We start from the raw sequence: 63,196 nt of genomic DNA, 5'->3' as shown, positions 1-63,196 counted from the left end.
TAATTATTAGAGTTACATGTACCACGTAGCAACATTGGCCCACAATGCCACATGGCACCAAATGCCATGTTATCACCTAAAACAAAAATTAACATTTTTGGGTTATGTGTGACATGTGATGACATAGGCCCGTAAAATTAAAATTTCTTTTTTAATTACTTTATTGGAGAAGAGAGAAAGAGGGGGGACAAGGGGGAGAGAGAGAGAGAGAGAGAGAGAGAGAGAGAGAGAGAGAGAGAGAGAGAGAGAGAGAGAGAGCTTGAAAATCTTCCCCAAGAAGAGAACCTAACCAAGGAGAAGGGTCAGGAATTCAACTGAAGTAGGTAGTAACACAACCGAAGCCAGCTACTAAATCCCAAGAATCAATCGGGCTCTACATCTCCCTCCACCAAGGCGTAAAATATTCCTTCAACCATGGTAAAATCAAGCGAGGTAGAGATGCCCCAGGGGTCACATGCCACAATCCGCATTGTCTAGAAATTTGAAATCTCACCTCAGTCAAAGTCGTGCAAGCTCTATCATGCCTCACTTCTTTCTCTTCGACATCACCATGCTTCAAGCAAACATGCCGAGTAGCCACTAACTTAGCCTCATGCAACGCCCTGATGCATTTGGCCATGTTCGGCAAGGCATTCCCACATCGTTCACAATTTATCAATGTATATGCCATATGGGTGTCCTAAATTCTTCCACACTCATAGATAACCCAATCTCATTCACATCCGCCTTATCGACCAGCCTTGTTACACATCAACACTCAATTCCCTATCTCAAATCATGTGTTAAGAGTTTAAGAAAGCAGACAAGAAAGTGGTGTGTTAGATTTTTCACAAGAAAGAGCTTCTACACAGGCCCACCTTTTCTGGGTTGTCCTAAATTTTTCCATTCTCATGGAAAATTGAATCTTTCACACTACCTTATCAGTCAGCCTCACTATACATCACTCAATTTCCTATCTCAAACCATGTGTAAGAGTTGAAGAAAGCAAACAAATAAGTGTCAAAGAAAGCGGTGTGTTAAGAGTTTTCACAAGGACCTTTTACACGGGCCTACTTTTTGTCTAATGCACATGTAAAATAGCTACAATATACACACAAACCTATGCAAAACAACTACAATATACACACGAGACCAAGCAAAACAGTTACAATATACACATGAGCTCTATATCGACTAAACACTTCAATAGACACTGATATCTCATATTAAGCCTCATCAACAATAACAGCTGGCTATCCGAGAACATTTCTAGATAGAGGAGCCATGGCGGGCACAACCTGGCCCATGGTATGACCCATCGCTTAAACCCTCCTCCAATCAGCCTCAAATCATCCAACAACCACTAAGAACCTTTGGTAGCCTCTTCTTTAACTCCACCACCCATTGATCCACATTGTCTCTATCCCTAGTGCTTGAACACCAAATCTCTTGAGCCACAAAGACTAGCTCCATCACAGCTATGGGCAAAGTCTGCTACCATGCCTCAACAATCTAATAATCTTGACTCCGCAAGAAAAGGGATGTTCAGAAAAAGTTAAAGAAAGTAGAAAAGAGAGTCGAAGAAAGCAGTTGAGTTGGAGAAATATTGAAGTTGGAGGAGTACATACATGAGCATGCACCTCACTTGCATATTTCACTATGAACATCACATTTTTTTCCATATCTCGCATCTCATGGCACACACAAACACATGTACCTACAACTAACCTCGTCAACATCAACCCTTTAGATGCATCTGTGGATGACACGACCATGGCAGCAGCTGCACGACTAGCCCATGATATGACCCATTGCCTAGAGGACCTCAAACCTTGCAGGTACCTCCAAAGAGCTTCATAACATGCAATCTCTGCTTTGAGTCCTATTCAACACCAATAAAACTTCACCTTGCTGATATATTCTCTATGAAGAAGCCCAGTCTATAGGTATCACACTATGAGCCCAGGGTGTAATATCATGTCATGCCACAAAGATCCAGACTGCCATTTGCCTCATGCAAATCATTCCATGGTGGTCCTAGCGCTCATTTTGCCAATCACAGGGTGTGGACTACTTCTACGAACTACCTAATTTTAAAGAATCCTAGCCATTTCCACAACAAAAAAAGGCCTTGCATGAAGAACTTGTACATAACCTATACCTTTCACTCAAAGCTTATCACCAATATACCTTGCTGCATCCAGCTGCGGATCGGTTCCAAACCATACCACTTAATCTTGCACCTTAACTTCATGGCATATCCTACACAATCCACACCTTTCCACCCCAACAACAACTTCACCACTAACTTGGGTAATGCAAGGACGTGATCACAATTAGGAAGGGGCTATGTTAACCATGCCATAGGCTAACATAGTTTCACTTGCCCGACCTATCATAAGGCACCATCTTACCCACTCAAACGGGCACTAGTCTTTTATAAGACAATGTTGAACTATATAAAGCGGCCTTATCTTATGCTTAATCGCAAATAGGTAAAATACAAGGACTTTGTGTACATACTTGCTCAAGACGAGTAATAGAGGATGTTAACCACTCCGTAGGTTAACATGGTTTTGCCCGCCTGACCTACCATAAGGCGCTTTGCCATCTTACCCACTCGAATGGGCACTTATCTTTTGTAAGACAATGCTAGAATATATAAACTAGCCTTACCTTGTACTTAATGTCGAATAGGGAAAGTCTAAGAACTTTGTGTATAGATTTGCTTAAGACTAGTAATAGAGGCCATACATTTTTTAAAGTTTGGCTGGCCTAATGTGAGAGCTAGTCACTTGTATATATGTCATTTTTTATAATAAGCAATACACAATCATTCCTTTGCAATAGAATACTTGTGAGATATTATCTTCTCTATTCTTGCTTTCAATTTAGGCTACTCTATCTTTCTTGCTCGATGGATGCATGCTAGATAGGTAATGCTCGCTTACTTGATAGATGCATGCTAAATAGGTTTGTTTGTAGGTTTCCCTCTTACATTAGCTTCTTCTTTTTTCCTCGCCTTTTGTAAGAGAGAACCATTGCGAGAGCTCTCTCTTTTTAGAGAGCTCTTCCTTCACCTTATTAGCAAAGGAGCATTCCGATGTGACAATCAAGTGATGAGAACGTGATGCAGATGAGCTAGCACACCCACATCGGGAAGTTACATTTGCAGCTCGAAGACAAGGACCAACACATGGTTCGGCAAGGCTAACATAAGCTCTTAACTTGACAACATTCTTGAATGGATATCTCAAGGAGGTATGTGTGGAGCAGCCTCTAGGGTTCTAGGTGCGAGGAAAAAAAGGATACGGTCTTCAAATTGCATAAAGCTTTGTACGGGTTGAAAAGCAGGTCTCAAGGCTCTAGTATCAAGGCATTCATACTAGGGCCTCAAGAAGCAATGATGATGCTCACTTTTATGTATATTCAAAGCATGTGCATTATGTAGATGACTTGATCATCATAGGGAACCATGAGAAGATGTTGACTACAAATGCAAGCTTACAATATGACTTTGAGAAGTCAAAACTCGATCTTCTGCATTTCTTCCTCAGCATGAGGTTTTCGCGCGACAAGACAAAGATTATCTTTTCTTCACAGCAAAACCTCTTTCTTCAAGCTAATGACAATGAGGTACTTCAAGCTTCCAAGATGGTTGAATGCACACCTCTTTCTTCTTGTAGGATCTAGGAAAAAGATGTTCGATGATTCCCCTTTGGCTGCTAATGCTACTTTGTAGCGAATACTAGTTGGATCTTTGATCTACCTAGCTAACTCTCAATTATTGGATGGGGGTTTTGACCTAGTTTTCCTCTTAACCCAAGAAAAAACATTGGAGAGCTTGTCTGCGTGTTCTCATGTGTTTTTATGGTACACAAACTTATGTCATCTTGTACAAGAGAGGATCCCTTCTATCAAAGTATACACGCTCGGATTGGGTTGGTGATGTTGACATTAGAAGGTCAACTATTGGATACTTCTTCTCACTTGGTTGTAGTCTCATCTCATGGAGCAATAAGAAGCAAGCGCGACAATTGCTCTTTCATTCATTGAAATGGAACAAAGGGAAACATGTGCTGCTACTTAGAGTGCATAAGAACAAGCTCTATAGAGGATTCAATTGATGTATATATGTAGCTTGACTTAGGTGTGAAAAGGACTTCAAAATTGGGGCAATTACTTGGGAAATAGAAACACCCCTTACATGTGGCATGTATAACCTTAGCATTAAGATTATCAAACATCAAATATTAATGTTATTTGTAGTCCAACTATGAAAAACAATGGCATGCCACCTTCGAAGGCATGGGCCATCTGTCTACAATAATGCTTTCGAAGGCACTATGGGTGATGATAGATAGCTCACGACTATCTTAGATGGCTCGATAAGGGTGTGCAAAGCTATGCTAGCAACCCCACGACCCCTTCTGAGGTGGTTGACTTGCTTTTTTGAAGATCATCCTGGCCTCCTATAAAAAGTTGACCTCTTCAACGTTTCATCACCACCTCTTCTCTTTGGTGAAAGAGTAATATTCAACACCTTGCATATCTTGAAAGTTGTTCCCTTTGCATTGATGATGTTGCCTTTGCTACGAGCAATTTGGGAGCTGCAAAAGCACACACAAGGAGTAATCCAACCCCACGCATGCTTTGGTGAAGAGAATCCAAAGACCATCCATTTTTGAAGCTATTGTATAGCATTTGTCAAAGTAAGGTGTATTTGCTAAGGTGCTACCTAATACGCTTGTAATTGGGCATGTGTTTAGCACTTCTTGTTCTTTAATTACAACCATGTTTCTCATTATTAGAGAGCTCATTTTTCTCCATAATGTTCCACTTTTTGGGCACTTGTATTTGCAAATATTGTTGAGTGCAATCTTATGTCCATTTTCTAATAGTTAATACCTTCAAGTCAACCACGTTTCCACACTTGTGATTAGTCGACAAGAGAGTTACTAGACATAAGCACTCTTCCCCTTTGTTTCTCTAACATTTACTAGACTCAATCCATAGACAGTGTAATGACACTCTCAATTGGCCAATGGGCAATACACCTCGCATGTGACATGTGACCATGAAGTTAACTAGGGCTCATGATGAATCCATTGTCAGAAGCACACGAAGTGCTCTATGTAAAACTCAATTTTGTGGAAGGTTGGGGCCATCCATGTGCAGCTCATGAAGAGTCCTATCAAGTAAAGGCTAATAAGGCGAGAGAGAGAGAGAGAGAGAGAGAGAGAGAGAGAGAGAGATTTCAATAATCATCTGTGGACGACCAAAATGGCCTATTGGACCATGCACATTGTGCGTGTGTGTGTGTGTAATGCAAGAGAGAGAGATTTCAATTTTCATGTGGAAGACCAAAATGGCCTATGAGAGACCGTGCACATTCCGCATTTGTGTGTGTGTGTGTGTGTGTGTGTGTGAGAGAGAGAGAGAGAGAGAGAGAGAGAGAGTTATATTCAACGTCTTCAAAAGACCCAATGGGTCTATGAGACCAAAAGTGATACAATAGTATCCATGTAATCTCGTCATGGTACAAAAGAAAACAAAAAACTAGAGCTAGGAGTTGGGAATGTCAAATCCGAGCCATATGATACAAAGTGGGACCATCATCATCATACAACCTATGGAGCTAACCCCCCGGTAGGGGAGAGAGAGAGAGAGAGAGAGAGAGAGAGAGTTTTATTAAAGTACTGCTACCACACACATACATACCGTATTCCTTTCCATAGGCTTGATAGAAATGGATCCATAAAGAGTATCTATAAGCTATTTTCACGATATTTTGTCAACTCACATTCTGGCACCCCCACAAACAAAACTTTCTTGTGCTACAGCATATGGTTCAGAACTGAATTTAGACTGCTGACAGAGATGAGTAAGTTGAAGCTGGTTGGCTTTGGAAGACACTCAAAATTAGCAAAAATCCTTGCAATGTTCTCCACAGAGGTATACTGTATCAAGTTCACTTGAATCACAAAGGCTATCACGAGGGCATGGCAAATGGCCGAGAAAAATGAGTTAAGTAAATTTAGTATGAAAAAATGGCAAGAATGGATAATCATCTACAAAAAAGTTTACATAATTTATAGCATGCTGTCGTGGTCCATGTGATAAAAACACCTTTTAAGGCAAAGCTTCGATTAGCCGATAAGGTTGAGGCCGCGAAACCAATCCATCGGATGTCACCCAGCCAGCAGAGGCCAGCTCTTGTTGTAAAGGGCCAAATTTATCTAACATAAGTTTGTAAGAGGTTTCAACCGGACTGCAGGCACCAGAATCCATATCCCCCTTAACTAAGGATCTCCAAGGTCCATTCTGCAGCTGATAAAGGTAGCAAACTTGCAGCATCATTTTGAGAAGATCATGAGATGAAGCTCCCGCTTTCAGTAGTACCTAAACAAGCATTAAAGCACGACAGTTGGCATATACACATCAAAACACCTTGACTCAAACCAGAGATTACCATCAGTTGAAGATTTTGATTCAAAACTCATGACGTGTGAGGTAAGGGTGCAATTATGATAACCTAACCCCCCTCCCCCCACCCCCCCCCCCCCCCCCCTCTCCTCCTCTAAAACACACCAAAAAAAGACCCCTCCCTGTAGGATCTTTTGTTTACGATCTTAGTGCTCTTGGTAAAAATATGAGGATGGCCCAAACCAGAGATTACCATCAGTTGAAGGTTTTGATTCAAAACTCATGACGTGTGAGGTAAGGGTGCAATTATAGCCCCCCCCCCCCCCCCCCCCCCCCCCCCCCCCCCCCCCCTCTAAAACACACCAAAAAAAGACCCCTCCCTGTAGGATCTTTTGTTTACGACCTTAGTGCTCTTGGCAAAAATCTGAGGATGAAGTCATAGGAAAATCAATACAATCAAGGACAAGCTATCCAATGGAGAGCTAGCCAAGCGGTATAGTTTGTGCATTGGCATTGGCAAGCCGTCGGCGTGTCCAAGGCAAAAGGCCAAAGGAAGACACAATCCTTGAGTTACAGCCGTAGGGCCTCACCATGCTGCACACCACCAGCAATGGGGCCTCACTGCCCTCACCAAACTTTAAAGTTTTATATATGTACCCTGATGAGAGCTTTGCTCAATCCTCAGAGGTGAAGCATCAGCACGTGTTGACAAATACCAGCAAAGCAAAACTTGGCTCAAAACATGACCGGCCAAGTTGTTGCATGTGCGGAAGCCTTGCTGTACTGATCCACAGCCCTAAGCCTGATTAAGAACAAGATGCTGATTTAAACATGATTAAGATAGAGGAGAGAGAAGAAGAGAGAGAGAGTTGGCGTCGGGTTTTCTCGTATTTCATATGGTACAAAAAGGTGACTTTATGTCTGTACATGGTTGAGCCCTGGTCAGCCCTATAGGGATGACCTCTAGCCCCTACATATGCTTCTATTGATGACTTCAATGATGAATGACTGAATGACTGCTGAATGACTGAATAAATTATGACTTGATGCTTATGTATGTGTTGGAGATGCTGGTCGGCCAGCATATGCTACTGTCGGCCAGGTCTTGGACATGCAACTGCTGGATTTTCTGTAATAAATGCTGCACTTACATAACTGCTCGCCCACACTGACTTGCCTTCAACCTGGTGCTGCCCCACCTGCTACCTAGATGGACTAATGGCTGCCGACTGGACATCAATGCCCTCCACGTTGCTTGGTGATGATGATGATGGTGCTTATGCTGATGCCAATGAGATGATACTGATGATGATGATTCTGATGATGTCCTACATGTCTTAATTGCTATATTAATCAAGGATTAATGTTGTTCATGCTGGAGATTAGCCATGGCACGGGCGTGCACATGACATCCCTCCTGCTAAACTTGATGACGGGGTGGACACTCTATCATCCTTCCTCCCTAGACTACTGACTCTGACTTGACTTCGACCTGCTACTTTGGCTTTGACTTTGATATTTTTTGTCTGAACACCTTCCAATTCCAAGTCTTGCTGAAGAACTCAGCATCCGTTCCACTACTGTCCCCATGCCTATTATCCCTTACCCTTAACATAGCGGTGGGTCACCTGCAAAAACTGATCATGCCTATTGTTAGGCCTTTGAAACTGTTAATGATGTACTGGTTTTGCGTACATACCCTAAGGGAATGCTTCCTCTAGCTTCGCTTGTTGCAGACCACTCCATCTGCTACCCTACTGCATTCTTCTGTTGGGTCTGTGCACCTTCCTTGGGACTATGCTTAGTGGCTAAGCCTGAATGCTATGATACCAATGTTGCATGCACGGACGCCTTTGCTATACTGATCCACAACCCTAAGCCTAATTAAGAACAAGATATTGATTTAAACATGATTAAGACAGAGGAGAGAGAAGAAGAGAGAGATAGTTGGCGTCAGATTTTCTTGTATTTCATATGGTACAAAAAGGTGACTATGTTTGTACATGGTTGAGCCCTTGGTCAGCCCCATGGGGGTGACCTCTGGCCCCTACATATGCTTCTACTAATGACTTCAATGATGAATGATTGAATGACTGAATGAATTATGATTTGATGTTTATATGTGTGTTGGAGATGCTGGTCGGCCAGCATATGCTGCTATCATCCAGTCTTGGAGTGGACATTCAACTGCTGGATTTGCTGTTATAAATGCTGCGCTTACATAACTGCTTGCCCACACTGACTGGCCCTCAACCTGATGCTGCCCCGCCTGCTGCCTAGATGTCCTGCTGGCTGCCGACGGGACATCAGTGCCCTCCATGTTGCTTGGTGATGATGATGATGGTGCTTATGCTGATGCTGATGAGATGTTACTGATGATGATGATTCTGATGATGTCCTACATGAAGGCAATGAAGTGTTAGGGTTAGGGTTTACAGAAGCTTCAAGCAGGCGTGGAAACCAACAGAGAGAGAGAACACGACTTTAGTATTATGCTTGATGAAAAAGTGAAGTACAATAGCCACATAATAGTGACCCTAAAGATATGTGTTCACATGTCCGGCCATAAAATGTGCCGGGTGGACCAAAACACCTATAAACTGCATATAAGTGAAACTGAGCTAAACTGGGGGAAAAAACCTCCACTAACTGAAGTAAAAAGTGCCCCAGTAATCTACTGATGATCACTAGCACTCCTCTGGGTGCATACACAGCATAAAACCCAACAAATCCCCCTGGAGTGGTATGTGATCACTGTACATCATCCACCAAAAGGAAACAAATTCAAAGCACTGCGGAATGCTTCAAATTTCGGACGTGGTAATGCCTTGGTGAAGATGTCTGCCACATTCTGATCTGTAGGACAGTAGATCAGACTGATATCTCCTGCCTGGAGTCTCTCCCGAACAAAATGATAGTGAATCTCAATGTGTTTCGTGCGAGCATGAAACACAGGATTCCTGGCCACAGCAATGGCACTCTGACTATCAGTATAGATAGGTGTAGGCTCCTCCATTGAAATATCCATATCAGTCATGAGACGACGCAGCCAAACACACTCAACAGTAGTAGTGTAGGCTGCTCTGTACTCTGCCTCACAAGACGACGTGGCCACTGTGGTCTGTTTCTTGCTTAGCCAAGAAATGCATGAAGAGCCAAGAAAGAAACAATTTCCACTAGTGGAATGTCTGGTATCAAAATCACCAGCCCAATCTGAATCACTGTAAGCGTATAACTGCATGTCACCCCCCTCAGGATAAAGCAATCCAAGAGACAAGGTACCCTGCAAATAACGGAATACACGCTTCACAGCTTGCCAATGTGACAACCGCGGGCTGTGCATGAATCTGCTCAACTGAGAGACTGCATACTGAATATCTGGCCTTGTATTACACAAGTAAATGAGGCACCCAACAGCCTGAGTATATGTAGTGGCATCAAAGGAAACACTGTCATCTTGTAGTGACAGTTTCATCCCAGGCTCCATAGGAGTACTAATAGGCTTGCAATCCTGAAATTTAAACTTCTCCAGAAGTTTAGCAACATAACGTGATTGCAACAACCCAATGCCTCTGTTATCCTGCACAAACTGTATGCCCAAATAGTAATGTACAAGCCCCAAGTCAGACATGTCAAATGTCTGTTGCAGTATCTTTTTAAAAGCTGCAATTTTGTCATCATTTGATCCCATGAGCAAGAGATCATCCACATAAAGACTGATGACCAGCAGATCTGTCTCTTCTTTCTTTACATACAGAGTGGCTTCTGATGGACTGTTCACAAATCCCTGAGTGAGTAGAAAAGCATCTATTTTTGCATACCAAGCTCGTGGAGCTTGTTTCAAACCATACAAGGCCTTTTTCAGCCTGCAAACTTTCCCCTCATGACCATGTTCTGCAAAACCCATGGGCTGAAATACATAAACTTCCTCCTCGAGGTCCCCATGTAGAAATGCAGTCTTTATGTCCAACTGGTGAACAACCCAACCACGATGTGCAGCCAATGCAATGACACACCTAAGTGTCGACATACGGGATGTAGGAGCAAATGTCTCCTCATAATCAATGCCCTTCTTCTGTGCATAGCCCTTTGCAACTAGACGGGCTTTGTACCTGTCAATGGATCCATCTGAATATACTGAAGTGATACAGTCGCAAGCAAGAGACATGAACAGTCTCATAAGTGAGGGAAGCAAAAGGAAGACTAGACTATGGGAAAAGAGGGAGGCAAGCCCACCTATTTATAGGTAAGAAGGGCTGGCCGACTGGACACCTGAAACAGGCCGACTGGACATGGGGCACCTCGGCATGAGGCACCCGACCTGGGAAAAATGCCAGAAAAATATACAAAAATAGGGTGGCCAGCCCACAACCAAGGGCCATGAAAAGAGAGCAAAAAGGGGACTCTAATGATGAGCAGAATCTGGGGATGAATGTGCACAAGCGGAAGCAAATAAACATGAGAGAGAGAAAGTCTGCAAGCAAGAACTAGAGCTTTATTAGCTTGAGGTTACAAAGTACAAGAGCCAGCAAATAGGGCAGTGAATGATGATTGAATAAAGTGAGCAACTCTTATATACTTGTGCATGAAGCAGTCGGCTGTAGGAAACAGTTTGACAGCTCCACGACAGCATAAAGAGAAGATGCAATATTTTAACACCCCCTCTGCATCTTGAAGTGTGCAAAAAAGTCGGAAGAAAACTGATGACAAAGATGCGACCATGGACACCTCAGCATGGCCAGTACTGAGTACACCTCGGAAAATGCACATGTCAGCTTGTTGTCTTCAAAAAACATAATGCCACTATAAAGAGCAAAAGAAAATCTCCTTGGCTCGAAACACAAAGTAGAACTGTGAACACATCACATCCAATAACCTCGAACAAATGAACATGGAACACATCCTATCCATAGTCTCTGCTAACCAATAGTTTTGGAACTCATCCAAACCATGAAGGAAACTTGGTTGATCCTGGAACTCATCCGGACCATCACGTGAACTTGCCTGTCTTTATACTTGGAACTTCTGACACACGGATCCCATGCTCCAGATTTAATATAAGAGAGCTTTTGAAAGCTCCCTCACCCGCCCACAAGCCGTTTCTGGAAGACAGCACGCGGGGGATGCCCTTAGGATCAGAGCAGGACACCAGTCAGGTTCTCTCCAGACTGTAATTGGGAGAGCTGGGGTAATCACTAGACGAGTCTGTGTCAGTGTCATGTGACTTGTCTTTGCCCTTCTTTGAAGACTTGCCCTTGTCCCTGGCTTTGCCTTTGTCCTTGGACTAACAATCCTTTGACAGGTGGCCTTTCTTCCCACACTTGTAACACCGACTCCGAACTTTCTTCTCCACCGTCAAGAGTGCTTGATCAAGTCCAATAGACGATGAAACTTTCAATTTCCCTTGTGAAACTAGGATGGATTCCTCTTCCAAGAGGAGAGTACACAGATCATCAAACTTGAGGGAACGTGTTGTGATCTGAACCTGCAAAGCTCAGGACACCATGTCATAATCTGCAGGAAGCCTGTGTTAGAAGTCATCTCCTGTCTATTTGTATACACCAGGGCCTCTGTTGTGGGTGTGCCCGCCCGTATATCATTTTTCCACACTCCCCGTATTTTTTCCCTATTTTTCCCATTTTTTTCTAGTGGCTGGAGGGCTGCCAGTTGATGCCAGGAGCACTCTGAAGCTGGCCGACTGCATCTGTATCAGTCGTGGGCTGTCTGAGTGCTGGCCGACTTGTTCTGCACAGGCGTGGGGCATCAGATGCTGGCCGACTGCTATTTTCAGCAGTCGTGGACATTTACCTAGTCGTGGGCACTTTTTAGTGCTGGCCGACTGCCCTCATGGGCTTGTATATATTGCCCCCCATCCTCCTCCACTTTCTCATTCAGTATCTTCGGGATCTTGTGTATAGAGAAGAGTTTACACACATCTCTCTGTGTTTCTTGTGCTGATTATTTTCTGCAGTCTACTTGCTCTTGTCTACCCAAGTTTGGATATCATTTCCGCTGCATATTCTGACAGCCTGATGAGGAGGAGAGCAAGCTCACTGAGAAATTAGGAAGCCTGATGAGGAGGAAGAGGTCAGGGCAGTACCCATTGCCACTAATTGGTCATGATTTGCCTTAACCTTCGTCACAAATGACTGCATGGAAGTCCCTGCTGTAAACTCCAAGAAAAAGAGCTGACCCAATAGGTTGACAGACCGCATTGTAGAGTCCCGGGCATATAGATCTGTCAGCTTTCTCCAAACAGAGGCAGCACAATCCAATGTTTGCACGGCAAGGGAGACCTCTGGTGAGATGGCTCGTACAAGTGTAGAGTGATCTTTTGAGTCTTGATTCTCCCCAGCTGAAAGTTCTGCGAGAAAGGCATCCTCCTGGTCCTGAGTCCACTTCCTAGAGTTGGTAGGGCGCTCGCGCTTTCGTTCGTGGCCCTGAACAATCTCCCAGAGTCCCTTGTGTGTGAGCCAGACCTTAGTTTGAACCACTGAGCTTGTCCTCCTTGTTCGTGCAAGGGGAATCCATGTCTGCCTCAAAGAAGCTATGTCTCAAACAACCTCTGTAGCTAAGCAATCCACCCGCTCTCTCAAGCACCTTTCCACAGGATCCAACTAGGGACTAATAGCCCCCTCTGAAGATGCAGGCTGGACACAGCAGCAAAAGAAACCCAAAAAACACACCACCGGGAACCTCCTACCGGAAGAGGGAGGGAATCTTGGAGGGCGAAGAGCTGATGTGCCACTTGTCTGATGCACTTACTGAATCTGCAGCTAGACCTCCTCCACTTGCCTCTGTAGAAGAAAACGCAGCCTGGGGACTGGCCGACAGCAGTTGGAGGGTTGTAGAGCAAAAAACGCAGCTAAGAAAGGAGAAACGCAGCCACTGTTTGAAGGATCTACAACCTGGAGAATCTAGGGAAGCAGAAAACGTAGACAAACAGATTGTGCAGTAGCCAGAGCCTAGGCGAATGATACCATGAAAGAATGTGCACAAGCGGAAGCAAATAAACATGAGAGAGAGAAAGATTGCAAGCAAGAACTAGAGCTTTATTAGCTTGAGGTTACAGAGTACAAGAGCCAGCAAATAGGGCAGTGAATGATGATTGAATAAAGGGAGCAACTCTTATATACTTGTGCATGAAGCAGTCGGCTGTAGGAAACAGGCCGACAACTCCACGACAGCATAAAGAGAAGATGCAATATTTTAACAACAATCTTGTCTACATCATATCATTTTGTATTATTATCTGTGATTTGATGATGAGTGCGAGGGTCACCGATTTAGGTGCCGCACGAGTTTTATTGATGCAATCCATGTTCACTCGAGCCTCTAAACCATGCCTTTGTGCCTCTGAGCCATGCTCAGTCAGTCAACCTCTGAGTCTGTTTGTGGTATTCCATGTCCATAAGAATCTCTGAGCCATGCCTGATCAATCTTTGAGCCATGTTTGGACCTCTGAGTTTACCTTGCAGATTATGTCGACACTAGCGACGAACACAATGTTGTTGTCGCAGCATTTTGTGTTAATTGATTTCTTCTACACAACTAAGAACAGTTGTTTCTTCAAACGAAAGGACTGTTATAGGTATATATTTTATTATATTTTGATGCACAACAATCGTAGAAAAATATGCTTGATTAACTGTGTGCAAAAACCAGCTTAATAAATGGAATGTGCGAATGTACACAAGGTTATTATATGTGCGAATGTGCACAAGGTTATTATATGTGCGAGTGTACACAAGGTTATTTTATGAGTTATTTTTGTTGGCCACGTACCAAAAAATTATACAAATTATTTAAGCACACTTATGCATGGCGTTGCTATATTATTAGCATATATATTAGAAGAGCTTTAGTTATTTACACTTAGTGTGTAAACAAGCTCTAGTGCTTGATATTGTAAAAGTTGAAAAGCAAGCCCAATTTTGGACGCACAACTCTGAATAGCTCCTTGGGGTATTTATTGAATACACTTCTCAAAATACTCATGTCGTGGGAGTGGAGCTACACGCATGAGGGGACATTGCACTCAATAGTGTGTTGATGGTGATATATATACCTAGATGAATCCATGAACATGCCCAAATTCACCTTTTAGGAACGTGCATGTTATATACTCATGGTAGTAAACCCACAAGACTATATAACTATCAACTCCATTATGCATAGTATGGACTAGATACTACGACATCCCCACTAACGACATCAGTGCCCAATAGTGGGTGTAGAACTCTGTATCAAGATATGCTCTCTCTCTCTCTCTCTCTCTCTCTCTCTCTCTCTCTCTCTCTCTCTCTCTCTCTCACACACACACACACACACACGAGCATATATTCACACAAAGCCCTTCGTACTGAGTTTCTGTCAAACCTTTGAAGATGCAGGGTAGACTCAGCCATAATGAAGCCTAGCACTAAGGGAAGTAGCAAATAGAAAGAATTAGTGCAGTAAATAAGTAGTTGATAGGGCAAATGCACCGCTAAAGATAGAAAGAATTAGCACAATATCAACTGGCCGCAACTCGGACGAAAACTTCCCAATGTGAAATCTGCATGTCCGCTAATACGGCTGAATTATATACCTAGATGAATCCAAGAACATGCCCAAGTTCACCTTTTAGGAACATGCATGTTATATACTCATGGTAGTCAACCCACAAGACTATATAACTATCAACTCCATTATGCATAGTATGGACTAGATACTACAACATCCCCACTAACGTCATCAGTGCCCAATAGTGGGTGTAGAACATTGTATCAAGATATGCTCACACACACACACACACACACATAACAGCATATATTCACACAAAGCCCTTTGTACTGAGTTTCTGTCAAACCTCCGGAGATGCAGGGTAGACTCAGCCATAATGAAGCCTAGCACTAACGAAAGTAGCAAATAGAAAGAATCAGTACAGCAAATAAGTCGTTTGATAGGGCAAATGCACCGCTAAAGATAGAAAGAATTAGCACAATATCAATTGGCCGCAACTCGGACGAAAACTTCACAATGTGAAATCTGCATGTCCACTACTACGGCTGAATTAAATACCTAGCTGAATCCAGGAACATGCCCAAATTCACCTTCTAGGAACGTGCATGTTATATACTCATGGTAGTCAATCCACAAGACTATATAACTATCAACTCCATTATGCATTTTATGGACTAGATACTACGACATCCCCACTAATCATGAGTGCCCAATAGTGGGGGTAGAACTCTGTATCAAGATATGCTCACACACGCACTCCACACACACACACACACACACATAAGAGCATATATTCACACGAAGCCCTTCGTCTGAGTTTCTATCAAACCTCTGGAGATGCAGGGCAGACTCAACCATAATGAAGCCTAGCACTAAGGGAAGTAGCAGATAGAAAGAATTAGTACAGCAAATCAGTAGTTGACAGGGCAAATGCATCGCTAAAGATAGAAAGAATTAGCACAATATCAACTGGCTGCAACTCGGACGAAAACTTCACAATGTGAAATCTGCATGTCTGTTAATACAGCTGAATTATATACCTAGATGAATCCAGGAACATTAGCAAATTCACCTTTTAGGAACGTGCATGTTATATACTCATGGTAATCAACCCACAAGGCTATATAACTGTCAACTTCACTATGCATAGTATGGACTAGATACTATGACATCCCCACTAACGTCATCAATGCCCAATAGTGGGTGTAGAACTTTGTATCAAGATATGCTCTCACACACGCACTCCACACACACTTTTTTTTTTTTGTAAATCCTTGATTTATTTACAAGTGGGAAACCTCTAAGCGAGGAAAACCCAGAAAAAGAAGAGTAACTATAGGCTTCACTACCTAGAAGCAATCAAAGTAAATCCTATAAGCATCAAGAGTGATGTCCCCAGCATCATAAGCAAAATGAAGTGCGTGACCAAGCGAGAACTTGAAGTAATGGAAGGGATCAATGTCATTGGCTTGGAACATGAGGTTGTTCCGAACATGCCATATGGTCCAAAAGGCCCAGAATCGGACCCAGCTGAAAAATACAGCAAACTGAGACTGTGATGCTTGTAACACCCCAAAAAGCCAAAACCGTCTGTGAAAAATGTCCGAAGGGAAACGAAGGCGAAGAGCAGTCGAGACCCGGCGAATGAACGATCTGGAGCATACGCAACCCCATAGTAAATGTGGGACAGTCTCCTCAGTAGCTTTACATCGGACACAACGTGAAGGCGCAATATGACGTGCATGTAACAAGCTACCAACAGGAAGAGCACCAACCAAACAGCGCCACAAGAACATGCGTTCTTTGAGAGGCAGATGACTTTTCCAAATGCGAAACAATGTACGTTTCCACCACATTGAAGATTTGGAGAGAGACCATAGCTGATTACCATGTCTGACTATCCATGCATCCGATTGCAAGAGGGCATAAACTGTCCCAGCTGAAATACATTTCATAGCAGTGGTTCCAAGATTCCAATCAGATAGACGGGAATCCACATTCAAGCGAGGTAAAGGAGAAATATCAGCAATCATCTGCTGAATTTCTGTCCAAAGATGAGAATAATGGGATCCCAATTGAAAACGATCCGCCGCAACAGAGAAGGAAAGAACCTGACCAGTGTCATCCACCACCTGATGTATCTGACATATTCCTTTTTGAGATAGAAAATATGCCTAACGAGGTGAACGGTCAACCAAAGTGGAAGAAAATACACGACTCCAATGCAAACTCTCTAGCCGCAGGGAATTGCCCATCAAAGATCGGGAACCATGCCATATCATATGTGAAGTAACTTCCTTCCAATCAATAATGAGAGAAGAAGTGAAAGGACATCCCGGAATGTGTCCTTCAAGTTTTCCACATATAAGATCCCAGTATGTGGGTTGCCAATGACCATAGAATGGCGTGACAATATGCCGACACAAATGGGACACCATGAGAGTCCAGGGTTGCTGCTGGTCCAACAAAACCGGCAAAAGCATAGCTTTCCTAGCCAAAACATGACGTCTCAAATCCAAAATATTCAGCCCTCCAAGGCGCTTAGGAGAGCATAACTTGTCCATGGATAACAATCTGAGGCCCTTTCCACGAGATGAAGTGCGCCAGAAATGCGCCAATATACTTGACATAAGGGACTTCAAGCGGGATTGAGACCAATATAGCAAAGGTAGATAAAACTGCACATAAGCTACAAGAATGCATTGCACAATTCTAAGACGCACATGAAGCGGCCAAGTGGACAACTTCCAATAATGTAACTTGGAGTGCAAGCGCTCGGCTACCCAATCCAATTTCCGTGTAGCCGATACAGTCCAACCCATCGGATAACCCAAATGACGAACTATAATGTTCGGAGGAACAAGTTCGCCTGGCCAAAGCAGCTTATGCCAATCATACTCAGTCAGAGCCAATAGTTTGGATTTACGAAAATTCACTTTGAGGCCTGCTGCCAATCCAAACAAATGAAGAGTGTGCATAATTTTTTCCACATCATCTTGGTGATTGCGAGGCATAAAGAGAGAATCATCTGCATAAGCTTGCCCAATAAAATGTTTCCCAGAGGGTAATTTCAGGCCCTGCAATCTTCCAGACGAAGTCAAAGACTCCAAATACATAAGCAGGGGATGAGTAGCAATCGCATAAAGCAAAGCACTGAGAGGACAACCTTGCCTTACTGAACGTCCCAAATGCCAAGGATCTGTGAGAAAACCATCCAACAAACCGGCAGAGGTACTGTCAGCATACAAGAAATAAACCACAGAGTATAGCTTAGGCCCAAATCCCAGCCGAAGCATGGTATCTGCAATGTAATCCCAAAGAACAGTGTCAAATGCCTTTTCAATGTCAACCTGCATGACCAATACATCTTGTCGAGTGTATTTCGCATACTCCATGCCAATGATGACATTTGCTAGATTATCAGTAATTTGCCTTCGTGGAATGAAGCCATACTGAGATGGATGCAAACCATCATGCAAAAACCCTTTAAGTCTATAGACAAGCATTTTAGCCAGCAATTTATAAACCACAGGCATGAGCGTAATCGGCCTCCATTGCGAGAACTCTTCACAAAGTGCTTGCTTTGGAATCAACTTGAGCAAGCCTTCTTTCCAAGATGAAGGCAAAACCTGTTGCTCCCATGCCCTGTTTATCATTAACAATAGTGGCTGGTCCAGGTAGTGCCAAAACGACAAAAAAATTTCTACAGTAAGGCCATCCCAACCGGGAGATTTCCAACGGCCCAAATCACACAAACTGGCATACAATTCTGTCTCCGTGAAGGCGGCTTCCAAAAGCTGAGCCTGGTGGGCCGATAAAATCGGAGCAACTTGAGATAAAAACAAGCGACGAGCCTCTCGACCTTGCTGCGTGAGAGAAGAGGCCTCAAAAATCTTGCCATAATGAGATTCCATGGCCCGTGCAAGCCCCACACGAGAGGTAGTCCAATCACCAGTCGGGAGTTTAATCCTCTTAATAGTTTGAGACTGCCTAGAAAGATGTAGATGACGAAAGAATTGTTTAGAAGTGCATCCTTTATCCGCTATAGCCTTTTGGCGAGCTCTAGTCTGCCACTTTGCCAATTTTCTCTCATCATTACGATGCAACAAAGCACGAGCAGAAAGCAACTCTGTCATCTGGATTTCAGTAAGAGATGAAGTGTTAGCCAGATGCATCAAACTTTGACAAGTGCCTTTGGCCTGTTGAACTTGCTCTCTGAAATGCGATAAATAGTGTCTGCCATAATCCTGGATCACACATTGAACCCGCATAACAAAACGAAACCATGCTGTGTCCATATCAACATGCATTTGAGAGATCAATGGCGAAATAATATCCACAATCAGATTGCGAAAAACCTCATGCTTAAGATAAGCATTATTGACATGCAGAAGTCTCTTTCTAGTTAATGAATCATTGGCAGAACATGAACCGAATTGTATTTTCAAGCATATCGGAGCATGATCCGAGAGACACAAGGAGTAATCAATCCACATATCACATACAAAATCATCATACTGCTGCATCTGAAAGAGATACCATCGGTCCAGACGAGCACGATACATTGATCGAGCGTTATGCTGAAATGTGAATCCTGGATCATTGGCTTGTAACAGAGGCCACAAATCCAAGGCATTACATGTGTGCTAAAAGAGATCCCAAGCTTGTCGTTCCACATGAAGCATGTGAGAATGTCCAGTAGTATTATCCACATGATTTGGAGCATTATTAAAATCGCCACAAAGAAATGCATTAGAACGCCAACAATAAGAGGAGATGGCATGCCACAAACGAGCCCTGTCAGTAGAGGCTGTGTATGCATACACACCACCAAACTCAAAAACTTCCCCATTGATAATACATTGAATGACCATCCATCTGCCAGCTAGATCATTGAATACCAACATGGGAAATAATTCATGGCGAACAAGCATCAGCACTCCAGAGTATCCAGCGGATCCTGCATAAGCTATCCAATATCCCGCAAAATAGAAAGTTTGTCCGGCAAAATTATGCTGATTATGCTCTTGAAGAACAACAATATCTGCTTTGCAAGTATGTACATAGTGCCAGGTTAGCCTCCATTTATCCTGATTGCATAATCCGCGCACATTATATGAAATGCAATGTATAGAACTATGCATCTTAAATGGTATATACAGTGGGCGAGAAAACCAACAGAAAGCTTAAGAACTCGTGCCCATGGGCACATCCGCATCTGTCGCGGAAACATCAGCTGCCAAATCAAAACTCGAATGTGGAGGAAACAAGTGATGGCCATCCGACGTTGAAGCGGTGCCCCCTGTAACTACTTCCTTATAAGATCGAACAACTTTATCCCAGGCCTGAGCCAAGGAAGAGTTATCATTACAAGGTAGTTTTTGCTGAGCAACATTCTTCAAGGGGGGCACATAATTGCGAGAAGATGGTAGAGTACGTGCTTTGACAGTTTTCTTGGGTACTATCCACGCCTGAGTAGCAGGAAGCTTCTCTTTGCCCTTGTCTTTGATGTTCAGGGAAGCAGGAACACTTGGCATTTGAGACTGCTTCCCTTTACCTTTATTTAGTCCAGTTGTTGATGTGGATGCGGAAGCACCTTTAGATTGTGCCTCAGGGGAAGATTTCGCTGGAGGAGGAGTCTGAGGGGTAGGGACAGCCGAAGGAGGGGGTTGTAGATTTGGTTCAGAACATTCAGATTGCATATGACCAAATTTGCCACAGCGAAAACAGGAATTGGCAAATTTCCCCCATTTAAGCTTGAATGGTCGCTTTCCGACCACTGCGTCCCCAGAATCAACGGTAATGCCCGTAGGAGCAGGAAGATCAGTGTCCCATAGAATACAAAAACGATTTGTATTGGCATCCAACTTCGGGGGGCAAATCACTTTGCCCAATTGAGCAGCCAACAAAGGAAGAAAATGACGCCAAGTACGAGGAAAATCCACCACCTCAACCCAAACCGGGCACTTATGTCGAATAAGGCTCTGATAATCTTTAGTAAGAGCCCAGGGAAGAACATGAGTCATTTGCGTATTGAAGAAGAGGGGAGACATTTCCAACAAAGCATCTCTAGCTTCCATGTCTGCTAACAAGACCTCATAGAATCCTCTTGCTCCAAAATAAACACCCCGGACTGCTTGACGCTTAAGCAAGAAATCAACCCATTGTCCCACATCCTGTGCACTAGGCATCTTGCCCGGGAAAAAGAGAATCACTGCATTCAATGCATACTGCGCAACCGGATCCATGAGCTCCTGCACCGGAATACGCACTTCTGTGACTGGAGCAGGTCCTTCCCAAGCACATCTTGCTTCTTCGAAATCCTCATGCAGGCATTCCTTAATCAAAGACATGGCATCCAAATTCGAGGTGTTCATTGCTTTCCGACGCCTATAAATGGCCAGCTCAGGTGATTCCATCATGCACACCTTAAATTTTCTATAATCCCCAGAACTGCTCTAAGCCCTACTGCTGCTGCAGACAAGAATTTGTTGCGGTACCACTGGCCGAATCTGCTGCAAGCCCCAAATGAAGTAGAAACCCTAATGCTGCTGCAGACGAGGAAGTACTGCTGCTGTAGAACGCTGCTGTAGAACAGGAGTCGGGCTGGCTGACACACACACACACACACACAAAAACACGCGCACACACACAGTACGCACGCACGCGCGCGCAGACACACACAGAGATGTACAACGCAGCACACACAGGGGCGAGTGAACACACTCAGCGGCACAGAGAAGACTCACGCTGTCGCTGGACAGATTCTTTCATGTGGTCGCCGGCTTTATCAGACAGGTAAGTGGCGAGCAGAGTCGAGCAGAGACGCAGGCGAGGACAGTCGCAGGTTCGCAGGCGAACAGAGTCGCAGGCTCACAAGCGAGTAGAGTCGCAGGCGAACAGGGTCGCAGGCGAGCAGGCGAGCAGGGTCGCAGGCGAGCGCACCACACACACAAGCTTCTACACACACCACTCCACACACACACACACACACACATAAGAGCATATATTCACACAAAGCCCTTCATACTGAGTTTGTGTCAAACCTCCGGAGATGCAGGGCAGACTCAGCCATAATGAAGCCTAGCACTAAGGGAAGTAGCAAATAGAAAGAATTAGTACAGCAAATAAGTCGTTGATAGGACAAATGCACCGCTAAAGATAGAAAGAATTAGCACAATATCAACTGGCCACAACTCGGACGAAAACTTCACAATGTGAAATCTGCATGTCCGCTAATTTAGCTGAATTATATGTCTAGATGAATCCAAGAACATGCCCAAATTCACCTTTTATAGGAACGTGCATGTTATATACTCATGGTAGTCAACCCACAAGACTATAGAACTATCAACTCCATTATGCATAGTATGGACTAGATACTATGACATCCCCACTAACGTCATCAGTGCCCAATAGTGGGTGTAGAACTCTGTATCAAGATATGCTCTCACACATGCACTCCACACACACACACACACATGAGAGCATAGATTCACACAAAGCCCTTCGTACTGAGTTTCTGTCAAACCTCCGAAGATGCAGGGCAGACTCAGCCATAATGAAGCCTAGCACTAAGGGAAGTAGCAAATAGAAAGAATTAGTGCAGCAAATAAGTAGTTGATAGGGCAAATGCACCGCTAAAGATAGAAAGAATTAGCACAATATCAATTGGCCGCAACTCAGACGAAAACTTCACAACAAGGACAGACTCACCTTCGTTCCTAAAAGGTGAATTTGGGCATGTTCCTGGATTCATCTAGGTATATAATTCAGCCGTATTAGCGGTGCATTTGCCCTATCAACTACTTGTTTGCTGTACTAATTCTTTCTGCCTTTTTGGCCACTTTATAATACAAGATGGTTGGCTTTTCTATAAAGACCACCTTAGTGTCATGAAGTCATTCACGGCAGCTCTTCTCCATGATGCCCATGACGCCATTACTAATTGTCACAAGGGCATGAACTCGACGTTGTGGAAAAGTTAGGGCAGCAGTTTTATTGGTCAGGAATGAGACAAGATGTGTTCACTCATATGCAACATGAGATTTATCAGAAAGTGAAGGAGTCTCATGGGAAAAAAGCAAGGTTGCTTCAACCATTGCCATTTCTTGAGAGACCTTTCCAAGATATATCTATGGATTTTGTGACAAATTTGCCTCCCAATCCGGGTAAGCGTAACACGCAATGTTTAACTATTGTTGATAGATTTAGCAAATTTGTTATGCTTATTCCATGCAGGGCCAATGTGACCACTGAGGACATTGCCCATTTGTTCATTTGGCATTGGTACCCGATTGGTGGGATTCCTAGGACCATAGTGTCAGACCGTGATGCCAAGTTTACCAGTCATTTCTAGAGGGCGTTGTTTAATAATTTTGATACTAAACTGAACTTTTCCAGTGCACATCACCCTCAAACAGATGGCCAGACAGGAATTTACAACCGGTTAGCCTTTGACGTGCTGAAGTGTTATGTCCACAACCAGTAAGGTAAGTGGGAATCTTGTTTGCCTTAAGTTCAAACGGTTTTGAATGATTCATTTTCTTCAGCTATTGGCACGACTCCTTATGAAGCCACGTTTGGAAGACCATTCCAGTCGCTATTGACCAAACCTCGTCTTTAGTCCCGGCTGAAACAAGTGGACAAGCAATGCCCAAAGTTACCTTTCAAAGCTTCAGACCCTTTCCTATCTAGAGAAAGATCAACAAGGTGTCGACGAAGTTGAAGTTACCTCCGAGTTGGACTACGCACGATGTGTTCCATGTCACTTGGCTCAAACCATATGCAGGTACAATCCCTTCAGAGATTAAAGATGCATGTAGGAGAAGGAGGCAGCCCTTTGGGCTACCCCAAGAAGGGTTTGTATCCCTTGAGTGGGCAAAAGTTGGGCCATATTGAAGACAAGTGCTTCAAGAAGGAACAAGAAAAGAGCCATGCAAACTTGGTGGCAGAAGCTACAGACTAAGAGGAGGAAGAACCATAGCAGCCGGACACTTCTACAACAACACTTGATAAAACCTTTTTTGCTGAACTCTCCAATCTCTCTCTTGCAAGTAATATATCGAGAAGACATCAGAATATATTTTTGACTCAAGGTTACCATACCTTCCTTATGTATACATGACTTGCTCTAGTGCAAAGAGTTCCTTCGGCTATAGGCAGCTCATGTACTTTGAGAAATTGCTTTTATTCATATGGAATAGCTCATAAGAGGAAGCACGGTAATTCCTCTAGTCCTATTGTCGTGTGCACTCTGTTTGCATTGATAGAATGTGCAGCGGAAGAAGGGAAAGTGGAAACACAGGAGGGAGAGAGAGAGAGAGAGAGAAAGATGGAGAGGAAACACACGTGAGAACCTGCTCTCAATATCATCATCAAAAGGAATACATGTCCCGAGCAAGAGGGGAGAACCTCGTAAGTGAGGGACTGCAGCTAGACAAGCTAGGCAAGCAATGCAAGCAGTAAAAATATGAGGGAGGCATGCCGGCTATATATACCTCTACATGAAGGCAGCCGACTAGGGATAAATACCTCCACGACTGGGGAAAATCCCAAGACCATAAAATGGGGAATAAATATGGGTAAAATATGAGTGAGGGGTGACCAGCCCCTCTGACTAACATGGTCAGCCCTAGAGGCTAAAATAGGACACCAAATAGGAAGCCAGCAAGTAGGGGATGATGTCTAACACCCCCTCTCAGCACCGGATGCTGAGCAAACTCCAAGAAGCCAGAGACGCCGTCCTCGATCAAAGATGAAAGACTGTAGAAACAGGTACCAAGAAAGCTCCACAAGCAATCTCCTCAGCAACAGCTACAAAAGCAACAGAACAAGCTGCCAGGTACACCGTTCCTCTGGAAGAAGACAACCATATAGGCTGCGACGTGCTGCTCCAAATAATGGTTCCAAACCCAAGTGTAAGAACACTCCCTGAATGTCGTGTATCTAGCCTGGAGAAGGTATGAAAAACCTCATAACCAACCAAGATCAGATCCTGTATATAACCAATCCTGGGAGAAGCAAACTGCTCTTCACTGGAACCCTCAAAAGAAATAGAGTCAATCTGCTCCAACTCTGGACCAAGAGTAGCCAAATGCTGTATAAAAGCATCCTCTGAAAAGGTCGGCATTGCAAGATGTAAAGACTCTATAGAAAATATGGGGTCCATATGCTCAAACTCCATAACATGAGTTGCACAATGCTGTACATATGTACACGCCATTGAGGTGGGCATCGCAAGATGAAAGGACTCCACATCCCCCTCTGAAAAATGATATCGTCGGACTGGTACAAGCCCAACCTGATTCTGATCCAAATCCAAAAAACTCTGGAAGTACCACTGTGCCCCAGGCACGGTTAGCAACCACAGATCCAAAGTATCCCACTAGGTCCAAAAAGCCATCAATGAGGAAGGAAAGCAGGAATATAAAAGCATCACGGATAGCAGAAGACTGTTCCAGAAGTAGAACCAGATCCCAAGAATCAGCAACAGATAAAAGATCCATGTGAAAGGATCACACCGCAAAAGGGCAAAACACCCTCCTTGTTCTGCAAATACTGCAAAGAACACAAGCTTAGACAAAATAAACTCTGCTCAGGATCTCTGAAAAGATCACTGCTCTCCTCCAAATAACTGTAAACTCCTGTCAAAGAAGAATGTCTCCACGATACAACACAGCTCCCGAAACTGTTCTCAAGTGAAGTAGCTGGAGAAAGGCCCCCTCTGAGTGTAGAAAACTCCTATGGGAAGCAAAACGCAGCCAAAACACGGCTATCCAGCAAAAATAGCACTCCACCGCCAACCGAAGGCAAGGAACATGTAGAAACCGGGAAACCGTGTAGGCCAGGAACAAAACACAGGTATAGATGCTTCAAAATCAGCAAAACGCTCACTGAAATCAGAAATTCAGAATCCTCCTCAGGTACCAAACTGCCTCCAAAGCCACAATCCAATCAAGAAACCCCCTCTGCAAGTGATCTGTGTCCACTGGAGAAGAAAACGCAGCCAAACAAGGGCTGCAAACCTGAAAATTCAGGCCAACCAGTGTCCACACCTCCTATGAGGAAAAACGCTGAAGAGAAGGTACCTTCGGGTCCAACAGATGAAGCCCAGTTGAAGGTAGAGCTACCAGCAAGATCGGTTCAGAAAAAACGCAGCAATCATGGCTGCAAATCTGAAAAACGCAGGGGTATAAGGGGCTGAATATGGAAACGCTCTGGAGAAATAGGTACACCCAAGCCTCAGATCAGCAAATCAGCATCAGAAACCTGTAGAAGAAAAAAACGCAGCAAATATGCTGCTGTTGGCGTGTACAAAACAGGCGACCAGCACTATAGGGGGGGGTATGAATGCCGAGAACTGCTGAAAACTGCTGTAGACAGCCACCTGAAGAAAAACGCAGCAACCTATGTGCTGCTGCCCTTGCTGAAAACGCAAAAACGCAGGTCTGTCCAGGGGCAAAAAAAAACGCAGATGTGAAGAGGTATAGGAGGGAGCATCCAACGCTGAAAATCACCGACGCTCTGATACCATGATAGAATGTGCAGCGGAAGAAGGGAAAGTGGAAACACAGGAGGGAGAGAGAGAGAGAGAAAGATGGAGAGGAAACACAGGTGAGAACCTGCTCTCAATATCATCATCAAAAGGAATACATGTCCCGAGCAAGAGGGGAGAACCTCGTGAGGGAGGGACTGCAGCTAGACAAGCTAGGCAAGCAATGCAAGCAGTAAAAATATGAGGGAGGCATGCCGGCTATATATACCTCTACATGAAGGCAGCCAACTAGGGATAAATACCTCCACGACTGGGGAAAATCCCAAGACCATAAAATGGGGAATAAATATGGGTAAAATATGAGTGAGGGGTGACCAGCCCCTCTGACTAACATGGTCAGCCCTAGAGGCTAAAATAGGACACCAAATAGGAAGCCAGCAAGTAGGGGATGATGTCTAACATGCTTTCTTGATTTTATTTTATTACTTTTTAGTGTGTAAATTGTTAAGTGATGAAATTGATCTCTAGCAGGGCACCGTTGCAAAAGAGGAAAACACTCCCTCCATTTAGGTTCAAACAACAAAGGACAATTTAGGAAAGTCTGCATGTTTGTGGAATTCAGCAACGTGTACCTGAGCAGGAGTTAGGGAAGTAGTCATATAACAAGGGCAAAGAAGCCCACTCCCAATGTAAGAAGAAGAGATAAAAGTCAAGTGTGTTTCTTGCATCCAAGTAGGCCAGTAAGGACTGCAAGAAGCAGTATGCAGAAGCCAAGATCGTTACTAAGAACAAGGCAGAATCTTGCTGGTGTCACACACATCAACCCTTAAGATTGTCCAGGTACTATAAAGCCACTGTTACACGTCCAGACCCTCAATCCCACTACAGTAGAGCACGATAATCATGCATAGCCTCCCCCAAAATTAAAGCTGCCAAGCTTAGGGCAGCGCAATGGGAGGGCGGGAAGAGTATAGCGGTGTGATCGAGCCAAGGAACGTTAGAAAATGATGCTAAAAACTGAACGCCTAAACCCTTCAGAGGTTGTGTGAAGAACAACCTTGTAAAAGACTGATTTGTATACAATAATCTTGGAACCCCATGGGCCAGGCAAGAATAGAACACAATCTCTAGAGTTTTTTTTTTTTTCCAACTGGCCTTAGGCCCAAGATCCTCCTGTAGTTACTGATTTTTCACCGACCATAGGCACCCGCCTGTAGGCGATGCTGCCGAGGAAGCACCAAGGGGGTTTTGAACCCAGGACCTCTTGGTCCTAGGCAAACACCTTCACCACTTGAGCTATCACCTGATTGGCCAATCTCTAGAGTTCCCTTTTCATGATTACAATAAAAGTAGGTCTAATTCCCTCCTGAAATCAGGACTATGGGATGTCATGCATGCAAGACATTGCCTCATTTGATGGGGCAGCAAGAGTAGCACAGTCTCTCAAGTGAAGCGTGTTCTCTGTCACTAGTCCCAATTTAGGCATATTTCCACCTGAGCTGAAGCCCAGGCATGAGATGTCCACAGATGTCCACTTTCTAAGAAGATAAGAGTTTTAACTCCATTTATCCATGGTAACACAAACATCTTCAAGGAAAATCACTCACGCACCAACAGGCACATAGCCTAGCAATGATGGCTTGTGACTCGGGGAGGGGAGATCCCAAGTTCAAGTCCCCGCAGGCCCCTCTTGGTATTGTGGCCGCTTGCAAATGCCTTCAAGCCAAAAGACCAAGCTGCCTCCAGACCTGTACGAAAAATTGTGACTATGGAAGAATTTACTCGTATGAAAAAAAAAGTCACTCATGCACCCGAGTACGAAAATGGGGTACCACCCTTCCCAATATCTGCCAGACAAGGCAGCCAACAAGTCAAAAGATGAGCCCCACAAATGATCCACTCAACCGGTTGGTGAAGTGAACGCCTTCTACCATTGTTATGAAAACTATGCATCCACGATCTTGTAAGTCCAAGGCAACCAATGCCCCTGTGCCAGTCTCAGGAGCTGGATTGCATGATGTTGCCTTCACATGAACGCTTTCTCACGCTGTAATCTTCATTCGTTTTGTGCTCCATGAAAAGAAATTTGAGCTATTCAGGGTAAACATGTTTCCTGTATATAACTACTGAAAAAGGAAGAAACAGATGATAAATGATACCAACCTGATATGTATTTTGCCTTTCGGCCAAGCTGTATTGTTCCTTTTGGTAGATTTTAAAGATGACACATGATACCAACCTGATACGTGTTTTCCCTTTCGGCCAAAATATACTGTTCGTTTTGGTAGATGGTAAAGAGTTCATTGGCTTCATTTTGCGATCTAATCACATTGGCAAATGTAACGCCTAGGTTCAGCTTGTTTGCTATGACTGCTGCATCCTCTTTAGTTTGCAAAGAGAGTAGACTGTTGCGGCTATCCTGCACCGTTAAGCAGTCATTAGAACATCTAGATAATTTCCCTCAATACGAAAACAAAAAAAGCCCAAAGCATGTCAGCAGGGCTCTTTTCCGAGGGTTTAACTCATGTCCCACCAAATCCAAGAGGTCCCAAGTTCCAACTCAAAGACACCTCCTTGTGTGCGTGGTAATTCATCTTCAATCACATTGTAGTGCTTGCTAATTACCTTATGCCCTCTAAGCTTGAACAGTAGAAAAGGAACTTCAGTAAAGATGGGTTCTTCTGCATTCACTTCTTCCACAGAGGCAACCACGCCCCTCCTAACATACTCACCAAACACCAGACCTGTCATATACACAGCAACTTTAGGATCCTTAGTGCCTAACTTCTCTTTGATACAGAAAATTTGTTAAAAAAGGTGCAGAGTTAGACACAAAGATGGAGCAAACAAGGTTCACAAAACCAAGATGGAGCTTGTGTGCAGTCATACTTGCTCGGTATGGGTTCAACGTGCGAAGCTGCACTGCTTGATATGACCTTAGATTGCAAAGCATGTGGGCACCACTGACTGCAATGAAAGTGGTAACTAGCATTGGTCCAGAAGCACCAGCATAGCCCGATATAGCAATGCCAAGCATAATACCAAGTGACTTGCTGACCATGCCTTGCGCCTCCCCCTTGGCAATCACCTACGATAAGAGGTAAGAGGCCTTTATAAAGTTTCTAGAGCACCGCAGGATTTGGAATACTTTACTGCAGTCAAATAGCCTGCAGGCATGCAACAATAGTACTATCATGGTAATTCTAACATCAATCGCTTCAAATGTCTTTAAATTAACAGCATCTGGTCATATTAATAAAGAAATGACCTTGGCACACACTGCAGAAAGAAGGAACACAGATGGAAAAAGGCACATCTTCGCAGCAAACATAATCTAAGCTTTCATGCAGAGAGTCACAGACCCAAATAAAAAAAGATTAAGGGTTCTTACTTCTGCAAAATTACGCTGAGCAGCAAACCCTGCATAAAAACAACTTCTTGTGGCAGCCTGCAAAGCAATTCGCCAAAAAACATAAGTAGAGTTGGCATCAGAAAATGGCATCATTGAAAAACAAACAACCGCCAAATGTTCTTGGTTGAGACAAGCATGTCTATTATGAATTTGTGAATTCCAAAACATAAGTGTGTGTATGCAATGTGTATGAATGATGAAAATAATGCAGGTGCCAGGTCCCCTCCCAAAAAGCTTAACCCCTACATAAAAGCAGCTTCTTTGTGGCAGCTTGCAAAGCAATCCACCACAAACTTAACAACAGTTGGTAGCAGAAAATGGTTTGGCCACACTGACGGCGCTATAGCCTAGTGGTTGATGGTCTCACCTTGGGGGCGGGCGGGCGGGGGGGGGGACGGGGGGGCGCACTATGGACGGAAAAAACTTCACTGTTGTAGGATCTCAACCGGGAAAAAAAACCAATATACTTAACAAATTCATTAGTTAATTGATTGATTTAAATTAATTTTATGTATGTATGTATGCACACATAGAAATACACAGTTTTTTTTTTTGTGAAAACCATGCTTCTAATGACTTATGTACAATACAGGAGATGGACTCAAGGCAAGTTCATCTTCAGAGAACTTCAGAAGCAATGGAAAAACACCTCAAACTGACTAAAAACCATGTCCTCCAGCTGTAAGCAGTCATGGGGGGATTGTCGCAAATTCATCTTAAAGTAAGCATATGCCTGTAGAGGCGTGTGCCCAAACCTAGCATTGTTTATCATCTTTCATATTGTCCATAAACCCAATATCTAGTCCATAGGAAGAAGAAATCAAAATCAAGAGAGTTGGGCACACCAGTCCCAAATATCCAGAAATGCTTGCCATATCGCTTGCCAAGGAAGCTGTCACCATTTGGCCACCCAATTGGTCAATGTATGTACATTGGACTGGTGTCCATGCCACATGGCAGTTGTTTATGCCGGGGATTGATGCCACTCATGTGATACTGTGGACTTGGCTTTCCGTTGGGACTTGTGCCTCCGTGTACATGTCTGAACATGTTTGGTGGATTGGTGTTCCATTGGGTCTGGTACCTCGTGTACTTGCCTGGAGCACGTCTATTTTGGTATAGTCTCATGAATGGAGATTGTCCATACCAATGCTGCATTGCATAGCATCTTTATGTGCTTGCTTGCAATTGAAATTGCATGCTGTTTTCATGCACTCATTTGCATTATCACGCTTCTTCTTGTTTGGGCATGCCTTTGCAATATGCTCGGTGCTACCACAAGTAAAGCATTTCCCCTCACTCATATATTGCTTTTTCTGCTCCGGAGTGAGACCATAGTCTCTCAGTTTGAAGGGACGCTTCTTGGTAGTGTTATTTTCAGCCTTTCAACCATTTTTATCTTGGTTTTGGTCCTTTTTAGGTGGCTGTTCATTATTTTGCAAGTTTTGGACAGCCCTCTCTTTGCCTTGAAATGAGGGTTTAGCCTTATTGGATCGACTCAATTTGAGTTCCAATTGCTCCGTGGCAGTAGCGGTGGCGGCAACGGTTAGGTGGTGTAAGGTATGACCAGGATACATTTGTAGTCCCGCTTTGTACACGGGTTGCAATCCCGATTGAAACCTTCTCTTCCTTTCTACCACGGTGACATGCATAAATGGAGACACCTCCAAAAGCACTTTCCAAAACTTTTGTACATATGCATTTATCGATTCCCCCTCATTTTGCTTCACCCAATCCCACTTCATTGTACATCCCTCGGTTGCATGTGCAACTCTTGAGCAATCATTGCCATTGCATGATCCATATAAGATTCAGCTTTCTTGGCCTTCAAACGGTCATGTACCAATGGATCCTCACGGCGGTAGAGATTCAATTCTTCTTGTTGTGCATGGAGAAGAGCCTGCATACGAGTAAGTTCAGCCCTCAAGACTATGGACTCTTCTTCCTGCATCTTCTCTTTGCCACGGAACGGCTGTCCCACATGTTCATGTTCCCTATTGTGCACCACATGAGTTTGCTCATCCTGTAAAGCATTGGAAGCATGCATTTCATTGTCCCTACCTCTTGTGTTAGCATCTCCAACATTCATTGTATGGCTGTCCATAATGTTCTAAGTGTAGAGATAGCTAGTGTTCACGGTGATCGTCTCTCACGATAGAAGTAAAAGAGAACCTTATGCTCTAATACCAATGTAACTTGGTTGAACAAAATGCTAATCAATGCACTTCAATACACTAAGATTTGATGGACACTTGCTCAAATACAAGAAGTAAATTGCTAAATTGACAAGAGACACACAATGAGCCGGAACAGCCGACCCCTCCCTCAAATAAAGTATATTGATCTTGGGAGAATCAAGTACATAGTGTCATGGGTATTTCTGACCAGATTTCCATACCAATGCATATGAATACAGTATTGCAAACAAGTGGTTGTCGATGTAGACTTGCAATCCACACTACCCTCTCAAGTGCCCATGTTCCCTACCATCTGCTTTCTATTGTTCCACCAACACATAGTAGCAACAATCTGCAAGAGAGCACGTAGGACAAGAGAACACTACACAGGGTATGTGATCTTGTAATCCGGTTCCTCCCTCCTGCTACTTGCTTCCATATTTAAGCATTAAAGCTTACCGATTGCAAGTAGAGTCGATGACAGCGAAAGTCTTCGCGATGGAAGTCCTTGGAGTGAAGAGATCTTCGATTTGTCGCATTTCTTCGCGACAAAAGTCTTCAAGAGGATGAAGGGAATCTTGGGAAAGCTTCCCCTATGGTTCAACTTAAGAAAGGAGGGCTGAAAATAGGGTTTTCAGCAAAAAGACCAGAAATTACAGCAATAAAGAGAGCTGTTTTGCTGAATTTCAGTCATTGGGAGTGTGTAGGAGAGTGATTATTATCCAGAAACACTCTTGGAAGCTTTGCAAGAGTAAAGACACCAACTCATCAAATGAGAATGAGTTGGGATTTCCCTTCATCAATAACTTAAGTGTGGTGGCAAAACCCTGATATGAGTCAGGTAATGCATTGAGAATAGTAGTGACTAGAGAGCTGTCTAGAATGATCCATCAATGTTGGCAAGTTGCTCTCAAAGGTCTTTCATCTTGTCAAATACTCATCCATTGAGTCACCCTCATCCATACTCAACAAGTCAAGCTGCTTCTTCAAATAGGCCACACGAGCCTCATTGCGCACTTGGTAAAGTGCTGCAAGTGCATCCCAAGACAACTTAGTAGTTACACATGAGCGTATGTGAGGTATAACGCTCTTCACTGATAGAGCAATGAAAGCATGTGCATGTGCATCTCAAGCATCCCATCTTGCTTGCTCTAGAGTAGGAGCATGACCAACATCAGCACCACTAATACGTGTTATACTCCTTAAACGGCCTATAAATGAAAGCCACGTGTACGGGTAGAACCACTTGGACCGGATTTTCACTACCTCTAGACTCCTCTATGTCAGCTCCTTGTTCACCACTAGGAGCTGGCTGCTCCTCTGGTGTAATAGGAAGTGTTTCACAACCACCGACTACATCCCATAAGCTTTTGGCAACCAACACATGATGCATCATGTAAGACCAAAGAGGGTAGTTGGAGCCATGCAACCAACAAACTAAATACATCACTGCCAGCAATAGCTCAATGCAAATACACTATCTGACCCATGCAAATGTCATTGCACAATGCCCTGTAGAAACCTAATGTCCACTAAATGCCAAGTGACCTATGCAACACGCAGAGCAACAAGCGTAGAACAACAAGCGGCTAACAGCAGCTAATGGTCCAAGCGGCATAGAGATGTGCGAGGACAAAAGCTAGACAAAAACAACAGCTGCGGCCTCAAAGCCAGGCCAAGACGGAGGACAGATTCCCTTGAGAACTACACAACTCAACCCCATAGGGCAAGAGATCTCGTACCCCCTGGTGAACACTCGAAACTTGGAGTCCTGTTAGCTCACCTCTTATCTCTACGTCCACTATATGCCCAGTACATGCTCTCATGGTAGTTCGGTCAACCCAGCCACCAAGAGTCCGCTGCTATAGTCGGAAGAGGTTCAATTGCGTACCACCGTGGGACGTCCTTCCACCCTTCCCTATGGTAGCCAATCTTGGTAATCCTACCTTCGGCAACAATGCTGAAGGCCCAGCCAACCATCCTGGCACGCGGAACCCCTTTCCACAGTGTTGGGCCAGGAAAATGTCGAGCCTCCCACCTTCAGAGGATCCACAGTTGAAGATGTAGATGACCACATCAGGCGGTTCATCTGTATGTGCAAGAACCGAGGTCTTGAGCGGGAGGATGCCTTCTTGGTACTCTTTCCGTTCACTCTGGAAGGCTCTACAAACAAATGATTCAGTCAGTTCCCAACTGACCACTTCACGACCTAGGCCACCCTGAAGAACACCTTCCTCCGCACCTTCCATCTTGGTAACTATGAGAACTGCCTTCTCCAAGAGCTAGGGAAGCTGCAGCTACTACCAAGGGAGAGTGTGTCAGAACTCATGACATGGACCACAATGCTAGTTGTAACACGCGGAAGCTCTGGGGGTCTTCTTTCAGCCCTAAACACCACTTAGAACATGCTGATGCAAAAAACGCAGACAGAAGGGAGAGTAGAAAGAGAGAGAGAGCTAGAAATTCAATATATTCATATGGTACAAAAAGGTACCCTACATCTACAGCCATAGGCTACCTTTCATAAAAGGTGGACTACACCAAAACAGACCTACTACTAGGACCCAACTCAAAAGGAGTTGAATGACTCAAACAATGAGCACCTACGCCTATTTATAGGTCCTTTGAACCATTGGAGTGCTGGCCGACTACTGGTCGACCAGCCGACTGGCATGCATTCCTTATAAATGCTGAGGTGCATGAATTTGGTACAGCCGACTCCACAATGTGCAGCCGACAGCCTCTTCCAAGTCTTTCATGCCTTGCTCCAAGTCCAACACTGCCACTTCTGCACTTTGTGCTCAAAATCCTAGCTCTAACCTGTTTTTCTGGTTGCCCCCTTCAGGATTAGTTCCAGTGAGAACCATGTACATGTGTGTGCACATGACATCCCCCTCTGCTAAACTTGATGACGGGATTCCAATCTAATTCTTGGATGACTATCATCATCCCATACTATTCCCGGAGTCCCTCTGTCATCCTTCCTACTCTGGCAACCTTTTCACTGAAAACCCAGCCCGGTCTCCAAAACCACTCTAACTCTGAATAAAATCTATGCATCTGTTCCATCCAGTCCCCAATCCATTCCTGCCCTGACTCTGAACACTGTCTTGGTCTTCATTCCTTAGAAATGAGTCTAGCACTCTCACATCACCCCTTGGAGGATAATCCTCCCTTGGGACCATTGCCCGAAAACCTATCTAGCTCACAAGACTGCCATCCCCTCTAGCTTTGTGGAACACCATCAACAAACCTCCCAGGAGCTCTTCCCGATCTTGTGTTCCTTGCCTTGGGCTTCGTACCTGTTCACTTTCGTGTACCTTGGACCTGTACACCATCATACGGGACTGAAACAACATTTAGCCTTGCTGAGCCTGATGCTCTGATATCAATGTAACACGCAGAAGCTCTGGGGGTCTTCTTTCAGCCCTAAACACCATTTGGAACATGCTGATCCAAAAAACGCGGACAGAAGGGAGAGTAGAAAGAGAGAGATAGCTGGAAATTCAGTATATTCATATGGTACAAAAAGGTACCCTACATCTAAAGCCATAGGTTGCCTTTCATAAAAGGTGGAATACACCAAAACAGACCTACTACTGGAACCCAACTCAAAAGGAGTTGAATGACTCAAACAATGAGCACCTACGCCTATTTATAGGTCCTTTGAACCATTGGAGCGCTGTGGCTGGCCGACTGCTGGTCGGCCAGCTGACTGGCATACATTCTTTATAAATACTGAGGCGCCTGAATCTAGTACAGCCGACTCCACTGTGTGCAGCCAACAGCCCCAGCAGTTGGCCAGCCGACTGGCATACATTCTTTATAAATGCTGAGGCGCCTGAATCTCGTACAGCTGACTCCACTGTGTGCAGCCAACAGCCCCCTGTCTTGCAGCCGATAGCCTCTTCCAAGTCTTCCATGCCTTGCTCCAAGTCCAACATTGCCACTTCTGCACTTTGTGCTCAAAATCCTAGCTCTAATCTGTTTTTATGGTTGCCCCCTTCAGGATTAGTTCCAGTGAGAAGCATGTACATGTGTGTGCACATGACATCTAGTGGCCTACCTACCGACTTACCGCAGCCGCCACCAACCCTTGTTGGAATTCCAGGAGCTAGCCTCCCAACTAGAAAATGCATGTCTCATGTTTGCACATGATGTGGGCTTTATGCATCCAATGGCAACACCACTGGATGACTCGGTGGCTCAGCTGAAGCGGGAGCTGGAGACATTCAAAGTGAGCCAAAAAACTCAAAAGTGAGGAAAGCACTCTGCCCCAACTTAGGAAGGAGATTGAGGAACTGAAGATGCAACAAGGTTGTGGTGTTGTCACGTGCACACCCTTCGGGTGTACAATGACATGGCATCATTTTAGCATCATAAACATCATCAAGATTTATCAAGCATTTTATGGGCATTTTAAATGAATGTTTTCAGCATGTACCACATGGTATGGGTTGGATTCAGCATTGTAGCATCACATTAGCCATCTAGACCAGCATTTGGGGCTTGTGGAGGCAGCCGACAGCATGTTTACATCAGCCGACCAGCATTTTATACCATTTTATGGCATTTATGGTGTTTTATGGCAGTCGTGGGCTTTTTACATCTGGCCGACTACAGCCAAGCTGGCCGACCAGCACCAGTCCCCCATATAAATAGAGACACATCAGCGTTTTAGTCCATCAAGGGGCATCTGACATCTGCGTTTCAGCCCTTCATCGCATTCAGTCCAGCATCACATTCAGTTCAGCATCTACATCAGTAATCAGCATATTCAGCCATCTTCCCAACTCCTACATAGAGGGATACCAGCATACAAGTGGTGGAACTCAGCATTGGAGTCAGGACAGCCATCCTTCATCATCCTTCAGCATGTTTCCCTCTCTTCCAGGGGTAGACATCATCTAGGACAGCATAGATCCATTTGGATCTCATTGTAACCGCATTCATCATCTAATATAGCTGCATTGCATTGCATTGACACTATCTGTCTTTCTTAAACATCATTAAGTGCAGTTTAGTTAGACTAAGGTTGTGTTTACTACGATCAAAGACCTCACATGTCACATTGGTATCAGAGCGTTACAGGGTAACCAGCCTTAGATCATGTTCATTCCATCAGTCATTCAGTCAGACATCATGTTAATCGCTTCCGCACAGTTAAACCCAGTTCTCAAAATCTTGCAAGCCACCCTTAGGGATTTTCCCTTAGGTATGCATTAGTAACCCATCCATCTGCATTCTTGCAAAGCATATAGGGTTGCACATGGCTTGCATAGTAGTCATCTTAGCAGTCCGTCTTGCATCTGCAAGGCATACATGTTTGCCCATGAACTCTCTGGAGAAGAATGACATCCATCATCAAAGGAGGACATAAGTTTTGGGCTTCAACTGGCAGCAGCAGGGGGTTTCTCTTCCACAGAAGACGGAAGTTTGCTCCAACATCGCCTCAGGAGGTTCAGAGCTTCAGGAACGACAGAGATGGTAGGTGAAAGGATTCCACAGACATGCCAGGAGTGACTCAAGTATTTCCAAGCATTTTAGCAGCATTTGCCATTCAGTTCCCGCAGTACATAGAGTCTTGGCTCAAAGGATTTCAATCCTGCAGACGACCTCAGTCCCGGCAGCAGAAGACAAAAGGGGGCAGTGGTTCGGAGGAGAAGGATCCCCAGAGGAGTCGAAGGTTGCCAAGTATACCACCCAGCAACAGTTTAGCGGCGGGGAATGTCACGTGCACACCCTTCGGGTGTACAATGACATGGCATCATTTTAGCATCATAAACATCATCAAGATTTATCAGGCATTTTATGGGCATTTTAAATGAATGTTTTCAGCATGTACCACATGGTATGGGTTGGATTCAGCATTGTAACATCACATTAGCCATCTAGACCAGCATTTGGGGCTTGTGGAGGCAGCCGACAGCATGTTTACATCAGCCGACCAGCATTTTATACCATTTTATGGCATTTATGGTGTTCTATGGCAGTCGTGGGCTTTTTACATCTGGCCTACTGCAGCCAAGCTGGCCGACCAGCACCAGTCCCCCATATAAATAGAGACACATCAGCGTTTTAGTCCATCAAGGGGCATCTGACATCAGCGTTTCAGCCCTTCATCGCATTCAGTCCAGCATCGCATTCAGTTCAGCATCTACATCAGTAATCAGCATATTCAGCCATCTTCCCAACTCCTACATAGAGGGATACCAGCATACAAGTGGTGGAACTCAGCATTGGAGTCAGGACAGCCATCCTTCATCATCCTTCAGCATGTTTCCCTCTCTTCAAGGGGTAGACATCATCTAGGACAGCATAGATCCATTTGGATCTCATTGTAACCGCATTCATCAATTTTCACAAGACAAGCTTGTGATTATGGGCCTTAGGCACTATAATCAGGCTGCTTTGTGGGTCCCCTAACTCACAAATTAGCCAATCTATCCCTCAAGTTAGCCTTACATGCATAACAGGAATATTCTAGGGAGATAACACTGCAACAATAACTCGACAGACATTGCTGCGGTAGTGACTTCGCAGGCTTGCCACTCAATAGCGAAGCAAAAGTCACTATGCTAACACCAAACAATGAGAACCACACAAAGAACTATGGCAAGGGAAAAATGATGCCAGCCTTTAACATCTTCTGTGGACACAATGTGATGGCGTTTCAGACCACAACAGCTAGTCACAGAGTGATGGGCGAATGGGCAGTCTGGGTGCCACTGTTGTTTTGGTTGAGGCAAATCACAGCAACTCGGCTGCAGTTAGGCAGAAACAAACATCCTAGCAGCCGATAATGACAAAAGTCAATTCAAGCAAAGGAGGCTTTCATCTTGTCAAAATCCTCGATCAATAGTCAATCAAACCATAGTCATCACCATAGATGAAAAGCAGCCCTAAATTCTTTAGCATATGGACCATTTGAAGGTTATACTGGAAACTAGTGATTGGACCTGATACCCAATTGCATGAAAATAATCTAGAGAAGTAATGGCTTTTAGAAAAAACTATTGCATATCTTTCTCATTCAGGATGATACCACTCACAAGTGGCTGCTCCTGGCCTTACAAGGACTAAACCCCACTCATAAATAACTTCACTCATGAAATAAAGCCTCCATTCTTGTGACCTATTGGCATCATTAGTCTCTCCTGTTCGTCACTCGCTATCCTTGTCTTTTACATGGCTAAGCTGGGAGATTAATCCCATGCAGCATGAAGGGGTTACATCGACACTTAAATAATAGCGCTTTTTTTATTACACATGCAAAAAGGTAGATTCTTGTGACCTATCGGCATCCATTGATCTCTCTTATTCATCACGCTCTATTCTTGTCTTTTACATAGCCAAGCTGGGAGATTATGTCTTATGCATAGTGGGGTTGCATTGACGCTTACACACTATTGCATTTTTTTAGTACAAAGGTAGACACCACTCTAAACTAAAAGGCTCACTCCGAAGAAACCACAGTTTCTAAAGAAGAGAGTTATGAGCGTCCCTTACAAAGGTGTATGCCTTTGCAGACCACTTAACTCTACATTTGAAGATGTAGCTTGGGCTAGTTGATTTCTTCCCGTGTGCTATGGCTTAACGGCCACAATCACTCTATAAATTCATAGCCTCGTGTGTACCACCTCAAATACTAAGTAAAGAAGGATGGTCAAACCTTCATCAACAATGGTCGAAGATGGTCATTAACTCTTCATGACACCAGAAAATGTATCATTTCTGCTCAAACCATGGTCAACCCTGGTCAGGGCTGACCAGACTGGTCAATTGTGTCAACTCTAGTCAAAACTGCTCAGGGCCAATCAAAACTGGTGGGGCTACACTCATGGACTTTAAACAATCCTCTCTTAAAGCTCTCCTATTTGGCTATGATTCCCACATAACTGCCCATATTAGTGCACACTCTTTCTTATAAGTTACCTAAGTCATGTTTGGTGCCACCTGCTACACAAGCCATCCTGTGGTGAGATTGAGACTTCGGTATAGGTAACTCTCTCCCCTTATTCAGCAATTGACTTAACCTCCAAGCTTATGGCTAGTACACAACACCAACGGTTGTTTCCAATCCCCATGGTTAAAACCAACCTGTCATAGTAACTATCCAAAGCACACGGAACAAATACCTGTATCAAACCTGCGGCAGATCTGCCCGCCCCTGCTGCTGCTCCTAAGTATACAAAAAGATGTGGATAGATTGGAGTCAGCAGTTCCAATCCATAGGAGGCATTCTCCATGAGATCTGCCAGCAATCGCCAACCTTTCGGATGTACATCAAAGTGGCGACCATACTTTGCGAGCAAGATCTTGCTCAAGTAACCTATACCATCCTTAAGTACCCAGTTTACTGCTGCTGCAATCGGGATCGCGCCTTTTCCCAAACCCACAGCGTAAAGTAGAGCCTGAAATGTTTGATCAAATGTTACTGCAGCATGTATGATGCCATTGGCACTTCATGTTAATGGCAAGAAGCTACCATATGCAGGTTTAGTTTGTCAGAAAATTAACCTGGGTGGTAAGAACACCATTGATTTGGCTTGCAATGCCTTGTCCCATTCTCCACAATGTGTAGTCTAAGTAATCTCCAGTAACACTATCTGGATAGCCTTCTGGGAGCATCAAGTGTCTGACAAGATGCCAGCACCATTTAATCGACCGCTCTAATCCCCGACCTTGAGCAGATTTTGCCATGTTCTTCCCGCCATGATCAACGGAAGCAAATGTTTCCTTATCACTTTCTTTTACAGGATCAACTACAAACTCATCCTTCTCTGTATCAATCAGAAGCCTTCTCCACTTACCGCCTTGCACTTCAAAGACAGCATCAGTCAGTCCCTCTTGTGAATCGCTTGCTTTTGCTTCCTGTCCATTTACTTGGCTGTCAGTGGCAGCAATGTTGGGAGACGGCTTGAGAGGTGACGTGATACCATCAGCATAGGCGTTCTCATTTCTGTACAAGAAGAGCTGCATCAAAAGAGCAGGTATCAAGGCTTTGGTCCCTGCAGATTTTGCATGCTTGTTGACAGCTACTAGCAGGAACAGAAAGTAAGCTCTTTCTTCTCCTTCTGGCTGGAAAAACAAGTCATCGCCATCATCGCCGCTGCCACGTCCACTTCCATCCCAGTGCCCACCCACGCCCCCGCCTCCGCCTTCGCCTTCTCCTTCAGAGCTTCCTCCTATTGGACATTTTGGCCCAGATTCACCAAAACCCTCACCATCTCCTCGACAATAGCCTCCATAGCCAAGACAACCTCCTCCTGTTAACTTCTTCAGCCCTACCTCATCCAAACCCTTATTTTGCCACACTGAGCAATGATCGTGGATGTTTGAAACCCTGAATATCTTTCCCTTTCCACGTTTAGGGTTTCTGGTCCTGGCTTTCTTAGCTTTGCCAACTTTAGAATTTCCATAGAAATCATGTGAGAAGAACTCACCATTTCTCGAGTGATTCTGAGGGAAGCCCTTGGCGAGTTGCATGTGCATGCAGAGCGGGGTCGTTCTCTCTCTCTTAGTCTTCTTCCCTAAGAATGAAGGGTTTCCTTGCTTCGGAAGAGATGCAGGCTTCGTTCTGCACGTGGCATTGCTATGGCAAAAGGATGGCCAGGTAAAGTCAGCGATGGACTCCATGCTGACTGTTGCAATTTGCAAGCTTTTAGTGTTTTGCGTGTACTACCCACCTCAAAGGGAATTTTTGGCCCTTTGAGGCTCCACGCTGACTCTTGATTAAAAGTAGCCCAGACTTTTAATGGAGATTCAGACTTTTAATTGAATCTCCATTAAAAGTACTAGTATGGGTGCCTTGCTCTGGTATGTAAAAGACATTGAGAAGCAAAACGCAGGCATGGAAGCCGGAATACAAAGGGTCAAATCGAAGGGATTTTTTTCTTTTTATTTTTTAGAAATCCAAGATTTCTTTTTTCTCTCCTCTCCTTGTGCCTTGGTTGTCCATGGTTAATATGTAATAGATGGAGGGGTAGCTTGATGACCTTCTGGTGTTGTATGTCCTCCGCGTAAATAATTCAAGCTTTCGATTGATTTAGGTAGCACTCATTCATTTATTTTCCCAAGATGCTTAGATTATTGAAGATTAGTCACCAATCATAAGATTAGCACACTAATCCTTTGCTATTTGCTCAATTTGTGGCCAAGAAACCATAAGGAGTTCTTCTAATTAATACAAATCTCTTCCTCCTTTTAATAAAAAAGTACAAAAGTATAGAGGGGTGAGGGTTAGCCGAGCACCACTCAAGAAGCTGCCATATGGGTTCAATAATCAGCCCTCCCCCCACACCATAAGATGTGGGGTAAAAGAAATGAACCTCCTTGCAATACCCAAAAAAACCAAAGTAATTTTAATTATGCTTTATAAATAGACGAGAATTTAAAGAAAAGTAGTTTCAATTATGCTTTATAAATAGACAAGAACGACATGGATCATTATAGTGGAGCTTTTCTCAAAAACGCCTCTATGTTGCCTTATGTTATCTAATTGTCTCTAATAGTCTAGTATGCTTGGAAGTTCTAGAAACTTTTTTAGCCCTTTTTACATATTTTTGTCTAAGACTTCTGAGGTCTAAGAGATGGAGGACCTTCTACAGAATAAACATATTCACCCACATAGTCATGCCAAATCCCTCGATATTCATCATGTTCACCTTAATCGCTTCTAGTTATACATATTCATATTACTTTACATAATCACCCAACCTTGTGACCTCTCTATTCACACATGTGCAACGCATGCACACACACACAAACTATTGATTGTTCATAATCACGACTTTGACTAATTAATGATGTAAGGATCGTGAAATTACTCAATTCAAGGGTGACTAATTAATGATGTAAGGATCGTGGAATTACACAATTCAAGGGTGACTAAGTCATTGAAATGTGTGCCCCTCACACAAGCATGTGCCTCTATTCAAATTGATTAATGCAATGGTGGTTTTGATAAGCTTGACAAAGGACATTGGCTAGCTTTACTTTTCTTGGAGTAGTGAGCTAACACATGAAAGAGTACCCTATTTCCCAACCCTCCCTAGCCACAATAGGCTAGCTTTACTTGTCAGGGAGTAGTGAGCTAAAACGTAAAAGAGCACCCTGGCCACAATAGGCATGTTGTAGTCAAAATGTTAGCACTCTCTGTATGTCATGTAGAGAGATCTCATGATTTAGTAGCATTTCAAGATGGGAATCTATTTTGTAAGGGTACTTTAATTAGTGGCTCGTCATAATAGGTCCTAATTAAATTATTCATTTAGGGAAAGGATTTATGATAAAATAACAGATTTTAGAAGGTTACCATTGAGACAAAGGATAAAAGGAATTGGTAGTGCCTCATTATAAAGGCTCCTATTTAAATTATTCATTTAGGGGAACAATTTATGATAAAATAAGAGATCTTAGAAAGTTACCATTGAGACAAAGGATAAAAGGCATTATTAGGCCCATTTTGGGAATATTAGATTTGATTTCTTGGTCTTTTCTTTTTAGGAATGCTCTGTAAGAAATGCAGTTCTAAATGTGTTACATGTTATTTAAAGATTTCTTCATGCCTTCTTGTGTAATTGTAATAGCCAATGCCATTTGATTTAGTTGTTTTATTAAACCATACTTAGGATAATCTTTTAGAATCTATCATGCTTCTTCGCAAGTGATATCAAAGCTATGTCTTCAATATATGACTTCGATCCATGGTTAAAGATTCTTTGCAAATGGTATCAAGGCTTCTTTGATCCATGGTTAGAGCTTTGTTTTTATTTGTGTCAAGAAAAATTCATGATGGAGAATTCAAAGGGTTCGTGTTAAAGCTTCCCACATTCAAATGGTTCCTTCTAGAGATTTCAAAATTCTAGGGTTCACAATAGAAACATGAATTTCAAGTAGTAGCTATGGTAATGGCAATGGGTTCCTACTAGAGCTTTTAGAATTCTAGGTTTCACAATGAAAACAAGAATTTCAAGCAATAGCTATGGCAATGGGTTGTCTCATTACAAAGCGATAATATCTAAAGCCCTTATCTTTTAAAGAGGTTTAAAGAGGTGGTGCATGACACTCTGTCCAACAAGAACTCACCTTCCTTCCAAGAAAAAGATCATTGACAGCATTCACTTTGAACAGAAGAAGGGAACCATATGAATCCATGCAATCACAAGCATCAAAACTACACTTACTAAGGGAAACTAGGATATTTCAAAGAGCTGGTTTAGTTGTGCCTTCAAATTCAAACCTACAATGGGAAAAGCAATCTTCTAAATTGACTATTAATTCTATTCTTGCTTTGAATTGTGTTGGTGTTGTGAAAGCAAGAATCACAACTACCATCACCAAGGTGTGCTCAAGCTTTCAAGCAAATCTACAATTAAGCATTGGGGAAAGCATACCTAAAATTAATTAAGCAAGAGTCCATCCGATGCTTGTGAAATAATGTAGGTCATATACACATCTGAATTAAGCTACACCTATACAAATCATAGAGGGTATGATGTTTCTTCATAATGTCAAGATAAAGGTTTATAGATAAGGGGAAAAAAGTTTGAAGCTAAGAGTCAAGTTGAGGTACAAGCCATGTATGATGTAATCAGACAGAAAAGAATTGATGATAGAGGCTTCAAGATGAGACTAAAGCAATAGATCAAACAAGGTAAGAGGGAGTTATAGAGAAAAATGATGTGAATGATGGTGGTTCTATCAGAACTTGTCATGAGGAACGATTTGTTGGGTAGAACCTCTTCACTTGAAAAATCATTAAAGGATGTAGGTGAAGCTTTGTATATCTAAATGATGATGGTCCTACGAGAATTTGGCAAGAGGAAGTACCAGTTGGTATAATTTGTTCACTATGAAGCATCATTGAAGGATGTAGTTGAAGCTTTGCATGATTTGTAATGAAGCAACAACTTTAGATTAGGTCTAGGACCATGGTCATGGGCTCAAGTATAAAAGGGGGCTCACGGACCACTATTGTATCTTTTGGACATATTATGATATTGGTTAATCTTGAGTCTTGGAGCCTCATGGCTTTCATACCTTGACTTGTCGAAGGCTATTACCATTCTTTGGTGAAAGGCTAAATCACTTAGGCATCATGGTCATTTGTATGAGAGTATCTCCTTAATCTTGTATTAATCATGGTCATTTGTATGAAAGGCTAAATCACTTAGGCATCATGGTCATTTGTATGAGAGTATCTCCTTAATCTTGTATTAATCCATGGTGATTGTCCCAAATCTCAGCTTTATCATAACTCCATGCCGGTTAATCTCAATTGAATGGGAAATCACAAGTATCATTCAAGCCTATGGATACATCTTATGAGGACGCCAAGAGGGTGTTTACCTAACAAAAGGGAAATCAATCTATGATGATGGAAGAGAAGATGTATTGGGATGAAGAAGAGATCATGCATGACACACAAGATTGGGATCATATGTCCTTCATAGAGAGGCAACGGGATGCACGTGATACATGGATGGAACTACCTAATTTCATCAAGCGGGAGTACAATGATTTCTCTCAATTCTTGCAATATTACTGCAAAATGCAGAAATTCAAACCTTCACCATATCAAGCAATACCCCAACCAGAGACTTTTCATCTTCAAGGGCAATGGGTGGAAATGGCTATCAAAGGCCTTTATTAATTGAGAGTCAAGACAAAGGACAATATTATTTTGAAGACATAAGGAGTATAGAACATTATGGTGGCAATGTTCAAAGTCAAAAGATTGTGGATGCAAAAGAAAGATTTATGTTTGCCATAATATATGGACTTATGCATACAAGGGTGTTTAAACCAATGAAAGTGCAAGCTTTTCTTGAGTATATGGTTTAAAAGAGGAGATCCATCTGCACAACATTGTTTGCATTTGAGGGTGTAGGAGTCACTTGCATGAGACTCAAGGATTGGATTCGTAATTGGGATACCTATTTTCATGCCTTTCCTTGTAGCGTAAGCTTTGACAAAGTAAAGAAAGCGACTTCTCATTTCAAGGGAAGAGCTAGATCTTGGTGAATGAAGGAAATCCACAAATATGATTGGGATTGGTCAAATTCGTCATATGATGTTGTATAACACTTTGTGACCACCCAAGAGCAAAAGTGCTTTAGAGATCAATGCATGGTATTCTCACACTAGGACTCTCTATCTAGCTTTATGGAGGCCAAGAAGACAACTTTTAGCAGCTCACCAGTTTCCAGAGTTACAAGATCAACCACCATCAAGCAGAATGGTTTTAGCTACTCATGGACTTCCTCCATCATCTCAAGGAAGCACACCTTTAACTCAACATCAGCAGAAAAAGTCTTCAAGCATGGAAGCTACAACTCTTTGGAGCAGTGCAAGAGGTAAAGCACGAGAAGGATTTGCTTGGACAATTCAATTTGGCATGGTAGGTAAGCACAAGACAATTGTTGAGCCAAACACACCTTTCCTTTCTATTGCGGAAGAAAAAGGAGACTCTGAAAATACAAAGTATTTAACTTATGGTTGCATTGTTGAAGTCAAAGAAAGTATATCTCGTGGGATCATTCATCATCTGGTAGACAACAACAAAGGGAAGTTTCTTGCAGTTAGAGTTTTCTCTGTAGATTTTCGGCTTGAAGAGATGAATCCTGTTTCTACCCAGCAAGAGTTTAAAGATGCAATGATTACTCGCAAACAGGTATGGATGTCTTTCTCTTGACCTTTTTTTCATTAGTGTTAAAAAAATTTCTTATCTTTGTGTATTTTGGAATATGTAAGGAACTGTTATTCTTTTTCAAGTTTGTTTGAGTCATGTCTTTCCAGCTCATATATTGGAATACGTAGAGGTCTAGTCAACTCTAGTTTGCATGTATTCTAATATACATGAAGTTTGTCTAGTCTAGTTTGTATGTATTCTAGTGTACGCGTAGTTCATAAAACTTCTTATCTTTGTGTATTCTAGAATACATTGAGAACTATTCTTTGTTTTTTAGTCTATTTAATTCTAGCTCATATCTTGAAACACTTAGAGGTCTAGTCAAGTCCAGTTTGCATGTATTCTAGTATACAAGAAGTTTGTATGCTCTAGCATATGCTAGAATGCATTCTAGTATACAAGAAGTTTGTTTTGTTTAGTTTGAATGAATTTTAGCAAGAAGAAAGTTTGGCTTACTTTTTATGTCTGGTTTAATGAGTTTACCATGTATTCTAGTATACAAAGAGATGGTTATAGTGTTCTTACTTTTGCATAAGTTACTCTTTGATTCTTACTTTTAAGTTCACTCTATCAAGTCTTCAAATCCTCTTCTACTTAGAATGATTTTTTCTTTTTTTTATGTAGTCTTTTTCTGAATTTGTACAATTCCAACCACTCCACTGATGATTCTGATTATGAAGAGAATGAAGGTACAGACATAGATGACTCAGAAGAAGATGTTGAAGTTCTTGAAGAGACTTATGGATCAAAGTCTCAAGATGTGAGTGATACTTTGCTTTCTGGACTTGGAGCTCCAAAGTCTGATCCTTCAGAATCTTTTGGTCTTAATACCATAAGAAATAAAGCCAAAAAGTTTCATATGGTTGATGAGAGACCCTTAATTTTACTAGTGTCTAACATAGAACGTCCTCCATTGGATCCTGTTTCAAGTAAGAGACCACTAGAAGTTCGAACCATTGTCCCTGGACATGTGAGTAATCTTAAAGTAATGATGAAGGAGAAATCAATAACAAATGTTTCACCCCTTCTTGTTCTTGTGGATAAGTCTTCTTGTGTTAACAAAGAGAGTTTTGAGAGATCAAAAATCAATCAATACAAATACTTTGTCTTGGGGGGAACTCACTCTCTCATTGCTAAAAGAGTTACGTGTTGAGTATCCTCATGTAGAGAGCTATAAGACAGTCCTAGCATGGGTCTATGCTGGGTTAAGTGATGATGATGCAAAGTTACTTGCTCTTGATCACAACATTGATTCCGAGATGAGACTATCCATGTCTTTCTTACAAAAGATAAGATTTTTTCACAACGAGTGGATCAATCATATTCAGCAAGGTCATAAAGTTGATGAAGCTTTCAAAATCAAGCTTTGTGAGCAAGTTGGCCTTATCACAAAGAAGTCAAGCAAAGTTGGACGCTCTGGAAAAACAAATGTTCAAGGTCATGACAATTTCTTTCAATTGGCCTTTCGTGATGGAGAGATATGGGATCTACAAGAAGACATTTTCAAGCTTTGGGAGGAAGGTAAAATCAAAGGGCAAAAAATAAAGCTCCAACCTGGAAGTCAAAAGGGCAAAGGAACATGGAATGAGGACACTTTGAAGCCAATTCCTGAAGAAATGCATATCACAAATTGGCGAGCAATGCAAGGAATACGCGAGAAAAATATTATCATACCCATCTTGGCACGAGTGAAAGGAGGTTCTTTGACACTCGATGAAATGGCAAAGGAATTAGAACAGTACGTTGCTAATTCTTCTTTTTAAATCTACTTATTTTATTTCATGTAAAGTTGTTTTTTTATTTTGTGTTTTTTTGAAACAGGCATAAGACTTTCTTGTACATGCAAAGAATCATGATTGGAAAACTTAATTGCAAGGATTGGAACGAGGTTCAAATGTTTCATCCCATCACTAGTCAGCCAAGCTCCTTAGAGCATTTCATTTATCTTTCAAAAATGCAGTAAAAAAACTACATATTTGAATAGATTTTTTTTTTAATTTGAGTGTTTTTGAAGGTTCTGTAAAAATTTAGATCAAATATTTTAAAAAATTGATTTTGATTTTTGTAATCCAGTCAATGTGTATTCTAGAATACATTTAATGTTTACTTATTTTCATTTTAACAAGTCTCGAGCACCTCGTGCTCCCATAAAGAGCATTCCTCAAGAGTTTGAGCAACATTTGAGTTACGCAAGGGCAGAGCGGAAGAGATTAGAAGAGGCACAAACTTTGGAGACCATTCAAGAGGCAAATATTTTCATTTCTGATGATGTGTCTGCAGAACCAGTTCAATATTTTATTCATGAAGGCAAAGTAGAGAACATGGAATCGTTTGTGACTGCACAACATTTTACTTTAGCTTGCTGATGCTCCGTATGGATTTAAGGCACCACACTCAATACACGATGAAGTAAAGTATGGTGTAAGTGCATATAAAAGAGTCATCGACACTTTCAAAAAGGTCACAATGGCTGAATCATGGGCACTGGTAATTTTTCATGCTCATGATCAAATCTCTGCTCTACAGAGAAAGCATTCGTTGACAATCAAATGGTCCATCAGCTATGCATATGGTATGTTAAATTTCAAGGATTCTTTTGCAAGTTATAAAAGCTTAAGTTAAAGCCTAAACTTTTTCTTTTGTAGGACAAAGCCTAACATCAAAGGCTAACTTTTTCTTTTGTAGGACAAAGCCTAACATCAAAGGCTATAAGCTTGACAGACTTTCTTTTGCTGCCGAGTTTGCTACCATTGGTTTCTGGTCTCCTGCGGGTCTGAACAGTAAAGGAAATTTTAATTTTGCTTCGAAACCTAACCGAACAAATATTTTTGATAGACCAGGCGTGTGTCAAAAGCTTAGGGATCTTTCTGGTGATTCAAATGAGATCATGAATCCTTATCAAAAACCACAACTTTTGATGATGGATTTAATTGAGCTTCTATCTTTAAAAGGAGAGTGGATCATGGATCTTTTTGCGGGGATAGGTAATCATGCAACCTTAACTTATCACATATTTTATATTGCTCATTTAAGTGAGCTTTACCATGTTGATTCTTTTTTTCTTAGGAACAACCACTATTAGTGCTCTTAAAAAAGGAAGGAATGTTGTTGCTGTTGAGCTGGATCCAGTTCAAGTTCGTTTTATTCAACAACGAGTCACTGCAATGAAAGAATTACCGGACGAGTTTCAAGAGGTTGGAATGAAAAACATGGCAGCAAACCCAAGAGTGGTGGATGCGTCTGGAGAACCTCAGTCTCCCTTTGGACCTGATGAGATGAAATGCAGTTTGTAGATCTTGAGCCTTATGAAGATCCACATACTGTGGATATTGATATTCCTCTTACGGAGTCAACACCACTCATTGTAGGACGCGAGCAAACTGATGAAGAAGTTAGTCATGAAGAGGAGGAATTTCCTGTGCTAGAATAGATTTAGACACTTGTAGTTTCAAACAATTTTTGGTATTTAAATCCTCATTGGGGGTGTTCAAGGATTTCTAGGTTTTGAGAGTGTTTTGAACAACGTTTGTATTCAAATCTAGCATCACAAATCTTTTTGAGGAGCTTGCGTTTTGAGATTGGTTCAAAAAATTGGTCAAATGTTGTCACTATTGAAGAATTTATAGGAATTGTCTCATAAATTAGACTTGTTTTTTTGATCGATGAAGATTAATTTGATCATGACATTGAAGTTGTGCGGTAAAAGTAGTTATATTTTGCTTTCTAGTAATGATAGCAATAATTTTGTATTCAAAGTGAAGCTCTTTGTTGTGAGTCTCTAATGCGACTTTTGTGTCATGTTTTTTGTTTGAAATATTCTAAGATTTTGTAGTTGATAGGCTTGTACTTAGACATCAAATAGTGGAAAATTTGGTAAATTTTTAATTTAGCGAATGAATCACTTGCAAGTATGTTTTAAGTTAAGCAAAAAAGTCTCCTTTGAAAGTTCTACTTTATTGGGCACGTCAAAGATTCTTTTGGTGCTAGATTTGGATTGTTTTTAAAGGATTTTTTTGGTCTCTCAAAACTACAACTCACGATCGGTTGTATTTTCAAATGGCTGGGTGTTAAAAAACAATTGGGGTTTTTAGGGCCCAATTATCTTGAGCGAGAAACGGCAACCAAAAACATTTTCTTTTTTTTAGTATCTTGCCCGAGATAATTTTAGAATATATATATCTTGCTCAAGATATTTTTCTATTTAATTATTTACTTTTGGGTTTTTTTGTTTTTGTGAGATCTTTTTAATAAAATGTCATCTCTTGCCTGAGATAGATTATATTCATTTTTCATATCTTGCCCAAGATAAATTAATATCATTTTTTATATCTCCCCTCCCCCCAAGAATTATAATCATTTTTTGTATCTCGCTTAAGATAATTTATTTCATTTAATTATCTCGCCCGAGATAGAATTTTATTATTGCGTTGGCATGGCACCATGACCGGGTAATCTAGTCATCTCCTTGTATCTTGCTTGAGATACATTGAGATCTCGATGACTAGATTACCCAATCATGTTTCCATGTATCTCACATGAGATATGTCATGACAATTCTTGCTCGACGTACATGGCTGCCACCTATCTCAGGCAAGATATATAAGTAAGGAAATGTAGTAATGTGTGATTAGCTTTGTAGCTTGATCAAGATATGCCGGACATGGGTTTTGGAAGTTAATGTCCCACTTTTGTCCAAACTGCCCCGAATTAGCTAGCTTATCATGCTATCACCCATGTTCAAGTCAAGAGCTTACCTTATCCTATGCTAAAACATGTGTCATTTGGCACTTTGATGTAGAGTTATAAAGGCAACTTCCCTTTTGGGTGCACAAGAGGAAAATTCAACTTCCCTTATGGATACACACTAGCTTGTTGCATTCTCACTCAGTTGTCACATTAGAATGCTTCCATGGCAAAGGGAAATGCAACTTCCCTTTTGGGTGTACACTAGATCATCGTGCATCCTCGCTTAGTTGTCACACCAAAATCTTCCATGGCTATGGAGTGTGGAGGTAGAGCTTTAATCACCTTGATGGAGGTGAGAAGAAGGTTGCCTACATCATGGATCAATCACATAAGAGATGGATAGAGAGGAGAAGCTCATGCAAGGGAGATCCTATAATCAAACCTTTCTAAAAGCATCCACCATTAAGCAAGAAAGATTTAATAGAATGAAAGAAAGAGGATAGGGAGACCTTACAAGTATTCTATTACAAGAGAGTAACCATGTTTTGCTTTATTTCAGTATTGACTTATATAGGAAAATGAATCGTGAAAATTTAATATCTCTTGTAACTTATTCAAAAAACCATTACACAAGTTCAATAACACTAAGGGAGTAACTTACTTGAATAAAATCCAAATCAAGAAGTTCATTGATTTGCATTGACACTTCTTCTTCTCCACTTTTGGCAATCTGTATGGAGGTTTATTCGTTGATTTAGTATTTACCTCTAGAACAATAGCATGGTCTACATAGGGGCACATCTTGATGGGAAATTTTGAGATATATCAAATACATCTTAGAAATGTTTGTAACAACCCTTTCATACCTCCTCATCTTAAACACCGAGACCCTTCTCATCATTGCCCTTAGATAAAGTGCAACATATATGGGGCAACAACTTCGTCTCTTTCTTGGAGCATTCAAGCTGAAATGATAAGTTGAACTGAAAGGACATCATACATAATTTTTTCCTCCATGAGAAGCTAAAATGAGAGGACATCATACCTAAATTTTTCCTTCATGTAGGGTGACATCTTGACCATTTCTCTTAAATCTCATAGACATTTCATTGAGGCCTATATAAAATTCCACAATATATTTTTACTTCAAGATGATGTGCATGGGTCCCATGTCTAGCATAATAAATTTTCCTACATTAGATCTTACTAAATGGACATATATGTTATTGATGTTGGTGTGTTCACCATTTTGAACTTCAACCTTGAGGTTTATGAACTTCAAAGATTAGCTAGATTTAGCATTTTCAAAGCTGGTGTACACTTTACCGTCCATAAGAATGAAGGTTATGTACATTTTTAGCTTCAAAGCTGTGTACACTTTATGATACCCATAAGAATGAAGGCTGTCCTATTATTAACCGTTGTCTTGAACCATAAAGTGTGGGATCTACTAGAGAAAAAAAATAGAGATAAAATATTATATGGATCTCAGCCAAATCTCAACTAATTTATCCCAAAATGGTTCTTGATCATTAGCAAGTGAGTCATTTTTTTGGACCTCTTCCACTACAATATTTCAAGCTCTACTAATTTGGCGTTAAAAAAAAAATCATTTCCTTGATGTACCACTTAAATCAAAGGGAAAACAATAGTTTAAGGTCTAGAAGTATCAACTTTAATGGACACATGGATTGTCCACAAAGTGAGATTCATCCTCTTCATCATCTTCATCCACTCCCCCAAAACATGATGATCTTAGCCCCATCATTAGCTTTGCATTTATCTCTATGGTGGGTGGCCATTTTTTTCAACAAAATCTTTTATCTCTGCTCAATAAGAGATTGAGGTAGTTGTCTAATGATTTGACATTTGATCATGCTTACTATTTCCTTCCTTATTCATTGGCGTGGATTTCAAGACTCCCGGCATTAGGTGTATCTAGTCTAAAAATTTTGGAAAAATTTATGGGAGCACCATAAAGAGTAGAATACCTTAAAAGGTTTGAAGTGGAAATAGATTTAGGATATTGAGAATATTAGGAGCATTTATGGTTACCACCATAAAGAGCACCATAAAGAGTAGGATACCTTAGAAAGTTTTAAGTGGAAATAGATTTAGGATGTTGAGAATATTAGGAGCATTTATGGTTACCACTTGACCACTTCCCATAGGCTTCTCCTTCATATTGTATTTATGGCTATCTTCCCATAGGCTTATCCTTCATGTTGTATCCTTCATGTTGTATTTAGGCTCATATAACTCAATAAGTTGCATTACATTCTAGCTAGGTGACCATAAATGTATCAAAACTTTTGGTTATCACATCCACCCATGCATGCTCAGTGAAAACTTCCAAAACATCCAGCCATAAATGTATCAAAGCATTTGGTTATCATGCACCCATGCATGCTCAATGAAAACTTCCAAAATTGTTGAGTATAGTTTTTAACACTCCCATTTAAACCTAAATCATACCAAGCATAGACTTGTTGGTCATAGATGAGAGGTGAAATGAAACAAAAGCACCTTGAGGATCCATCTTGAATTTCTCCCAAGTAGAAAATTTGAGAAATTTTTAAAGCTTTCATGATGTGGATGCCTCCTCCATGTGTGAGTAATATCTTCTAATTTCTCCATTTCTCTTACCTTTGGAGAAATCTTGGGTAATAAACATATACCTATACCGCCACATGTCATTGATTGAAGACAACTGAATTGAAGACTCCTTTTTCCTTAGTTGGGGATCAAATTCCTTCCTTATTGATTCCATGAGACTAGTAATCTCTTTCCTTTGTGAGAAGGTTCTACAAAAGTATCTCTCAGAGTTTCTATTGATAAGGTTTTGGAAGTTCTTTAAAGTTAGAGTGTTTTCTTTAATCTCTATTGCTTTTTAAATTGCTTAAAGTTGACTAAAGCCCTTGCTCATACACCTAACCATGGATCAAAGGTATAGCTTTGATTCCACTTACAAAGAAGCTTCAACCATGGATTGAAGACATAGCTTTGAAACCATTCGCAAAGAAGCATGATAGATTCTAAAATATTATCTTAAGTATGCACTAATAAAATAACTAAATCAAATGGTAAACCTATAAATGGCTATTCTAATTACATAAGAAGGCATGAAGATAATCTTGATATACTATGTAACACTTTTAAGATAGCATTTCTTAGAGAAAGTAGTATCTTCTTTTGAATGAATTGAATCTCAAACACATATATGATCCCTAAAATAAAACCATGATACCTCTTGAGAAGATAGACATGGAAAACATTATGTATCCTACTGTTAGAAGGTTATAGTATACTCCTGTGCAGATACATACCCTCGTCTCGCTGCTACCTTCATGAGCATAGCAGGATAAAACCATACACAACCTTTCTCACCTGATTATATCATTGATCCTTGCAACATGATGCATTGGGAAAGATGCCCACATGGGATAGCATGGCAAGGTATGGAGTTAACTCTTCATGTGCTCCTAAATAAGGGCTTTACTTTTTTTGGTGGAATTAAGAGAGATGTTTTCTTTGCAAGTGGATCTCAGCATGGATATGACTTTTGGGATAGCTTGTTGAGCCGTCATGTAAAGCAAGGGCAAGTGTTAGGAGAGCTTTATGCTGGATGTGGAGATTGTGCTATGGTAGCAAAAACATTAGGCATGAACATTGTTTGTATTGACCCTGATGAGGATGTAGTGGAGAGTGTCTTGATGAAGATTTCATTGTAGTGTAGTAAACATATTTATTTGTGAATATTCAAGTGACTGGGTCATGATCTTATTTGTAATAACAATTGTTTATGATTGTGTTAAGAGAAAGAGGGCGAGAGCAACACATGTTGGGGTTTTACAACGATGTTTATATACGTACAAACCAATAAAGAATCGACATTTTTTGTATTGTGTGGATGAATAAGGTAGTGAAGCATTTGTAGACTCGAGGATCTGTACGAAAAACATGAGTTAAGTAAGCTTTGTTGGGAAATGAGAAAGAAATATAGAGAGTGTAAGTAAAGAGAAGGACAGAAAGAGTGATTGAGAGAGAGCGAGAGCAAGAGAGGGAGGATAAAGAGAGTGAGCAAAGAAAGGGACTGCAAGAGTGAGAGAGAAGGGTAGAGAGAAAAGATAGAGAGAGATCTTGTCTTCTGAGGAGGTTCTTGAGCAAGCAAGAACAAAATGAGGAGTGAGATAGATAGATAGATAGATAGAGAGAGAGAGAGAGAGAGAGAGAGAGAGAGAGAGAGAGAGAGAGAGAGAGAGAGAGAGAGAGAACAAAATGAGGAGTGAGATAGATAGATAGATAGAGAGAGAGAGAGAGAGAGAGAGAGAGGGGGGGGGGGAGGTGAGAGTGAGCAAAGAGAAGGACTGAAAGAGTGAGAGACTCAGAGTGAGAGAGCAAAGAGAAGGGTAGAGAGAGAGAGAGATGGGGAGGCGAGAGTGAGCAAAGAGAAGGACTGAAAGAGTGAGAGAGCAAAGAGAAGGGTAGAGAGAGAGAGAGGGGGGGCGAGAGTGAGCAAAGAGAAGGGTAGAGAGAGAGAGGGGGGGCGAGAGTGAGCAAAGAGAAGGACTGAAGAGTTAGCAAAGAGAAGGATAGAGAGAGAGAATGAGAGCCAAGAGAAGGATAGAGTGAGAGTTAGTAAAGAGAAGGATAGAGATAGATAGATAGATAGAGAGAGAGAGAGAGAGAGAGAGAGAGAGAGAGAGAGAGAGAGAGTCAAAAGAAGGTTAGAGAGAGGGGGGAGGATAGAGAGAGAGAGTAAAGAGAAGGATAGAGAGAGTGAGCGACAAGATGGATAGAGAGAGAGATGAGGATATAGGGAGCGAAAGAGGGAGGAAGGAGATAGGAGGTAAGAGAAGGATAGAAAGGGAGAGAGAGAGATACAAAAGAGAGAAGGATAGAGAGAGTTAGCAAAGAGAGAGAGAGAGAGAGAGAGAGAGAGAGAGAGAGAGAGAGAAGGATAGAGAGAGTGAGGAAAGAGATGGATAGAGAGGGAGAGGAGGATATAGAGAGCAAGAGAGGGAAGGGGCATAAGAGGTAAGAGAAAGATAGAGAGGGAGAGGAGGATATAGAGAGTGAGAGAGCGAGAGAGGGAAGGAGGATAGGAGGTAAGAGAAGGATAGGAGGTAAAGAGAAGGATAGAGAGAGTGAGCAAAGAGATGGATAGAGAGGGAGAGGAGGATATAGAGAGCAAGAGAGGGAAGGGGCATAAGAGGTAAGAGAAAGATAGAGAGGGAGAGGAGAATATAGAGAGCGAGAGAGGGAAGGAGGATATGAGGTAAGAGAAGGATAGAGAGAGAGGGTGGGAGAGTGAAAGGGAGGGAGAGAAATGGACAGTGGTAATAGAAGAGAGAGAGAACTTTTCCTCTGATAGCACGGAAGCCCATGCATTGACAAGTTTCTCCATCTGTGCAATAAATTTAGCTGTATCTAAAATCCCCATGGGAGTTACTGATACATAAGGCATTCCATACTTTTTTTCTAGAAAAATTATTGTCATTTAGATACTTTAGGGACCCTCCCTCTGGGATTATTTGATTGACTGGGATTCCCAAATCTCGCAGCAGTGAATGTTTCAATTCACGACAATCATGTTGATTATGGAAACCTAACGTGGAGATTCCAATAATATTTGCCGAAGGTATATCTGTCAACGGATCGATCCAATGTACCTTGTTTACGAGTGTTAGCAAAGAGAGACAAGGATAGAGAGAGTGAGAGAGGGAGGGTGGGAGAGGGAAAGGGCTCAGGGAAGAGAGAGGGGGAGGGAAGAGGGTGGGAGAAGGACAGAGAGGAAGGGTGGGAGAAGGACAGAGAGGAAGGGTGGGAGAGTGAAAGGGAGGGAGAGAGTGGAGAGAGAGGGAGGGTGGCAGAGTGAAAGGGAGAGAGAGAGGGAGGGTGGAAAAAGAGAGAGGAGGATCTCCTAGAGAGAGTGAGGGAGGAAAGAGATAGAGGGGGAGGGAAGAGGGTGGGAGAAGGAGAGAGAGGGTAGTGTGGGCTGGGCTAGGCAGTGGTGGGTGGAGATGGTGGTGGCAATAGTTAGAGAGAGATTGTTCAAGTAGAGAGAGAGGAAAGCCAAGAAAAGCTCCCTCCACCAAGCTCGCTCGGTGACCATCCCCCCTAAAACATCATTGAAAGATGTAGGTAAGCTTTGCATGTGAAAGAGGATGGGCCTATTGAAATCCAACAAAGAAGTGTAAGATAATACAATGTGTTGTGTGTATAAGAGAACACTCACAAGAAGTAAGATATTTCATAGCACAAATTTTAAGACCTCAAATAACATATCACAAGAAGTAAGATCTTTCATAAGCACAAATATTTGAACCTCAAATTACATATCACAAGAAGTAAGATATTTCATAGGACAAATCTTTAAACCTCAAATTACATAATAACAGAGAGAGAGAAGAATACTATATTACTGAAGTGATATAATAGATGACAAATCCCTACACCCGTGTGCTCCTATTCATGGTTAATTTGGAAAGACGGACGCTATATGCTAGTAGAAGCTAGGGAGTAAACTCACAATGATGAGACTAATGAACTATGTGGAGAAGGGGTTGGTCGCGTGTATCTATATAGACTTCAATACATGGGGTGTCCCTAACATGGCCGCATAGGTCCACTGAGATAAGATGATGGCACATAGAGCATCTAAATCCCTTCATCTCTACGCTTGGACAAGGTTGGTAGCAAGTGGTGCAGGGTTGATGTCTGCATCTCTTATTGGTGGGGCGAGTGAACGAACATCAACACTAATAATGGTTTCCCAAAGCTCATCCATGACTACCTACTAGAAAGTGGCCCGCTTTTGCCAAGGCTTGAATGAACCTTTGGATTCTTGCCTCGAAGTAATGAGGCCGAGGACATTGCAAGATGCTCTTGTATGAGCAAAACCTCTGGTGAAGGAGCTGAAGTCTGGCAAAGCTAGGCCCCATAAGAGATCTCACCCTGAATCAAACCCTAAGGATCATTCTTATAAGAAGCTCAGCCCGAGATATTGTGGACCTTATACAATCATCATGTGTCTAGGTAGAAGTGCTTATAAGCTACATCTCCCAGCTCATATTAAGATCCACAATGTATTTCATGTAAGCTTGTTAAAGCCTTATGTACCCAGTCTCGATCATATTCTTGATGATGAGCAAGTTATAATCCCAACTCAAGGAGTCCTTGAGTTGCAGCCTAGTAGGATCATAGATTCTAGAGAAAGGCAACCTCGTAATAGAACTCTTATAGAACATCTCGTGCAATGGAAGGACTACTCTGAACAAGATGCAACTTGGGAAGATGAAGCTCCACTCTTAAGAGATTACCCCGAATTCACAACGAGATGAGGACATCTCGGTTTATTTAAGGGGGGAAGGATGTAACATGCCCATCTTCAATAATAATATATGTCCATTTAATAGATGATTTTATGGTCTTTTTTATAGTGTTAAAATCATCAAATTTAATAATTGAGCTAATTCCACTTGGAATCTTAAAATTTTGAGTCCAAATTTGGAATCTGCGACGATTTTACCCCAATATAGGATTTTACAGCACTCAAAATAGACATCGGAATAAGCCTCTACGTAAATTTTTAGTTAAAGTACGGTAAACTGCCAACCCTAATAAATGCATGTTCGGATATCCGATTGACAAACAGACTGCACCCCTATGATCAAGGAAACACCTCGGAGAATTTCACTGGGAAAAAGTTTTGCAGCCATCAGGCACATTGACACGCATATTGAGGCCGGCACCCTAAAAAGGGGTCCTACCTCAAAAAGTTTTGCAGCCGTCGGGCACATTGACACGCATATTGAGGCCGGCACCCTAAAAAGGGATCCTACCTCAAAAAGATGCCATACACATACCTAGGCGCCTATACAATGGCCATGTAAGGACCAAAGGCTGACCGCCCTAGTGTATGGTCCCCACTGGCTACCACGTGGACACCCATGTGACCATTGGCCCGGAAGGTACATATGTACCCCAGGCTCATGCATCCATAGACTAGTAGATTTTCGTCGTACACCATCCTTTGTACCCCACTTTGCTCTCTCTTTCCCTGCACTCGTACATGTACTAGCCCCTATATAAACCCTTAGCACCCCCTCAATGGCCGACACCCGACACTCTGAGTGGAGGTTGTTCTCAATAGCCCTCTAGAGCCCGTCGTCTCCTAACCAACCCTTTTCAGCCCATCTCCAAGTGGGCTCTGCAGAATTTCTTCCATCCCCCCACCCTTGTCTTGTGGAGGGGGTGTCCTACACTATTCTCCTTGCCCCCATTTGCGGAGACTTAAGTAAGCACACTTTGGCTCTTCCATGAGTGAGTTTTATGCTCATGAAGTGTGCAAACAAACTCAGAATTGCAATCCGACTGAAGCGCTGAGTTCACAGTGATGCGAGCTACAAAAGGTGGATAGTATGGCTCCTCCTCGAAGACACCAAAATGCTACCTCGAGAAGCGTGCATAACAATAACCCTAGAGGGAACACCCCGGATACGGTCCCAGCTCTTCACATGGGAGTCCCACATGGAGCCAATGGCGAGGTTAGCTTGATAATCGTTTTAAAAGAGGTTTTTTGATTGATCTTTAATATTAGCATTAAGTAAGAAAGAGGGTGCTACTTTTCCTTGTTTTGAATTTACCAAATTTCTTGTAAAGTTGTCGCTTTCTCAAGAAGATAATGTGGTTTCTTATATCCTATTATTTTAGTTAAACAATGGTGTTGCTATCTTGATTAAGTTAAAGTATAGGTACATCTTCTCCTTGCCTTAATGCTAATCCTATTTTGCTGTGCTTGTGTAGCTGGGCAGCAACGTTAGCGAGGCCTGAAGTCGGCCCAAGGTATCCCTCTCCTACCATTAGGAAGTTGGAACTCGCTGGTTTGGGTGAGTGTTATGAATGCTGCCAAGTTCTATGGGCCCAGGCTAGTGTGGTAAATAAGCCCACCCTAGCGAGTAGACATCCCTTCAAGGAGCAGGAGGATCAAGTGCAACAGAGGCTGAGAGGGCAACATGCCAGCTTGAGTCCTCACCAGCTACCAATGATCAGGTGTATGGTCCCATAGGGATTGCCTATTCTTTGGAGACTGGAAGGCCAAATTTTAGATGATTGGTGGAATAAAATAAGCCTTGATCTGGCTCTGGATACATTTGAACAATGTATCTATTTTTAATTAAATCCCTTGTTTTCTAGTATTGTTGTATCATTGTTAAGTGTGTGTTTTAACGAACAATGTGTAAGGTCAAAAAATAAAGGAACTTGTTCATATATGTCACACAGTATGGTAGGACTAATTAGAAAACAAAATTGATAAGTGAGTTGGGTGGAAAGTGGGAGGATGGAATGCCCCGATGGCACAATCCTATGGACGGGTGGACCAGATTAGTTGAGTAGCTTTCCAACAAAATTAATTGAAAACTCTACATTAGGTAAGTAGGTCCCTGGGCAACCCTACTCTAGAGGATTAGGCCAGTGGGCGCTGTGCCTCGCGTAGATGGGGAAAAAAATGTTGTTTCTAGGAATGAAGAATATAGAGGTTTTGCACAAGTTAAGGTCAATCATTCTATGGGTGATTTGATTTTAAGAGTCATTTAGAAGACCACGCTTCCCTTGCGAGATAGAACTAGGTCTCACCTATTAGTCATATCTTGGCATCTTTACACGGTCGAGCTGTCGAGACGAGGAGAAAATTTTTCTTTTGTTAGACTTAGTCATCTATATTAAGGTTTCCCCTTTTTAGGTTGGGGGACCTTACATACAATAAGCTGGAGCTCTGATACCATGTAGTGTATACAAGAGAACACTCACAAGAAGTAGGATTTTTCACATCACAAAACTTTAAAAATTAAATTGCATAATAATAGAGATAGAGAAGAATATTGTATTACTAAGGTGATATACTAGATGGCACATCCCTACACCTATGTGCTCTTGTGAAGCTTCGATGGCTAATTTGGAATTGCTAAGATGGAGGTTGTATGTTAGTAGAAGCTAGGGAGTAAACTCACAAAATGACGACTTATGAACTGTGTGGAGAAGGGATGGCCATGTATTTATATATGCCTGTATATGCAGGGTAGTTAACATGACCATGTAGATCCACAATCATAGTTAGTGCCAATATCCATTGTATAGATTCCTCCCATGGCCATCCGGGCTCATCTTGGGCCCTATTTGGGCCCCTAATACCAGGACAAGTTGTCCAAGAGTAAACTCTACCTACTCCATATGAGATAACAATCAAGTGTAGCTTTATAGCCTATTTAATAGTGTGCCAAATCTATCTAAGATATATCTAAACCACCTACCCTCAGAGGATATCTTCCCTTGTGAATATAGGGATAGCAAGCTCTTGAGTTGCTCAACCATGGGTACTCCTCATAATAGGGGTCATATAAATATGAGCTAGCCACCAGTGCATGGATAATACAATATAAGGGTGGAGCAATGATGTCCAATAGGTACCAATTGGTATAACTTCTTCACTTGAAACATTATTGAAGGATGTAGTTGAAGCTTTGCATGATTTGGCACATGTTATCAGATTCTCAAAAGATAATACCAAATGAGAGGCTCTCTAATCCAACTAGGTGTATGAGCTAATGGGTTTGTTCAACTTAAGGACCATATTTAAAGTTTCAATAGAGATCAAACAAAACACTCAGACTTCTAATAACTTCCATAACCTTCTCCAAAAAAAGGAGTGAGCAGACTTTTGTAGAACCATCTCAGAAAGTATCTCTAAAAGGAAAGAGCTGACAAGTCTCACATAAAAAAGAAAGGCAACGGATTCCCAACCAACAAGGACAAAGAAGTCTTCAACTTAGTTGTCTTCATTAATTGATGACATGTGGTGGCGATAAAGTGGCAATAAAGGCTTGTTTATTACCACAAGATTTCTCCAAAGATAAGAGAAATGGTGCCAATAGAAGATGGCAGAGGCATTCTCACATCATGAAAGATTTTAAACTTTTACTTGGGAAAACTTCAAGATGGAGTTTCAAGGTGCGTTTATTACACCTCTATTTGATGACAAACAAGTCTATGCTTGGTATGATTTAGTAAAAAATGGGAGTGTAAAAATTTATACTCAGTAATCTTGGAAGCTATCATTGAGCAAAAAGGTTCAGACCACATGCACCCGAGTAGTCTTCAAATCAGTCGGGGAGTAAGGAAAACAATAAGACAAGCATGATTAAATGTCAAATCATTAGACAACTACTTCAATCTCTTATTCCATAAGGAGAGGCAAAAGATTGTGTTGAAAAATGGCCAACCCACCATAGACACAAATGCAAAGCTAAGGATGGGCCTAAGATCGTCATGATTTGGGACGTGGATGAACATGATGAAGAGGATACTCTAAGAGAATTTGAGGTTCTAGCGGATCCCACACTTTGAGGTTCAAGATAATGGTTTATAATAGGACATCGTTCATTAAGGAATTACATTTGGGTTTGGCACATGATTCGAAGCACTTGGACTCATGGATCTCATGCTTATTTTGTGTGTGCATGTGTGTGTGTGCATGCATATATATATTTGTGTGTGTGTGCACATGCGTGTATATATGTGTGTGTGTGTGTGTGTGTGTGTGTGTGTGTGTTTTCATGTATATGCATGCATGCATGTGTATGTATGTTTGCATGTGCATGTGTGTGTGTGTGTGTGTGTATGTGTGCATATGTACATGTATGTGTGTGCATGTGCGCATATGTACATGTATGTTCACGTGTGTGTGGTACATTTTCCACATCAAGTAAAGCCTTATGTGTGTGTGTGTGTGCAAGTGTGTGTATGTGTGTATACATGCA

At 42.2% G+C, this 63,196-nt stretch overlaps 2 protein-coding genes across 3 annotated transcripts; both read right to left on the bottom strand.

The window, feature by feature from the left end:
* Positions 1 to 6,024: 6,024 nt before the first annotated feature.
* Positions 6,025 to 41,760, bottom strand: LOC147631414 (protein root UVB sensitive 1, chloroplastic-like). Of its 2 annotated transcripts, XM_086809809.1 has the most exons (8): positions 41,443 to 41,577; positions 40,517 to 40,972; positions 40,135 to 40,410; positions 29,799 to 29,855; positions 29,297 to 29,495; positions 29,033 to 29,151; positions 28,647 to 28,826; positions 6,025 to 6,381 (listed from the first exon to the last, which is right to left on the bottom strand). In XM_086809809.1, the coding sequence occupies exons 1-8, from the start codon at positions 41,443 to 41,445 to the stop codon at positions 6,112 to 6,114; spliced, it is 1,560 nt and encodes a 519-aa protein (XP_086665935.1). In that variant the 5' UTR covers positions 41,446 to 41,577; the 3' UTR covers positions 6,025 to 6,111. The 2 variants fall into 2 exon arrangements, with proteins under 2 accessions (XP_086665935.1, XP_086665934.1); XM_086809808.1 differs by having other exon boundaries at positions 40,517 to 41,760.
* LOC147631415 (uncharacterized) lies at positions 16,165 to 21,903 on the bottom strand. The gene has a single exon (XM_086809811.1). The coding sequence runs from the start codon at positions 21,330 to 21,332 to the stop codon at positions 20,097 to 20,099; it is 1,236 nt and encodes a 411-aa protein (XP_086665937.1). The 5' UTR covers positions 21,333 to 21,903; the 3' UTR covers positions 16,165 to 20,096.
* Positions 41,761 to 63,196: the final 21,436 nt, after the last annotated feature.

This window comes from Cibotium barometz, chromosome 15, assembly GCF_041138505.1.
Source record: "Cibotium barometz isolate CiBa-2024 chromosome 15, ASM4113850v1, whole genome shotgun sequence".
In the NCBI taxonomy this organism is placed as follows: Eukaryota; Viridiplantae; Streptophyta; class Polypodiopsida; order Cyatheales; family Cibotiaceae; genus Cibotium; species Cibotium barometz.
This window is presented reverse-complemented; position numbering and strand designations above follow the sequence as displayed.

What these genes read in the sequence shown, in the direction of transcription:
- LOC147631415 (XM_086809811.1), bottom strand. Translation starts at nt 21,332, where the DNA reads ATGATGGAATCACCTGAGCTGGCCATTTATAGGCGTCGGAAAGCAATG.
- LOC147631414 (XM_086809808.1), bottom strand. Translation starts at nt 41,635, where the DNA reads ATGGAGTCCATCGCTGACTTTACCTGGCCATCCTTTTGCCATAGCAAT. An exon ending in CTCAGCGTAATTTTGCAGAA is followed by an intron (nt 29,496 to 29,798) that starts GTAAGAACCCTT and finishes CTCTTATCGTAG; the next exon opens with GTGATTGCCAAGGGGGAGGC. An exon ending in GTTGAACCCATACCGAGCAA is followed by an intron (nt 29,152 to 29,296) that starts GTATGACTGCAC and finishes TGTATATGACAG; the next exon opens with GTCTGGTGTTTGGTGAGTAT.